Source organism: Helianthus annuus, chromosome 11 (genome assembly GCF_002127325.2).
Source record: "Helianthus annuus cultivar XRQ/B chromosome 11, HanXRQr2.0-SUNRISE, whole genome shotgun sequence".
Lineage (NCBI taxonomy): Eukaryota > Viridiplantae > Streptophyta > Magnoliopsida > Asterales > Asteraceae > Helianthus > Helianthus annuus.
Genome location: NC_035443.2, coordinates 32,528,016 through 32,600,104, shown reverse-complemented (window position 1 = coordinate 32,600,104; position 72,089 = coordinate 32,528,016). Strand labels below are relative to the sequence as shown.

The 72,089-nt window shown below is 37.2% G+C and overlaps 2 protein-coding genes across 2 annotated transcripts; both read left to right on the top strand.

Annotated features, from left to right (window-relative positions):
• The first annotated feature begins 28,188 nt into the window (after positions 1-28,188).
• Positions 28,189-48,195, top strand: LOC110888048 (ABC transporter G family member 11). The gene is made up of 7 exons (XM_022135593.2): positions 28,189-28,360; positions 44,157-44,236; positions 44,339-44,803; positions 44,899-44,985; positions 45,884-46,009; positions 46,108-46,302; positions 47,423-48,195. Exons 1-7 carry the CDS (start codon positions 28,225-28,227, stop codon positions 48,185-48,187), a joined length of 1,854 nt encoding a protein of 617 aa, XP_021991285.1. The 5' UTR covers positions 28,189-28,224; the 3' UTR covers positions 48,188-48,195.
• A 3,719-nt stretch (positions 48,196-51,914) lies between these two features.
• On the top strand, positions 51,915-58,453 carry LOC118483922 (protein NO VEIN-LIKE-like). The gene is made up of 3 exons (XM_035979698.1): positions 51,915-52,169; positions 56,501-56,758; positions 57,195-58,453. The coding sequence occupies exon 3, from the start codon at positions 57,324-57,326 to the stop codon at positions 58,143-58,145; it is 822 nt and encodes a 273-aa protein (XP_035835591.1). The 5' UTR covers positions 51,915-52,169; positions 56,501-56,758; positions 57,195-57,323; the 3' UTR covers positions 58,146-58,453.
• The last annotated feature ends 13,636 nt before the right edge of the window (positions 58,454-72,089 follow it).

The window sequence follows — 72,089 nt, the reverse complement described above, 5'->3', positions numbered from 1 at the left end:
TAACTTGATCAAGGCTAGGAGTAGACAAAAGAGCTATGCTAATAAAAGGCGTAAGCCTCTGGAATTTGATGTTGGGGATCGAGTGCTGCTCAAGGTATCTCCCTGGAAGGGAGTAGTTCGCTTTGTTAAGAAGGGAAAGCTTGCTCCTCGCTATGTAGGTCCTTTCACGATACTCGAAAGGATTGGCAAGGTGGCGTACCGACTCGATTTTCCACAGGAACTTAACAATGTACATCCGGTGTTCCACGTATCTAATATCAGGAAATGTTTAGCCGACGAGGAACTTCAAGTTCCCCTCAAAGACTTACAAATAAATGAAGCTTTACACTTTGTGGGGAAACCGGTCGAAATCATGGATCGAGGTGTCAAGTGATTGAGGCGCAACAAAATTTCCATAGTCAAGGTTCGATGGGAAGGGAAGGGAAGCGTGGCGCCGAATTCACTTGGGAACTCGAGAGTGAAATGAAGACCAAGTATCCGCAGCTCTTCGAGCAGTCTTCCTCTTAGATTTCAGGGACGAAATCTCCTAAAGGAGGGGAGACTGTAACGCCCGGTGTCCCTAGACTTTCAACAATTGACAAGTTTAGTCCCTATACTATATGAAACTTTACACTATGTGAAACTTCGTGAAACTTGATTCTTTATGATACTTGAATCTTATGAAACTTTGAATCCAGAATCTTCTCTCTCGATGCTTGATATGAATATTGAAGCTTTAAACTTGATGCTTAATACTAGATACTTGATTCTTGAAACTAGAGACTTGATACTTGACTCTTGATACTTGTTGAGCGAGACTCTTGAAACTTATGGAACGGGAAACTTGAAACTTGACACTTATTAGTTAGCTTATGGAGACTTTTGTGATAGTTATGATCTTGTCACGAGACGATATTACCCAATAACACGCAACGCAACTCTTAACCTAACTCACAAAACAAACCAAAGACAGAAAAAAGTAGCTAAACGGATTGGACTGTCCGAATGGACATCCGATCGGATGACCATCCGATCGGAGGGCCATTCGACCGAATAGCCATCCGACCCAGCTTCCTTGCACCGCCTTACTTTCCCTCTTGCACTATAAATACGAGCTGTCACATCATTCTTCACTGATGTGACATGCTCCTCCGACCAGACGCACACACTCTCCTTCTAAGACACTTTTCCTCCATTTTCAAGCGATTCTTGTAAGTTTTCCACCTGATTCTTGTACAACTATCATCTTTACTCACTTTCTCATCTTTTTCACCAACAAAACACTGATTTCCATCGTGAAATGACCAAGATTTAGGCACTTGGAAGGTGACGTCATCATGGTTGTTGTACAAACGGTTGTGTGATGACATTCAACCAAGGTTTAGTCCATATCTATGGGATTTCCACACGATTTACTGCAAATCTAAAAAAATCTAACCTTTTCCAGTTAAATTCATGTTTTCTTCAAACTTTCTTCAACATTCTACTCAAATTGGTGGTGCCTAGGACCAAAACAGGCCAAGGACTTGTTCCTTATTCTGGAGTCGGCTCAATAACGGATTCCCACCGGAGAAGATGACCGGATTACGGGTCAGACATGAAACCCAGCCAAGAACAGCCGTCCGATCAAACGGGGTGATTCCCATTCGATCAGACGAGCTGAACTGTCACGACCCCCGACCCCACCCTGGACAGGATCGGGAGCCGCGGGCAGCCAAGTGGTACCGGTAGTTATTTTTGAAAACATTGCAGCGGAAATTTCATCAGGACCGTGAGTTAGGAAAATATCAGAGTTTAGAAAACACCGGATTTTATTTATTAAATAGATGGGATAAAACCATATTTTGAAAGGTACCTTTAATATAGAATAAATCCGATTGCATAAAACAACTTTTCTTAATTTAATTTAATTGATAAAAGGAGCCACTTCTATAAGCCTTGTTGGTGCCGCATCATCACCCTTATTCCAATCTACAGTAATTACCTGAAATGCGTTTTAAAAAGATTTGGTCAGCAGGAAATACTGGTGAGTTCATTCATTTTTATACAATGTTTCTATCAACCAATTACCCCAAATCGGTATTTGTCACTCGACTGTATCTGTGACTATGGTCAGATCACCCATTGGCTAACTCGTTGTCCAATGGTGACGGGTATCAAGTAATGTATACAAAACCCCACATACCGGCAGTAATTGAAGATTACAAAAACTTAATCCCTGTAATTATAACTGGAGAACATTTAGGTTTTTATAAAACATTTTGATAAAAAGAGAACAACTCACATTATGAGCATGCAGTATTGATTTAACAAGCTTCCTGATTCAAATTCTTCTGAGAATTAGCATCCACTTTGATTGTATGTGTATGGGGTAGAGTTTAGCCTACTGATAAGCCTGATAACCTAATTTAAACAATAATGCACACGAAACTAGGTAAGTAACTGAATACAACTTTTACGATAAGCTCACGAGATTAAAACCTCACAACGAATGACAAAGTGCGATACTTAAACATCCAGCGGATTCGCAACGAATGACAGAGTATAGCCCGAGTTCGGGCGACACTCAAACATCCTGTCGGAATCACGACGAATGACAAAGTATAACCCGGGTTTGAGCAGCACTTAAACATTCATCGGATAGTTTCAATCGATCGGATATTGAATCACAGCAGCGATTGAGTTAATACCCTGTATCGTAGCAGCGTCTCGCTATATTAAAAGTAAATTTCGAATTTGAGCAGCCAAACTTCGTTTTTTAGTTTTGGTTTTGACATCAGAGGAATGCTCATAGCCTGTCCTATTTATAGCAGAAATTTGGGTCTCACGCGGCCCGCGTGAGCCCTTGCTCGATCCTTACGCGACCCGCATAGCCGCCTAGTCTACGCGTAGGGTTGCTGGGTCATCAGTAGGTGTGCCAGGTGGATGCCACGTGGCCTGGGAACGCTTATCCGGTCAAACACATGTTGACGCGGCCCGCGTGACCTTCTGCCTATTCTTTACGCGGCCCGCCTGAGCACCAGGAATCTTGATTTTTCATATGGATTGGGGTTTCAGGGGTCCGGGTTTTTACTTATGGATCAATTTGGGACATTTTTGAATATAATTATATCACAAAAAGGGAATAAAACAGTGAGAAAAGAGAATGGACTCACTTTGTAACTTTAGGGTTCAAGTAGAAAGCCTCTTGGTATAAATCTTGGGTATAACTCATGAGATATTTATATATATATATATATATATATATATATATATATATATATATATATATATATATATATAATTGCACTCGTGTTAAGTATAGTACCCCTAATTTAACCTTGTCCCTATGTCACGAGACAGAACCCCAACGAACTTAGTCAGGCAGAGCCTTGACATGTGTTATGGAGCTCAGATCAATCGGAAAGGGTAGCGGTGATCGGGAGTTAAAACACTTAAAACGGGGCATGACTTTATTATTATTATAGAAAAAAATAAAATAAAAAAATAGTATTATGGGAATGCCATAAAAGAGGTGAGACATAAAGTAGAAGAAAGGGGTGAGTAAATTATGAGTGTAGTGTTACTATTTATAGTTGTCATACTGCTTCAAAATCACGCCACACTCATACATGTATTGTTCCATACACTCACACGTACTTCATTTCATTAAATGTGGAATGTGGAATTTCATTTCCATTCTTTTTTTTTTTGAACGGCCAACAAACTCAATCCCGAGCACTCTTGGGGCACCCACTGGACAAACGGAGTACTCCGAGAGTAACCCGAGTTCACCACCAATTCCGGGGAAAACCCGGTAACCCACCCGCCCGTAGGCACGACAGTGAAATTACCGGTAAAACCCGTTTGGCTCAAGGATCCAACCTAGGTTTCCCTAGGTCTCCTATCATTGCCCACCAGTGCCTCACTCTGCACCAAGTGGGAGTCGAACCTGCATCTCTCAAGAGAAATGCAATCCCTCCACCACTTGATCTAGAGGTCATTACACGTATGGAATCCAAAGAATTCTTATATTTACTTTATTATTATTATTATATTATTATTTATATTTTATAATTAATTTAACTGCTTCACTTATTTGGCGCTTATAACTTCTAAAATATGACGTCCTAGAAAATAATGAATATGTCATTAGAACGAGAATAATCTTTTTGAACCAAGTTTCATTAAAAACAGAGTAGGTTCAAATATATTGTATTTTTTTATAATTTAATTATTAGACGGTTCCTGGGCCCGTCTAGGTACTTCATATTTCTTACAGTCAACTTACCCGTAATATACCTGTCTAATAATATAAGTTTTTATAGACTTTTATTTTATTAAAAAGGTCACCCATATACAGGCCAATTAACTAGTATAATATTTCAACCAATTATATATAAAATAGTTTTTTAAACTATTTGGGTTCAGTAATTATATTAAAAATAAAACTAGTTACTAGTTACTAGTGGTCAATAAATTTAAACAAACCTAAAATTCTTATATGATAAAAATGGGAATGTTACATGAACCTTAGTGGGTTTCCGTTTTCTTGATACGTTACCATGTTGTCTCTGTTAAACTCAAACTTAGAAACTTTACGAAGGTTGCAAAAGGAACAAGATCACATTAGTCGAATGACCATCCGATCGGACGACCATCAGATCGAATGGTCATCCGACCGAGCGACATGTCCCTTATAACCTTCAACACTTAAACTATTTGAATGAAAACTTTAAACTATAAAACTTACACTCGAACAGTCATCCGACCGAACGGTCATCCGATCGGATGACCATCCGATTGAACGACTTAGATTTATACTACAACGAAAACTTCAAAAGTTGATACATTTTGGAAACTCACCTACCGATCGAATGACCATTCGATCGAATGGTCATCCATCCGGATCGAATGGTCATCCATCCGGATGACCATCCGATCGAATGGTGATCCGTCTAATCCATCAGGTCATCCGACCGGATGACCATCCGTCCGGATGGCCATCCGATCAGGGAACCTATCCGACACTTTGCACGAATCTACTATTCTGTCCGACGCTTATCTGTTAAACTATAATCAGGCTAATCTCAGCACTCCCTTCAATCCAATAGTAGGTATCGATACTTAACACCCACTGTGAGTATACTCGATCCCTTTTTATTTTAACACTTTTGGGATGCAACATGTATTCTATAAACTTGACACATGACACTTGAAACTATTTGAAACTTACTATATCCGCTGTGAACATGAAACTTGATACTTTTGAGACTTGAGACTTTTTATGCTATGTAAACGTTTAATCCTTGTGTGTAGTCCCGCCTTAACAATGGTAGCGCTATAGGGGTAATGCACCTCCCCGTTAGTCTTTGGGGTATTGTTAGGAGGAGTCTATGTTGCTTTCCTTGAGTCTTGGGAAAGTGGTTAACGCATTGGAAACTTGGGCTATCACTTGGACTACGTTTAATAGCCTGGTGAAACTTATTTTATGTGTTTATGCTGGATATGAGTTTTTGAAACTTTTAAACTATTATACTACTACGTAGTCAAACTTGTATACTTGCCAACATTTTTGTTGATATTTTAATACATGTTGCAGGTTGATAGTAGCTGAGGAAACAAGAAAAATTGCTAGGATGCTTCCTAGAAACCCATCGTAGCTAACTTAGAAACTTTGAACAATGTTTGATCGTTATGTAATTTGACATCTCGTGGTTGGTGCTTTAGACGATTATTATGTAATGGATTAATCTATATTGAAATATTTAGTGTTATGGAAACTTTTGAGCAATCTGAACGCTTAGTGGCGCACCCCGATGTTTCCGCCATCGATTGGGGTGTGATACTCAACTCCCCAGTCGACCGACTAAGAAGCGCCTAGCGACTTTTGCAACCATGGTACCTCTTTAGAACAACTTTTTTTTTCTAACATTCCATTGAGTTTGGTACTAGTACTCTTGTACTGGTACTAGTACCCGTACGGTTACCAAATAGGCTAAATCAGTACAAGTACCAATAAGTTACGGGTACTTTGGCGCACTGAGTGCTTTGGGGGTATTTAGTGTTGCATAATTACCCGAACTACGCTAGCTGCTAACTGGTGAAGTTAGTTGGGCTAGCGCAGTTAGCTGAATTGTCTACGAATTACTGTCTATTTTAGCATGATCATGATCAAGTTCTTTAACATAACTTACCTCACCTCTTCCAGGTCTAAAATGCAATTGGGTTTAAGATGACCATGTTTTTGTTTTAACATGATCATGTCAGTTACCTCCTATTTCTAGGTCTAAAATGCAATAGGTCTAAAACGCTAGTTGGCTTTCACAACAACAAGATCATGTTAACATGATCATGGTCATTTTAGTGTACAGCTTCACATGATCATGTTACTGCAGGTCTAAAACATAACTTTGGGTTTCACAACATGATCATGTTTCTATTTTAACATGATCATGTCAGTTACCTTAGGTCTAAAACGCAATAATTCTAAGTCTAAAATGCTGGCTTTCACAACAATATGGTCATGTTTTGTTTTAACATGATCGTGTTATCATGTTTTGTTTTAACATGATCATGTTATCTTGTTCTTTTAGTCTCAGGTCTAAGGTCTAAAATGCAATGGTTGGGTTTCACAACATGATCATGTTTCTGTTTTAACATGATCATGTCAGTTTAGTTCTTAAAGAACAGTTATTTGTGTTTTTTGTCTATTTCGTTTTAGAAACAAAACATTTCTTTGTGTTTTTAGTCCATTGCATTTTCTAACACAGTAAAAAATAATGTTGCTTTATGCTTTTAATCCATTGTGTTTTATAACACAATGAAAAAATCACATCTTTTTGTGTTTTTAGCCCATTATGTTTTAGACCTGGAGTGTATAGGAGTGGTGTTGGAACAGAAACACGACAATTTCAAAAAGAAACATAACCATGTGAAACCTTATTGCGTTTTAGAGCTGGAAGGTGAGGTACAGTAAACTAACATGATCATGTTAAAACAATCTAAGATCTAAAACACAATGGGTTGGGTTTGCTTTCACAACAACATGATCATGTCAGTTTACTATACCTCACCTTCTAGATCTAAGACGCAATGAGGTTTTCCATGGTTATGTTTCTTTTTTAAAATGGTCATGTTTCTGTTCCAACACGACTCCTGTACACTCGAGGTCTAAAACGTAATGGGCTAAAAACACAAAAAAGATGTGATTTTTTCATTGTGTTATAAAACACAATGGATTAAAAGCATAAAACAAATTTATTTTTTATTGTGTTATAAAACGCAGTAGACTAAAAACACAAAGAAATGTTTTGTTTCTAAAACGAAATAGACTAAAAACACAAATAAATGTTCTTTTTCTAAAACACAATTAGCTAAAAACACAAAAAAATGTCTTTTTTTTCTCTAAAACGCAATGGAATAAAAACAAAGAAATGTCTTGTTTCTAAAACGCAATGAACTAAAAACACAAAAATGTGTTTTTTCATTCTTTTATAAAACGCAATAACGTAATTCAAAAAACCAGATTGTAAAAAGCAATTCAAAAATTTCTTACACGGATCGAAGCCGATTTCTTTGAATTTCTTCAAAGATTGACAAAACTGAATGTTAGAAACACTTATCAACGATCGAATTGAACGAATCGAGTAATTCACTTCAAAATCATGGGAAAAAAATGAGAAATTGTATGAAATTAAACTGGGTTTCTTCAAAAAAAGTTGAAGAACACATTGATTGAGTCTTTGAATCACTGATTGATGACGAAAATCGTACTATGATGCAATGATTATTGAATAGAAAGTGAAGAAAGAGTTGAAGATGGAGGGTTTTTGAAAACGATGAGTTTTGAAGTTTTAGGGAAAGAGGAAGGGAGAAGATGAGATTAGATTGACTAAAACACCCTTCCCCTTAATTTTTCAATTTTGCCACATGTCACAACCCCATTGCTTCCTATCCTTTCTACCCAAACTATACTTCCTATTTGGTCCTCTCCCTCATCTTTAGTTCTCCATATTTTACTTCGGGCTTGTTTGGCTAAGCTTATTAGAGTTAAAAAGGACTTTTTGAAAAGGAGTTTTTAAAAAAAAGTGTTTGAATTAGTTTATGGGATGGGAAAAGCCAATAAGTCAATAAGTTGTTTTTTAAAAAGTGTTTGTCTTAACTTATTGATGTAAAATGACTAAAATGGACATTCTTTCATAAGTCAGTATGATATAAGAGGGTAAATAAAGGGTATATTGGTTATTTGAAGCTTGAAAAGTTATAAGCTGGCCAAGAAGTCACAATATGCCATTCATCTCAAAATGACATTCTTTCAAACTGGCAACAAAACCAAAACATCAGAGAGTAAAATGGCTATTTTTAAAGGTTTGGGGCAAAACCGTTAAAGTGACCAAACCAACAGGGAGCAAAACGGAAGTTTACTCAAAATAAAACAAGGGACATACAATTTCAACATTTTTTTTTCAATGAGGTTAATTTAGTCATTTCAACCAATTTAACTAGAAAAATTAAAGCCCAGTTAGTTGGGGACTATCCTAGTGACAAGTGAACAAACACATGTAATTTTAGAAATGGGAGCATTATAAGGTTTATATTGGCAAACCACATGAACTATTTGGGCATTTTACTCTATATAATAATTTAATTTGAGTCACGAACCAGTTTCAGTTCGACCTGTTAGAACCTACCCGGATCGGTTCCTACAAGTCGGTTTTCTCCATTACTAAACCGCTACCAACAAAACCAGTTCAACCTAACGGTTCAGACTGTTTGTTTTGCCTGTAGATGTCTGAATGATTTAAACATATGCCTCTTAATGGTTAAGATCTCTTATCTGAATTGGTCATACATTTACCTCTGAACGGTTAAGAATTATAATGGTTCTTCATGGTTCAGACCTCTTACTGGTTTAAACCTCTTACTGGTTCAACACATAGTCATTTCGAAGTTATCAAACAGCCACTGGTTTTGATCAAGTTTGACCCAAGCGCAATTTGATTTAACCCTTGAACTGGTTTGGAAAAAAAAACCTGGTTTGTTTATCATGGTCACGATAAAAAAACGAATAAGATTGGTCATTGATCGTGGTGCTGGGGATTGGTTGTTGGTGTTGGTGTTGTTAATTATGGCCGCGATAAAAAGATGAATAAGTTTCTATCATGTTAATAATAGTTGAGTCAAATTCATTGAATAGAAACCAAAGACTTACTATACAATCCAAAGGCTTAACGTTAATGTTCAACAATGTTATTGTGTATGGTACAAAAGGGTGGAGATACAATAGGAAGTTTATTTGGCTAGGAAGGATAGGAAGTGATCTTGACCATCCATTAAGTTAATCAAGGGCTAAGATTAAATCAGGGAAATTAAAAGGAAGAAAAGAGGCGCGTGAGTTTGTTTAAGGGCATTCTAGTCAATCCAAGCCAATAGTTTCTCTCTCCTCTAATTCCCCCCATTTTTTAAACGTTAATAACTCTTTCATACGACATTATTTTTTTATAAAAATTGCACCAAAAAAACGAGCGTTTTTTTATCTTTAAAACGAGTATACTATTGCTATATTTAAAAAAAAAAAATTTAAACCCAGTTGCGTAAAACGCAATAGAAAAACCACGTAAAACGCAATGAAAAAAAAACCTAAAAAATGACATTTTCTAAAACGCAATGTACAAAAAACACAAAGAAATGACTTATTTGTAAAACGCAATGACCAGAAAACACATAGAAATGTCTTATTTGAAAACGCAATGGCCAGAAAACACATAAAAAAGTGTTTTACCTAAAACGCAATGCACCAAAAACACAAAGAAATGACTTATTTGTAAAACGCAATGGCCAGAATACACTTAAAATGTCTGTTTTCTAAAACGCAATGGACTGAAAACACATAAAAAATGTTTTACCTAAAACGCAATGCACCAAAAACACAAAGAAATGTCTTATATGTAAAACGCAATGGCCAGAAAACACTTAAAAATGACTCATTCTAAAACGCAATGGACTGAAAACACCTAAAAATGTGTTTTACCTAAAACGCAATGACTAAAAACACTTAAAAATGTGTTTTTTTTTCAAAAACGCAATAGCCAGAAACCACATAAAACTCTCTTATTTCTAAAACGCAATGGACACATAAAACTGCCTGTCACCGTGAACTGTCTGAATTGTCTACGAATTACTGTCTATTTTAGCATGATCATGATCAAGTTCTTTAACATAACTTACCTCACCTCTTCCAGGTCTAAAATGCAATTAGGTTTAAGATGACCATGTTTTTGTTTTAACATGATCATGTCAGTTACCTCACATTTCTAGGTCTAAAATGCAATAGGTCTAAAACGCTAGTTGGCTTTCACAACAACAAGATCATGTTAACATGATCATGGTCATTTTAGTGTACAGCTTCACATGATCATGTTACTGCAGGTCTAAAACATAACTTTGGGTTTCACAACATGATCATGTTTCTATTTTAACATGATCATGTCAGTTACCTTAGGTCTAAAACGCAATAATTCTAAGTCTAAAATGCTGGCTTTCACAGCAATATGGTCATGTTTTGTTTTAACATGATCGTGTTATCATGTTTTGTTTTAACATGATCATGTTATCTTGTTCTTTTAGTCTCAGGTCTAAGGTCTAAAATGCAATGGTTGGGTTTCACAACATGATCATGTTTCTGTTTTAACATGATCATGTCAGTTTAGTTCTTAAAGAACAGTTATTTGTGTTTTTTGTCTATTTCGTTTTAGAAACAAAACATTTTTTTGTGTTTTTAGTCCATCGCATTTTCTAACACAGTAAAAAATAATGTTGTTTTATGCTTTTAATCCATTGTGTTTTATAACACAATGAAAAAATCACATCTTTTTGTGTTTTTAGCCCATTATGTTTTAGACCTGGAGTGTATAGGAGTGGTGTTGGAACAGAAACACGACAATTTCAAAAAGAAACATAACCATGTGAAACCTTATTGCGTTTTAGAGCTGGAAGGTGAGGTACAGTAAACTAACATGATCATGTTAAAACAATCTAAGATCTAAAACACAATGGGTTGGGTTTGCTTTCACAATAACATGATCATGTCAGTTTACTATACCTCACCTTCTAGGTCTAAAACGCAATGAGGTTTTCCATGGTTATGTTTCTTTTTTAAAATGGTCATGTTTCTGTTCCAACACGACTCCTGTACACTCGAGGTCTAAAACGTAATGGGCTAAAAACACAAAAAACATGTGATTTTTTCATTGGGTTATAAAACACAATGGATTAAAAGCATAAAACAAATTTATTTTTTATTGTGTTATAAAACGCAATAGACTAAAAACACAGAGAAATGTTTTTTTTCTAAAACGAAATAGACTAAAAACACAAATAAATGTTCTTTTTCTAAAACACAATTAGCTAAAAACACAAAAAATGTCTTTTTTTTCTCTAAAACGCAATGGAATAAAAACAAAGAAATGTCTTGTTTCTAAAACGAATGAACTAAAAACACAAAAATGTGTTTTTTCATTCTTTTATAAAACGCAATAACGTAATTCAAAAAACCAGATTGTAAAAAGCAATTCAAAAATTTCTTACACGGATCGAAGCCGATTTCTTTGAATTTCTTCAAAGATTGACAAAAGTGAATGTTAGAAACACTTATCAACGATCGAATTGAACGAATCGAGTAATTCACTTCAAAATCATGGGAAAAAAAATGAGAAATTGTATGAAATTAAACTGGGTTTCTTCAAAAAAAGTTGAAGAACACATTGATTGAGTCTTTAAATCACTGATTGATGACGAAAATCGTACTATGATGCAATGATTATTGAATAGAAAGTGAAGAAAGAGTTGAAGATGGAAGGTTTTTGAAAACGATGAGTTTTGAAGTTTTAGGGAAAGAGGAAGGGAGAAGATGAGATTAGATTGACTAAAACACTCTTCCCCTTTGTTTTTCAATTTTGCCACATGTCACAACACCATTGCTTCCTATCCTTTCTACCCAAACTATACTTCGTATTTGGTCCTCTCCCTCATCTTTAGTTCTCCATATTTTACTTCGGGCTTGTTTGGCTAAGCTTATTAGAGTTAAAAAGGACTTTTTGAAAAGGAGTTTTTAAAAAAAAGTGTTTGAATTAGTTTATGGGATGGGAAAAGCCAATAAGTCAATAAGTTGTTTTTTAAAAAGTGTTTGTCTTAGCTTATTGATGTAAAATGACTAAAATGGACATTCTTTCATAAGTCAGTATGATATAAGAGGGTAAATAAAGGGTATATTGCTAATTTGAAGCTTGAAAAGTTATAAGCTGGCCAAGAAGTCACAATATGCCATTCATCTCAAAATGACATTCTTTCAAACTGGCAACAAAACCAAAACATCAGAGAGTAAAATGGCTATTTTTAAAGGTTTGGGGCAAAACCGTTAAAGTGACCAAAACAAACAGGGAGCAAAACGAAAGTTTACTCAAAATAAAACAAGGGACATACAATTTCAACATTTTTTTTTCAATGAGGTTAATTTAGTCATTTCAACCAATTTAACTAGAAAAATTAAAGCCCAGTTAGTTGGGGACTATCCTAGTGACAAGTGAACAAACACATGTAATTTTAGAAATGGGAGCATTATAAGGTTTATATTGGCAAACCACATGAACTATTTGGGCATTTTACTCTATATAATAATTTAATTTGAGTCACGAACCAGTTTCAGTTCGACCTGTTAGAACCTACCCGGATTGGTTCCTACAAGTCGGTTTTCTCCATTACTAAACCGCTACCAACAAAACCAGTTCAACCTAACGGTTCAGACTGTTTGTTTTGCCTGTAGATGTCTGAATGATTTAAACATATGCCTCTTAATGGTTAAGATCTCTTATCTGAATTGGTCATACATTTACCTCTGAACGGTTAAGAATTATAATGGTTCTTAATGTTTCAGACCTCTTACTGGTTCAAACCTCTTACTGGTTCAACACATAGTCATTTAGAAGTTATCAAACAGCCACTGGTTTTGATCAAGTTTGACCCAAGCGCAATTTGATTTAACCCTTGAACTGGTTTGGAAAAAAAAAAACCTGGTTTGTTTATCATGGTCACGATAAAAAAACGAATAAGATTGGTCATTGATCGTGGTGCTGGGGATTGGTTGTTGGTGTTGGTGTTGTTAATTATGGCCGTGATAAAAAGATGAATAAGTTTCTATCATGTTAATAGTTGAGTCAAATTCATTGAATAGAAACCAAAGACTTACTATACAATCCAAAGGCTTAACGTTAATGTTCAACAATGTTATTGTGTATGGTACAAAAGGGTGGAGATAAATAGGAAGTTTATTTGGCTAGGAAGGATAGGAAGTGATCTTGACCATCCATTAAGTTAATCAAGGGCTAAGATTAAATCAGGGAAATTAAAAGGAAGAAAAGAGGCGCGTGAGTTTGTTCAAGGGCATTCTAGTCAATCCACGCCAATAGTTTCTCTCTCCTCCAATTCCCCCCCATTTTTTAAATGTTAATAACTCTTTCATACGACATTATTTTTTTATAAAAATTGCACCAAAAAAACGAGCGTTTTTTATCTTTAAAACGAGTATACTATTGCTATATTCTAAAAAAAAATTAAACCCAGTTGCATAAAACGCAATAGAAAAACCACGTAAAACGCAATGAAAAAAAAACCCTAAAAAATGACATTTTTCTAAAACGCAATGTACAAAAAACACAAAGAAATGACTTATTTGTAAAACGCAATGGCCAGAAAACACATAGAAATGTCTTATTTGTAAAACGCAATGGCCAGAAAACACATAATAAAGTGTTTTACCTAAAACGCAATGCACCAAAAACACAAAGAAATGACTTATTTGTAAAACGCAATGGCCAGAATACACTTAAAATGTCTGTTTTCTAAAACGCAATGGACTGAAAACACATAAAAAGTGTTTTACCTAAAACGCAATGCACCAAAAACACAAAGAAATGTCTTATATGTAAAACACAATGGCCAGAAAACACTTAAAAATGACTCATTCTAAAACGCAATGGACTGAAAGCACCTAAAAATGTGTTTTTACCTAAAACGCAATGACTAAAAACACTTAAAAATGTGTTTTTTTTTTCTAAAACACAATAGCCAGAAACCACATAAAACTCTCTTATTTCTAAAACGCAATGGACACATAAAACTGTCTGTCACTGAGAACTGTCTGAATTGTCTACGAATTACTGTCTATTTTAGCATGATCATGATCAAGTTCTTTAACATAACTTACCTCACCTCTTCCAGGTCTAAAATGCAATTGGGTTTAAGATGACCATGTTTTTGTTTTAACATGATCATGTCAGTTACCTCACATTTCTAGGTCTAAAATGCAAAAGGTCTAAAACGCTAGTTGGCTTTCACAACAACAAGATCATGTTAACATGATCATGTCATTTTAGTGTACAGCTTCACATGACCATGTTACTGCAGGTCTAAAACATAACTTTGGGTTTCACAACATGATCATGTTTCTATTTTAACATGATCATGTCAGTTACCTTAGGTCTAAAACGCAATAATTCTAAGTCTAAAATGCTGGCTTTCACAACAATATGGTCATGTTTTGTTTTAACATGATCGTGTTATCATGTTTTGTTTTAACATGATCATGTTATCTTGTTCTTTTAGTCTCAGGTCTAAGGTCTAAAATGCAATGGTTGGGTTTCACAACATGATCATGTTTCTGTTTTAACATGATCATGTCAGTTTAGTTCTTAAAGAACAGTTATTTGTGTTTTTTGTCTATTTCGTTTTAGAAACAAAACATTTCTTTGTGTTTTTAGTCCATCACATTTTCTAACACAGTAAAAAATAATGTTGTTTTATGCTTTTAATCCATTGTGTTTTATAACACAATGAAAAAATCACATCTTTTTGTGTTTTTTAGCCCATTATGTTTTAGACCTGGAGTGTATAGGAGTGGTGTTGGAACAGAAACACGACAATTTCAAAAAGAAACATAACCATGTGAAACCTTATTGAGTTTTAGAGCTGGAAGGTGAGGTACAGTAAACTAACATGATCATGTTAAAACAATCTAAGATCTAAAACACAATGGGTTGGGTTTGCTTTCACAACAACATGATCATGTTAGTTTACTATACCTCACCTTCTAGGTCTAAAACGCAATGAGGTTTTCCATGGTTATGTTTCTTTTTTAAAATGGTCATGTTTCTGTTCCAACACGACTCCTGTACACTCGAGGTCTAAAACGTAATGGGCTAAAAACACAAAAAAGATGTGATTTTTTCATTGTGTTATAAAACACAATGGATTAAAAGCATAAAACAAATTTATTTTTTATTGTGTTATAAAACGCAATAGACTAAAAACACAAAGAAATGTTTTGTTTCTAAAACGAAATAGACTAAAAACACAAATAAATGTTCTTTTTCTAAAACACAATTAGCTAAAAACACAAAAAATGTCTTTTTTTTTTTCTCTAAAACGCAATGGAATAAAAACAAAAAAATATCTTGTTTCTAAAACGCAATGAACTAAAAACACAAAAATGTGTTTTTTCATTCTTTTATAAAACGCAATAACGTAATTCAAAAAACCAGATTGTAAAAAGCAATTCAAAAATTTCTTACACGGATCGAAGCCGATTTCTTTGAATTTCTTCAAAGATTGACAAAACTGAATGTTAGAAACACTTATCAACGATCGAATTGAACGAATCGAGTAATTCACTTCAAAATCATGGGAAAAAAATGAGAAATTGTATGAAATTAAACTGGGTTTCTTCAAAAAAAGTTGAAGAACACATTGATTGAGTCTTTGAATCACTGATTGATGACGAAAATCGTACTATGATGCAATGATTATTGAATAGAAAGTGAAGAAAGAGTTGAAGATGGAGGGTTTTTGAAAACGATGAGTTTTGAAGTTTTAGGGAAAGAGGAAGGGAGAAGATGAGATTAGATTGACTAAAACACCCTTCCCCTTTGTTTTTCAATTTTGCCACATGTCACAACCCCATTGCTTCCTATCCTTTCTACCCAAACTATACTTCCTATTTGGTCCTCTCCCTCATCTTTAGTTCTCCATATTTTACTTCGGGCTTGTTTGGCTAAGCTTATTAGAGTTAAAAAGAACTTTTTGAAAAGGAGTTTTTAAAAAAAAGTGTTTGAATTAGTTTATGGGATGGGAAAAGCCAATAAGTCAATAAGTTGTTTTTTAAAAAGTGTTTGTCTTAGCTTATTGATGTAAAATGACTAAAATGGACATTCTTTCATAAGTCAGTATGATATAAGAGGGTAAATAAAGGGTATATTGCTAATTTGAAGCTTGAAAAGTTATAAGCTGGCCAAGAAGTCACAATATGCCATTCATCTCAAAATGACATTCTTTCAAACTGGCAACAAAACCAAAACATCAGAGAGTAAAATGGCTATTTTTAAAAGTTTGGGGCAAAACCGTTAAAGTGACCAAACCAACAGGGAGCAAAACGGAAGTTTACTCAAAATAAAACAAGGGACATACAATTTCAACATTTTTTTTTCAATGAGGTTAATTTAGTCATTTCAACCAATTTAACTAGAAAAATTAAAGCCCAGTTAGTTGGGGACTATCCTATTGACAAGTGAACAAACACATGTAATTTTAGAAATGGGAGCATTATAAGGTTTATATTGGCAAACCACATGAACTATTTGGGCATTTTACTCTATATAATAATTTAATTTGAGTCACGAACCAGTTTCAGTTCGACCTGTTAGAACCTACCCGGATCGGTTCCTACAAGTCGGTTTTCTCCATTACTAAACCGCTACCAACAAAACCAGTTCAACCTAACGGTTCAGACTGTTTGTTTTGCCTGTAGATGTCTGAATGATTTAAACATATGCCTCTTAATGGTTAAGATCTCTTATCTGAATTGGTCATACATTTACCTCTGAACGGTTAAGAATTATAATGGTTCTTAATGGTTCAGACCTCTTACTGGTTCAAACCTCTTACTGGTTCAACACATAGTCATTTAGAAGTTATCAAACAGCCACTGGTTTTGATCAAGTTTGACCCAAGCGCAATTTGATTTAACCCTTGAACTGGTTTGGAAAAAAAAAACTGATTTGTTTATCATGGTCACGATAAAAAAAAGAATAAGATTGGTCATTGATCGTGGTGCTGGGGATTGGTTGTTGGTGTTGGTGTTGTTAATTATGGCCGCGATAAAAAGATGAATAAGTTTCTATCATGTTAATAGTTGAGTCAAATTCATTGAATAGAAACCAAAGACTTACTATACAATCCAAAGGCTTAACGTTAATGTTCAACAATGTTATTGTGTATGGTACAAAAGGGTGGAGATACAATAGGAAGTTTATTTGGCTAGGAAGGATAGGAAGTGATCTTGACCATCCATTAAGTTAATCAAGGGCTAAGATTAAATCAGGGAAATTAAAAGAAAGAAAAGAGGCGTGTGAGTTTGTTCAAGGGCATTCTAGTCAATCCAAGCCAATAGTTTCTCTCTCCTCCAATTCCCCCCCATTTTTTAAACGTTAATAACTCTTTCATACGACATTATTTTTTTATAAAAATTGCACCAAAAAAACGAGCGTTTTTTTATCTTTAAAACGAGTATACTATTGCTATATTTTAAAAAAAAAATTTAAACCCAGTTGCGTAAAACGCAATAGAAAAACCACGTAAAACGCAATGAAAAAAAAACCTCAAAAATGACATTTTTCTAAAACGCAATGCACAAAAAACACAAAGAAATGACTTATTTGTAAAACGCAATGGCCAGAAAACACATAGAAATGTCTTATTTGTAAAACGCAATGGCCAGAAAACACATAAAAAAGTGTTTTACCTAAAACGCAATGCACCAAAAACACAAAGAAATGACTTATTTGTAAAACGCAATGGCCAGAATACACTTAAAATGTCTGTTTTCTAAAACGCAATGGACTGAAAACACATAAAAAGTGTTTTACCTAAAACGCAATGCACCAAAAACACAAAGAAATGTCTTATATGTAAAACGCAATGGCCAGAAAACACTTAAAAATGACTCATTCTAAAACGCAATGGACTGAAAACACCTAAAAATGTGTTTTACCTAAAACGCAATGACTAAAAACACTTAAAAATGTGTTTTTTTCTAAAACGCAATAGCCAGAAACCACATAAAACTCTCTTATTTCTAAAACGCAATGGACACATAAAACTGTCTGTCACTGTGAACTGTCTGAATTGTCTACGAATTACTGTCTATTTTAGCATGATCATGATTAAGTTCTTTAACATAACTTACCTCACCTCTTCCAGGTCTAAAATGCAATTGGGTTTAAGATGACCATGTTTTTGTTTTAACATGATCATGTCAGTTACCTCACATTTCTAGGTCTAAAATGCAATAGGTCTAAAACGCTAGTTGGCTTTCACAACAACATGATCATGTTAACATGATCATGTCATTTTAGTGTACAGCTTCACATGATCATGTTACTGCAGGTCTAAAACATAACTTTGGGTTTCACAACATGATCATGTTTCTATTTTAACATGATCATGTCAGTTACCTTAGGTCTAAAACGCAATAATTCTAAGTCTAAAATGCTGGCTTTCACAACAATATGGTCATGTTTTGTTTTAACATGATCGTGTTATCATGTTTTGTTTTAACATGATCATGTTATCTTGTTCTTTTAGTCTCAGGTCTAAGGTCTAAAATGCAATGGTTGGGTTTCACAACATGATCATGTTTCTGTTTTAACATGATCATGTCAGTTTAGTTCTTAAAGAACAGTTATTTGTGTTTTTTGTCTATTTCGTTTTAGAAACAAAACATTTCTTTGTGTTTTTAGTCCATCGCATTTTCTAACACAGTAAAAAATAATGTTGTTTTATGCTTTTAATCCATTGTGTTTTATAACACAATGAAAAAATCACATCTTTTTGTGTTTTTAGCCCATTATGTTTTAGACCTGGAGTGTATAGGAGTGGTGTTGGAACAGAAACACGACAATTTCAAAAAGAAACATAACCATGTGAAACCTTATTGCGTTTTAGAGCTGGAAGGTGAGGTACAGTAAACTAACATGATCATGTTAAAACAATCTAAGATCTAAAACACAATGGGTTGGGTTTGCTTTCACAACAACATGATCATGTCAGTTTACTATACCTCACCTTCTAGGTCTAAAACGCAATGAGGTTTTCCATGGTTATGTTTCTTTTTTAAAATGGTCATGTTTCTGTTCCAACACGACTCCTGTACACTCGAGGTCTAAAACGTAATGGGCTAAAAACACAAAAAAGATGTGATTTTTTCATTGTGTTATAAAACACAATGGATTAAAAGCATAAAACAAATTTATTTTTTATTGTGTTATAAAACGCAATAGACTAAAAACACAAAGAAATGTTTTGTTTCTAAAACGAAATAGACTAAAAACACAAATAAATGTTCTTTTTCTAAAACACAATTAGCTAAAAACACAAAAAATGTTTTTTTTTCTCTAAAACGCAATGGAATAAAAACAAAGAAATGTCTTGTTTCTAAAACGCAATGAACTAAAACACAAAAATGTGTTTTTTCATTCTTTTATAAAACGCAATAACGTAATTCAAAAAACCAGATTGTAAAAAGCAATTCAAAAATTTCTTACACGGATCGAAGCCGATTTCTTTGAATTTCTTCAAAGATTGACAAAACTGAATGTTAGAAACACTTATCAACGATCGAATTGAACGAATCGAGTAATTCACTTCAAAATCATGGGAAAAAAATGAGAAATTGTATGAAATTAAACTGGGTTTCTTCAAAAAAAGTTGAAGAACACATTGATTGAGTCTTTGAATCACTGATTGATGACGAAAATCGTACTATGATGCAATGATTATTGAATAGAAAGTGAAGAAAGAGTTGAAGATGGAGGGTTTTTGAAAACGATGAGTTTTGAAGTTTTAGGGAAAGAGGAAGGGAGAAGATGAGATTAGATTGACTAAAACACCCTTCCCCTTTGTTTTTCAATTTTGCCACATGTCACAACCCCATTGCTTCCTATCCTTTCTACCCAAACTATACTTCCTATTTGGTCCTCTCCCTCATCTTTAGTTCTCCATATTTTACTTCGGGCTTGTTTGGCTAAGCTTATTAGAGTTAAAAAGGACTTTTTGAAAAGGAGTTTTTAAAAAAAAGTGTTTGAATTAGTTTATGGGATGGGAAAAGCCAATAAGTCAATAAGTTGTTTTTTAAAAAGTGTTTGTCTTAGCTTATTGATGTAAAATGACTAAAATGGACATTCTTTCATAAGTCAGTATGATATAAGAGGGTAAATAAAGGGTATATTGCTAATTTGAAGCTTGAAAAGTTATAAGCTGGCCAAGAAGTCACAATATGCCATTCATCTCAAAATGACATTCTTTCAAACTGGCAACAAAACCAAAACATCAGAGAGTAAAATGGCTATTTTTAAAGGTTTGGGGCAAAACCGTTAAAGTGACCAAACCAACAGGGAGCAAAACGGAAGTTTACTCAAAATAAAACAAGGGACATACAATTTCAACATTTTTTTTTCAATGAGGTTAATTTAGTCATTTCAACCAATTTAACTAGAAAAATTAAAGCCCAGTTAGTTGGGGACTATCCTAGTGACAAGTGAACAAACACATGTAATTTTACAAATGGGAGCATTATAAGGTTTATATTGGCAAACCACATGAACTATTTGGGCATTTTACTCTATATAATAATTTAATTTGAGTCACGAACCAGTTTCAGTTCGACCTGTTAGAACCTACCCGGATCGGTTCCCACAAGTCGGTTTTCTCCATTACTAAACCGCTACCAACAAAACCAGTTCAACCTAACGGTTCAGACTGTTTGTTTTGCCTGTAGATGTCTGAATGATTTAAACATATGCCTCTTAATGGTTAAGATCTCTTATCTGAATTGGTCATACATTTACCTATGAACGGTTAAGAATTATAATGGTTCTTAATGGTTCAGACCTCTTACTAGTTCAAACCTCTTACTGGTTCAACACATAGTCATTTAGAAGTTATCAAACAGCCACTGGTTTTGATCAAGTTTGACCCAAGCGCAATTTGATTTAACCCTTGAACTGGTTTGGAAAAAAAAAACCTGGTTTGTTTATCATGGTCACGATAAAAAACGAATAAGATTGGTCATTGATCGTGGTGCTGGGGATTGGTTGTTGGTGTTGGTGTTGTTAATTATGGCCGCGATAAAAAGATGAATAAGTTTCTATCATGTTAATAGTTGAGTCAAATTCATTGAATAGAAACCAAAGACTTACTATACAATCCAAAGGCTTAACGTTAATGTTCAACAATGTTATTGTCTATGGTACAAAAGGGTGGAGACACAATAGGAAGTTTATTTGGCTAGGAAGGATAGGAAGTGATCTTGACCATCCATTAAGTTAATTAAGGGCTAAGATTAAATCAGGGAAATTAAAAGGAAGAAAAGAGGCGCGTGAGTTTGTTTAAGGGCATTCTAGTCAATCCAAGCCAATAGTTTCTCTCTCCTCCAATTCCCCCCCATTTTTTAAACGTTAATAACTCTTTCATACGACATTATTTTTTTATAAAAATTGCACCAAAAAAACGAGCGTTTTTTTATCTTTAAATGAGTATACTATTGCTATATTTAAAAAAAAATTAAACCCAGTTGCGTAAAACGCAATAGAAAAACCACGTAAAATGCAATGAAAAAAAAAACCTAAAAAATGACATTTTTCTAAAACGCAATGCACAAAAAACACAAAGAAATGACTTATTTGTAAAACGCAATGGCCAGAAAACCCATAGAAATGTCTTATTTGTAAAACACAATGGCCAGAAAACACATAAAAAAGTGTTTTACCTAAAACGCAATGCACCAAAAACACAAAGAAATGACTTATTTGTAAAACGCAATGGCCAGAATACACTTAAAATGTCTGTTTTCTAAAACGCAATGGACTGAAAACACATAAAAAGTGTTTTACCTAAAACGCAATGCACAAAAAACACAAAGAAATGTCTTATATGTAAAACGCAATGGCCAGAAAACACTTAAAAATGACTCATTCTAAAACGCAATGGACTGAAAACACCTAAAAATGTGTTTTACCTAAAACGCAATGACTAAAAACACTTAAAAATGTGTTTTTTTCTAAAACGAAATAGCCAGAAACCACATAAAACTCTCTTATTTCTAAAACGGAATGGACACATAAAACTGTCTGTCACTGTGAACTGTCTGAATTGTCTACGAATTACTGTCTATTTTAGCATGATCATGATCAAGTTCTTTAACATAACTTACCTCACCTCTTCCAGGTCTAAAATGCAATTGGGTTTAAGATGACCATGTTTTTGTTTAACATGATCATGTCAGTTACCTCACATTTCTAGGTCTAAAATGCAATAGGTCTAAAACGCTAGTTGGCTTTCACAACAACAAGATCATGTCAACATGATCATGTCATTTTAGTGTACAGCTTCACATGATCATGTTACTGCATGTCTAAAACATAACTTTGGGTTTCACAACATGATCATGTTTCTATTTTAACATGATCATGTCAGTTACCTTAGGTCTAAAACGCAATAATTCTAAGTCTAAAATGCTGGCTTTCACAACAATATGGTCATGTTTTGTTTTAACATGATCGTGTTATCATGTTTTGTTTTAACATGATCATGTTATCTTGTTCTTTTAGTCTCAGGTCTAAGGTCTAATATGCAATGGTTGGGTTTCACAACATGATCATGTTTCTGTTTTAACATGATCATGTCAGTTTAGTTCTTAAAGAACAGTTATTTGTGTTTTTTGTCTATTTCGTTTTAGAAACAAAACATTTCTTTGTGTTTTTAGTCCGTCGCATTTTCTAACACAGTAAAAAATAATGTTGTTTTATTATTTTAATCCATTGTGTTTTATAACACAATGAAAAAGTCACATCTTTTTGTGTTTTTAGCCCATTATGTTTTAGACCTGGAGTGTATAGGAGTGGTGTTGGAACAGAAACACGACAATTTCAAAAAGAAACATAACCATGTGAAACCTTATTGCGTTTTAGAGCTGGAAGGTGAGGTACAGTAAACTAACATGATCATGTTAAAACAATCTAAGATCTAAAACACAATGGGTTGGGTTTGCTTTCACAACAACATGATCATGTCAGTTTACTATACCTCACCTTCTAGGTCTAAAACGCAATGAGGTTTTCCATGGTTATGTTTCTTTTTTAAAATCGTCATGTTTCTGTTCCAACACGACTCCTGTACACTCGAGGTCTAAAACGTAATGGGCTAAAAACACAAAAAAGATGTGATTTTTTCATTGTGTTATAAAACACAATGGATTAAAAGCATAAAACAAATTTATTTTTTATTGTGTAATAAAACGCAATAGACTAAAAACACAAAGAAATGTTTTGTTTCTAAAACGAAATAGACTAAAAACACAAATAAATGTTCTTTTTCTAAAACACAATTAGCTAAAAACACAAAAAATGTCTTTTTTTTTCTCTAAAACGCAATGGAATAAAAACAAAGAAATGTCTTGTTTCTAAAACGCAATGAACTAAAAACACAAAAATGTGTTTTTTCATTCTTTTATAAAACGCAATAACGTAATTCAAAAAACCAGATTGTAAAAAGCAATTCAAAAATTTCTTACACGGATCGAAGCCGATTTCTTTGAATTTCTTCAAAGATTGACAAAACTGAATGTTAGAAACACTTATCAACGATCGAATTGAACGAATCAAGTAATTCACTTCAAAATCATGGGAAAAAAAATGAGAAATTGTATGAAATTAAACTGGGTTTCTTCAAAAAAAGTTGAAGAACACATTGATTGAGTCTTTGAATCACTGATTGATGACGAAAATCGTACTTTGATGCAATGATTATTGAATCGAAAGTGAAGAAAGAGTTGAAGATGGATGGTTTTTGAAAACGATGAGTTTTGAAGTTTTGGGGAAAGAGGAAGGGAGAAGATGAGATTAGATTGACTAAAACACCCTTCCCCTTTGTTTTTCAATTTTGCCACATGTCACAACCCCATTGCTTCCTATCCTTTCTACCCAAACTATACTTCCTATTTGGTCCTCTCCCTCATCTTTAGTTCTCCATATTTTACTTCGGGCTTGTTTGGCTAAGCTTATTAGAGTTAAAAAGGACTTTTTGAAAAGGAGTTTTTTAAAAAAAGTGTTTGAATTAGTTTATGGGATGGGAAAAGCCAATAAGTCAATAAGTTGTTTTTTAAAAAGTGTTTGTCTTAGCTTATTGATGTAAAATGACTAAAATGGACATTCTTTCATAAGTCAGTATGATATAAGAGGGTAAATAAAGGGTATATTGCTAATTTGAAGCTTGAAAAGTTATAAGCTGGCCAAGAAGTCACAATATGCCATTCATCTCAAAATGACATTCTTTCAAACTGGCAACAAAACCAAAACATTAGAGAGTAAAATGGCTATTTTTAAAGGTTTGGGGCAAAACCATTAAAGTGACCAAACCAACACGGAGCAAAACGGAAGTTTACTCAAAATAAAACAAGGGACATACAATTTCAACATTTTTTTTCAATGAGGTTAATTTAGTCATTTCAACCAATTTAACTAGAAATGGGAGCATTATAAGGTTTATATTGGCAAACCACATGAACTATTTGGGCATTTTACTCTATATAATAATTTAATTTGAGTCACGAACCAGTTTCAGTTCGACCTGTTAGAACCTACCCGGATCGGTTCCTACAAGTCGGTTTTCTCCATTACTAAACCGCTACCAACAAAACCAGTTCAACCTAACGGTTCAGACTGTTTGTTTTGCCTGTAGATGTCTGAATGATTTAAACATATGCCTCTTAATGGTTAAGATCTCTTATCTGAATTGGTCATACATTTACCTCTGAACGGTTAAGAATTATAATGGTTCTTAATGGTTCAGACCTCTTACTGGTTCAAACCTCTTACTGGTTCAACACATAGTCATTTAGAAGTTATCAAACAGCCACTGGTTTTGATCAAGTTTGACCCAAGCGCAATTTGATTTAACCCTTGAACTGGTTTGGAAAAAAAAACCTGGTTTGTTTATCATGTTCACGATAAAAAAACGAATAAGATTGGTCATTGATCGTGGTGCTGGGGATTGGTTGTTGGTGTTGGTGTTGTTAATTATGGCCGCGATAAAAAGATGAATAAGTTTCTATCATGTTAATAGTTGAGTCAAATTCATTGAATAGAAACCAAAGACTTACTATACAATCCAAAGGCTTAACGTTAATGTTCAACAATGTTATTGTGTATGGTACAAAAGGGTGGATTAAATCAGGGAAATTAAAAGGAAGAAAAGAGGCGCGTGAGTTTGTTCAAGGGCATTCTAGTCAATCCAAGCCAATAGTTTCTCTCTCCTCCAATTCCCCCCATTTTTTAAACGTTAATAACTCTTTCATACGACATTATTTTTTTATAAAAATTGCCCCAAAAAAACGAGCGTTTTTTTATCTTTAAAACGAGTATACTATTGCTATATTTAAAAAAAAAATTTAAACCCAGTTGCGTAAAACGCAATAGAAAAACCACGTAAAACGCAATGAAAAAAAAATCCTAAAAAATGACATTTTTCTAAAACGCAATGCACAAAAAACACAAAGAAATGACTTATTTGTAAAACGCAATGACCAGAAAACACATAGAAATGTCTTATTTGTAAAACGCAATAGCCAGAAAACACATAAAAAAGTGTTTTACCTAAAACGCAATGCACAAAAAACACAAAGAAATGACTTATTTGTAAAACACAATGGCCAGAATACACTTAAAATGTCTGTTTTCTAAAACGCAATGGACTGAAAACACATAAAAAGTGTTTTACCTAAAACGCAATGCACCAAAAACACAAAGAAATGTCTTATATGTAAAACGCAATGGCCAGAAAACACTTAAAAATGACTCATTCTAAAACGCAATGGACTGAAAACACCTAAAAATGTGTTTTACCTAAAACGCAATGACTAAAAACACTTAAAAATGTGTTTTTTTTTCTGAAACGCAATAAACAGAAACCACATAAAACTCTCTTATTTCTAAAACGCAATGGACACATAAAACTGTCTGTCACTGTGAACTGTCTGAATTCTCTACGAATTACTGTCTTCGAAATGAGCCAATTTCTGGAAAATTAATTTTTCTGATGCGTTTTTAGTACAGCAATTTCATTTTCAGCTCAACCCTAGCCAGGGGCTCTGCCCCTTGGACCCCGCAAGGGGATGCCGCCCCTGGGACCCCGCTATCGGGGGCTGCCGCCCCCGAACCCCCGCAAAGATCGTAAAACGCAATGACTAAATCAAAAACCCAGATCATGAAAATGAAATTAAAGAATTTCTTACTTGGATTGAAGCCGATTTCTTCATCAATTGACGAAATTTGAATGATAGAAACACTTATCAACACTCGAATCGAACGAATCGAGTGATTATCTCCAAAATCACTGGAAAAACGAGATTTTTTTTTTATGAAATTAAACTGGGTTTTCTTCAAAAAAAAGCTGAAGAACACGTTGATCGGGTTCTGAATCATTGATTGGTGATGAAAATCGCACTATAATGTAGTGATTATTGAGATAGAAAGTGAAGAAATAGTTGAAGATTGTGGGTTTTGAAAATGGTGGGTTTTTGAATTTAATGGGTTTTGAAAAATGAAGAAGAAGGAGTTGGATTGACTAAAATACCCTTTATCTTTATTTTAAAATTTGCCACATGTCATAATCCTATGGCTTCTTATCATTCCTAGCGAAATTAACTTCCTATTTGATCTTTTCCCTGGTACAAAATTGTGTTTAGACGTTTATTGTGATAAAGTAAATAATTAATAATAGTTTGTTAAAGAAGTTGGTAATGGGGCATTATAGGGGCATTATTTAAAAAAAAAACGTCCACTCCCCCATTACATAGGGCATTATGAGGCATTATTTTTGAAAAAATTGCTTGGGCATTATAATTAAAACGCCTAAATTGGAAGAAGGAAGGTTTGACTGGGTTTGACCCACCAATGAGAAAATAGTTTGCTTTTTTTTTTTGTTTAATGATTGGAAGGGGCATTATCAGGCATTATTCCCACTACGCCACTTTTGTAATAACGCCCCATGCTGACTGGGATGACACGTGTCGGATAATGCCCCATAGTAGGGGCATTATTTTTCTAAACCACTACGGGTTATCTTAGTAAACCTAAATGCTTTAATCATAATTAATTTCTTACACACGATAATGTGCACGTAAACATCACTCACAACAAATGGATGATAAAATAATTCATGATATGATATCATCACCTTAAACAATAGCTGGTTACTAATGTTATCAAACCGAATGGATGATAAAATAATTCATGATATGATATCATCACCTTAAACAATAGCTGGTTACTAATGTTATCAAACCGAGACACCGAAATATAATACCAAACAAATAAACTATAAGTTATTGAACAAAATAGATAGTTAATATTTTTAATTTTTTACAACAATACATACGTTCCTGTTTTTTAGTTTCATTCATTTTCACGACCATAATCAATAGTATAAGACTAACAACTATCGTTACACATTCAAACATCCCCTTAATGTAGATTTTATATTATATTTATCTTCATAAAAGAACATATTATTGTGTGTTCTGTAAAAGTAGGTATCAAGTTATATATATTTTTTTCACTTTGATGTTATTGTTGACAAGGGCCTTTTGGTCCAATGATATAGGTGATGGTTAAAGTTTAGGATCTCTAAAGGTCTTAAGATCGAAACTCGATTCAAAGGTGTTTCTTCACACCGGTGTGTTTTCTCTGTAATGGTGTTCTATAGTGAGTTAGGCCCGATGCGTCAAAAACAATATGGATGGTTGATATTCCGTCTCTGGAAAACTAACTCGAGTATTGAGGTTAGTTCCGAACAATGTTAAAAAAATTATTAGATATTAAAAAAATCATTACACTTGAATGACTTAACTCTTATATAAACCTAAATCATCCTTCATCTTTATACACCTTAAAATACATCCCGCCCCGCCCCTTCTTTTAATCTCTCTTAAGAATGGAACCCTCTCATGACATAGAAGTACAGAATCCTCAAGAGGTGGAGATGGAATCTCATGCACTAAAACCACCATACCATGATGGACATCAACACAGCCGTTGTGGTAATGGTGAAGCTGAGAGTGACATCAACAACGGTGTGTGCTTGACTTGGAAAGACTTGTGGGTTATGGTGCGCAATGGACAAACCGGTGGAAGCCAATCCATACTTCAAGGTGTTACCGGGTATGCCATACCCGGTGAGCTCCTAGCTATTATGGGTCCTTCTGGCTCTGGCAAATCCACACTCCTTGACGCCTTAGCAGGTATGCAGTTATTCGGTTCAAAGAAACCAAACGTCTATGCGTTTCGAATCATGCCAACTTTAGCAATTGTTTTGCAACAAAGAAACAGCTAAGGTGGATGGAGTGGATCATGATCATCCAGATCAGGATGATATTTTGTGTCGGTGTCGATGGCATTGTATGGATCCTCATAATCAGGGCCGGTTATCCCCATGTGCAGAGTGGGCTTGAGAACAGGGCCCAAATCATTAAAGGGCCCAAAAATTTTTAAATTTTCTTTATATATATATAGCCCAAATCAGTACAGGTCCAAACTTTGTAAAAAAAAACCCAATCTTATATCGGATAACAGGCCCAAATCATCAAACCAATACTACAATTACCGCTCCTCAGGAAACCAAACGTCGCATGATTTCTGATCGAACAGACGAACAAGTACACAACGTTCGCGGCAGGGATTCATAACCATCGCGATTCGCAGATAATAATCATCATCATCATCCGCAGATTCGCAGTAGAGCCAGGAGGTATTTGTCTGTTAATTGTTGATTTTTTGTTTGTTGTTATCTGTTAGGAGTCGCAACCACGGTTCCGAGTTACGGTTTCGAGTTGCACCTCATCTGACTGTTGTTTATTAATTGTACGTTAAATGTATTAGACTTTGTGTGAATTGTGATTGGATGGACGTTTTTCGTTAATATGTAGAAATTATGCCTCCCGTTCCTAAATATAAACACCTATTCGGCCATCAAAAACGTATGAAGAGGAAGCTAGAGGAACCACACTGTTTGCTTAGCAAGTAAGTTCGATACTTCGATCATTTTTGCTACACTATTTTCGCTAATATGTTTATCTATTTCATAAAAATTATCGTAGTATTATGAATTTTTAGTATTTATATATATATATGATTGAATGATTGATGAGTTTATGTTATATGAAGATTTGTGAATAGGCCCAAATTTTTTTTCTCGAACAGGGCCAAAATTTTTTTTGTGATTTTCGGAGACGGCCCTGCTCATAATCTTCATCCTAAGAGCATTTACATCCCATTTTTCTTCTCTATCTACATAATTTAAATAAATAAACATAGTTTTTCATAAGATTTTGTTTTAGTGGTTTTAATCATTTGAATACAAAATCAAAAAGTTTAACGCCCTTGGTACCTAGATTTTCATTTTATAACCATTTGAGTCCAAATTAGTAACTATTAGGTTTTCTCAGTTACATTTTGTGAAATGATCAAATTACCTTTACAATTAAAACTAGAAGTTAAATATAATACTTTATTTCATCTATTATATATAGGCAAAAGATAAAATACAAATACTCTTATCATACAAAATATACGAATAAGGTGAAAAGGTAAAAAACGCGATGGTATTTTCGTAATTATTTACTCGTAGAGTAATTATCAAAAGTACCCTACAAATGATCTTGTAGGGTAATTTTGTAGAATAATCTTATAAGGTAATTTTGATCTGATAGAATAAATTTTGTAGAGTATCATAATTACTTTACAAATGATCTTGTATGGTAATTTTGATCTTGTAGGGTAATTTTGTAGAGTATCATAACTACTTTACAAATGATCTTGTAGAGTAATTTTGAACTGTATGCAGTGGCGGATCCAGCCAGTTTTTTCACTAGGTTCCTTTTTTCAAATCATACAAGGTTTACACTACAAAAAAACGTTTTTTTCCAAATCATACAAGGTTTACACTATAAAAAAACGTTTTTTTTTCCAAATCGACTGGGTTCCTGGGAACCTGTAAAAAGACTCTAAATCCGCCCCTGACTGTATGTTGTTTAATAAACTTGGAGAGTAATTTTGATACACCTTTAGAGTAATTTTGATAATTACCCTATAAGATCATTTTACAAAATTACCCTACAAGATCAAATACCCTACAAAATCATTTATAGAGTAATTTGATAATTACCCTACAAGCAAATAATTACAAAATTGTCACCGATTTTTTTTTGTTTTTTGTTTTTTTATGCCTTATATATCTTTTGTACGATAAGATTCTTTGTACCTGGACCTAACTCATATATACTCAACACAAAAATCAACTCTCTCTCTCACTCTCTAAACCACTAGCCACCGTCATCACAATCAACAACCACCACCACACCCACTCTCGGCAGCCACCACCTCAATTTCACACAAAACGCCTTTATATCTTTATCTTAAACACACAATTATTTTATTATTATTTTTTCTTTTTATTGTCCACTCACAGTAAATTATGGAGGCTTGGTTTTATGCCTTTAAATATAAAGGTTTGCTTTTCTTTTCTCTAACTTGTTTTATATTACAGAGAAAGGAATTGAGCGATGTTTGAATGTTTTCTTTAAACTAGTAAAATTACTCGCGCGTTGTGACAAGAATTTTGTCGACTTTGATCTTAAAAAAAAAAAAAAGTCAAAATTAGCCAAATTTACCAGTCGGATAAAAATAAAAGGATAATTAAAAAAAAGTCAAAGATTTTTATAAAGGGGAAAGTCAAAGATAAAAAATGGTCAAAAAAGAAGATCAAAGGTGGTCAAAGTTGGTAGGCAAAAAAAAAAAAAGTTCAAAGGTGGTCAAAGTTACTATGCACAAACTTGGTAATTGTATATAGGAGTAGGATCAAATACAAACCATATGTCGTATAAAAATTATAAGAACCATTTAAAAAGTGTTATGTAGCATCTAACCAATTATAGAGAAATGGTAAAATAATAACCTCAATAATATCAATTGTATTGAGTTCCCTATAATTATGCTAACAAGCAATTTGTTCTTTATTTAGATCTTCCTTTTGTTTTCAATGTGTAGCTTCATAAAGAAAAGTGGTGATATCATTCACATATGTACTAAAATCAAATTGTATATATATTAATAGGACATGATTAGGGTCCGAGGGGTATTTTTGTCTTTTCAATCTTCTTTTATTTTCCCAACGTGGTATAATATTTTCTGGCGTCTAAGTTTTTTTGGCGTTAATTGTATTTATTAAACTTTTTGGCGTTGAATTAATTGTTTTTGTGTCACATAGATAATTTTTTGGCGATATAGCGTTTTCTGATCAATTTTTTTGGCCTTTTTGTGGCGTTTTGTATAATAATTCACTACGGGTCATTAATATTTTCATAAGTTAACAATAAGACCAAATGTTTTTTTTGGCGTTTAGTGAATTTTTGGCGTTTAATACCTTTGACAAGTTGCTTTGCCAGCACCCGTTCTCACAGTTTTCACATTACTAGCGTTTTCGTGTTTGTAGTTTTTGGCGTTTTATATAATAATGTAGTTTATTTGTAGAGAATTAGATAACAAAACGACAAATAACTTTATAACAAAACAATACAAAATGAAAAAAAAAATTAAAAATGGTAATCTAATTTCTCTTCCGAATCTTCACTGTCATCAGCTCCTTTTTCTTGAATTTGTTTTGGCGTTTTGAACCTTTTGAATACCTTAGCTAGATGCCAACTTTTCTACATAAACCCCGTCTTTTTCAGACAAAGCTGCTTAGTGGCATCCTGTTTTTTGGTGTGATATTCTTGTTTGGTGGCATGTCATTAAAGATCAACTCTTGCTTGATGCTATTTGTGATAATAGATTCCAAAATAACATTTTATACTTGTGTTGATCCCTTTATTCCATGCTTATATTCATCAAGAACAAAGCTCACAAGATGTCATATCACTGTCATCAGTCTCTTTTTCTAAAAATATTTGTCCATCTCATTCAGCAAAATATTATTGAGATACCCCTCCCCCCCCCCGGAAGAAGAATGTGACAACCCGAAAACTAGAACTTTTCGTTGTGTCGTGATGTAACTTGTTTGTACATTATGTGACTAGTGACTGACTAAACTTAATGATAACGTGAATCTTTATGTGATATGTGCTTTGTTATGTGTGCATTGGTATGTATATATGTATGTGTTATATGTGAGCCGAAAACCCAACCCGAGAACAAGGAACCCGACTCGAGACCATGAGGTCTCGAGTGATTTGTGACCATGACTCGCAACCGGGCGGTTGCGAGTGGGCCTTTGGGCCGTAACCGGTTTGGGCCGAAACCCCAAGCCCAACCCGAAACATCCCTTGGTATATATACCCCACCTTTCCCCACTTTCCCTCATTTCATACACAACACACAAACACACTTCTCCTATTTTCTCTCAAACTAGAAAACCCCAAAACAACATTCCATCTCTTCCTATTTTCGGACCAAGCAAGGATCTCGGACAAGGACTCGGTCAAGACCACTAACTCGGACACTCCATCTTCTCGGTTCTTTTCCTTGTTTACGGCTTCTTCTTCTCAAACCGGTTAGTGTTCTATTTTGTGTGTAGAAATTATGTGTGATATATGAACTAGAAAATGTTTGGTTAGAAACAAGATGCATGATTCTTAGGTTGGTTTGTAAAGCTTGACAATATGTGGTAACATGTTTAAAAATGGTTAGAAAATGGTAGTCTAAGAGTATTCATGGCTAACCAATCTATGCTTCATTGTCCTTGCAAAATGATGTTGTTAAATATGAGATTTCGGCTACAAACATGTGTGTTTCTTGTTCTTACATGATGATCTTGCTAGAAATATGTGAGTTTTGGTTCAAAAATGTGTGATTATGTTGGCATGAAAACCCTAGAAAACTTTGAATATAGGATGAACTTGTTGAATATGGTTTGAAGGTTTTTAAAAATGGCAAAGTTTGATCTATTTTCATGGTTGGTCAGTTTAGGAAAAGTGTTAGTGGAACCTTATTGGCTGTTTCCTAATCTGGGTCTGATTGCATAGTACTTATTGGACTGATAGATCTGCATCATCACGTGTACGTGAAAGGGACAGCTTACGACTCGCAACCACACCGTTGCGACTCGCAACCAAGGCAAGACAACTCGAGACCACGTAGTTGCGACTCGCAACCATAGCATGACAACTCGAAACCTCACGATTGCGACTCGAGACTACGACGGTTGCGACTCGCAACCACAGCATGATGACTCGAGACCACACGGTTACGACTCGCAACCATAACGTGACAAGCCGAAACCACCTGGTTGCGACTCGAGACCAGCTGGTTGCGAGTGGGCTGTCCACTTTGGTTATTGGGCCATTATGTGTTATGGGCTATCTGTTGACTGGGTTATGTGTTACTGTTGACTGCTTAATTGATTAGGCCGGCCCAATAACCCCATGACTGTTTACTTGTATGCATGTTACGTGCCAGTATGTGTTTTACGTGAATACTTGTATCTGACCTATACCGGTAACCATGTTAGGACATGGTGACCAGCGTGTTTGACCGAGTAACCTAAACCTACCGAGCAACCCAAGGTGAGTTCACAACTTAAAAGCATGCGTCCCGGTGGTTTGGGACACGAGACTAACAACCCTATCCCCTGGTAAAAGGGGATACCATTTACATACTTTCCCTGGTTATTGGGAACAAAACTTACTTTTCCTTCCCTGGTATTGGGAAACCTTTTGGACAATCCTATCCCCTGGTAAAAGGGGATACCATTTACATACCTTCCCTAGTTATTGGGAACGAAACTTACTTTTCCTTCCCGGGTATTGGGAAACCTTTTGGTTAATTACTGTTTATACGGATTGCAACTAACGGCACTAAACGAAACTCTATCACTCAAGTCCCTACTACAAATACCGATTAGTCGCCGGGTTAGGCGAACGGGTTATTAGTTGATAGCGCTATTTAGGTGTTTACCAGCCTCACACCGTGCCCTGGTTTGGGACGGGCGTGAACTAATAGACTCAGAAATCCGTCAATGATGATAGAACATTGACATCGGGGCATCCTGCGGATACGCAACGGTTACCTAGTGTTCGGTATTGGAAAAACAGTTTAGTCGCTAACTTTTGGGGTAGCTCCCCAGGGCATGTATAAACGGGTAAATTAACCGGTGAAACAAGTTTTTGGTAATTAAAACTGGACAACTAGTGAACTCACTCAGCATTATTGTTGACCCCTTACTGCATGCTTTGCAGGTAACCAATGATTCAGGAGCTGCTGCTTGGGGATGTGTAGTGTTCGTCAAACCCGTGTGTTGGGATAACTGTTTTGAACAACGAACTGTCTTTAAAACTATTTTGGTTTATGCTTCCGCTGTTTTGTTAAACTAATTACCGAACCTAAACTCTGATATTGCTAATTACTACGGATATTAAATATTTCTTAAATGCTCAGTATAATTGGTGGCTGGATCCTGGTCAGTCACGCCCCCGAAGCGGGTGTTATCCGCAGGTGGAATTTGGGGGTGTGACAGATTGGTATCAGAGCCATTGGTTATAGTGAACTTGGTTTTAAAAAGGGGAAAATCTTTTTGGAGAAAACCAGACTATAACCCGTGACTCGTGACGACACTACACTCCAAGTACAAGGCTCAACACTTTTAACCTCATAGCTCGGACCAGTGTTTACTTGTTTGCTTACTTTATGTTTCCTGTTTCGCTATACGTACTAGTATGCCTAACTAGTGAACGCCCACATACGATATTGCATGTGATTGCACGTTAGCACACCAATATGAATTCCTGAACACTTTCTCGTATCATGTGATTGATAGGGTGGTAATTCCCTAAACCTCCGTGACTTACACTACTTAATACTCTTTGAAATCTACTCGAGTGTGGGGAACCATTTGACATGAGTTAAGAGGAGCTGAGATGAACATGCAAATCACAATATTATTGTGGGTGCACACATAATAATATAGTGGGGTGGATGTAAGTCCCAGTGAGGCTTAACAAGTGAAAAAGGGGTTCCGTTTCGTTATCTGTATGATGAGAAACACAACAGTCCATAGGAACCGTAGCAGTGATTGTCTCCTACTCGAACACGATCTTTTCACTTCTCACTGCACCCCTTTCGAACCTCGATGCTATCGAGTATTACCTGAACACCCATATGAACGCCTAGCGAACTGTGTAGAACATTAGGTGCTTGTATGAACATCCCTGGGATGGATGTTGAAACGACAATGATTGGACTATATCCTTCTCACCTTTCTTCGCTTGCTGGAACTTAACGTGTTGACGTCTTAAATCCCGAAGTGCGATCACTTCTGCAACACTATCTCAACATACCGTGTAGTACTCAGTCAAGAGGGTAGACGTAGTACCTTACTGGCTTCAGCATTTGAACGACCCTAGTCACCGACAACGAGCATCAGCGAATTGACTTCAATCGAACCCTTAACCCTAGTCAGCGGCTCATAGGAGCCAGCTCTTACGAATCAGTCGGGCCATAAGCGATGACAATTGACAATGGTACGGAAATGCGTAACGGCCAGCTCAATAAGTACGTCTTGGGACGCGGCACGGAAACGTGACAAGATGGACTTGTCAGTGAAGGATCGTAGCGCACCATTTCAAGCAACGACATCAGAAACAACAGTCGCGACAACCTCAAGGTCAACAACCAGGGGAATGATAATAGTAATGGGAATCCTCGCAACCGTAACAACAACATTGGAAATGATGCTCGTGGAAGGGCATTTAGGATTGGCGCAGGCGACGCCAGGCATAGTAGCAACATGGTAGCTTGTATGGGTAGTTGTTTGCTTCATCTCTATTCTGCTTAACCCTGATACTTCCTGAAACCGAACCAGATGTGGAATCGACTGATGGCAAGTCAATAGAATCTCAAAAGTTCGTTAGGATGTAAACACGACCTTGTGGGACGAGTGTCCGATGTCGACCTTCCTTCTACCACACTCGATGGTTTCAACGCAGTAGTTAGTGTGAATTGGTTACCCAGGAATCGCGCGAATATACCCGGTGAGGAGAAAACTTTGTGTGGAGAATCGGCAATTGTTCTAAAGCATCAGAGTAGTTCAATAGTTAGCGCCATCTCAGCTGTGGAGGCCAGAAGTGTCTACAGAGAGATTACTCCGCTGTGTTAGCAACCGCTACGGATGTTAAGGCTAAGGAAAAGTGGATCGAGGATCCACCAGTTGTTCGTTGTTTCTCTCGGCGTGCTATCCGAGGAACATTCAGTTTTTCTTCTGAAAATTTGTTAGGCGGAATCTCAGTTTGATCTCACGTCTGAGGCAGCCCTGATTACTTGTACCTTTACCATTTTGCGCCAGGAAGGTCGCAAGATCTATCAAAGCAACTATAGGAACCGTTGGACAGGAGTTTTGTAGGGTCTAGTTCTTCGCTTTGGGGGAGCCCCACTTATCCTAGGGAAGATGGGCCTTTTCGTGTGTATACTGACTATTAAGAACTCATCAAGGTGACAGCCCATAACCGTTTGTCTCGATCCCGTATTGGCAACCTGTTGACCAGTTACATGGGTCATGCTCCTATGTGAAGATTGAGTAGCGAACGAACTAACATCAGATGGAAGTCCAAATGGAGGATGTTCCTAAAACGGCATAGCAAACGCAATAAGGCCATTTCCAGGAAACACCGGATGAATCATTCCATGACCTTTTGGGGTGAACAACCCACCAGCTGCTTTATGGATCACACTGCAACTGTGTTTATCTAGTACGTTTTGAATCACTTCTAGGAGAAAGGGGCACCATGAACAACACTTGTATTCCATTGTAGAGCTTCTAGGGGAGGAGCGTCTACGTGCGAAGTCTACCTAAGTATGACTTCAGGATTCGGGAAGTACACATTTTCTTTTTATCAAACAACGAAGTGGGAATACACATGGGTCTCGCTAAGATCCATTTTGTTAGGAACTGATCAACATCAAAGATCCCTTCGAGGATACAAGAGTTTCTTGGTCCCACTAGATACTATCGCAGCTTAATCACAAGATTTTCGAAGGTCGCACAGCTTAAGTCTCGTTGGCACATCGGGGTGTTGCGTTCGTGAAAGACCAAGACAGGAGGACGTCTTTTCAGCTTTCGAATCCCAAATTTGTAATGCACTGAGCATCATCTTCACCCTAGGGTACGGGTGATCTAGCGGTATACCATGATGCTTCGAATCAGGGTCCCAGTACACACGGATGCAACGCGAGAGGGTTATTGCTTACGCCTCTCGACAACTTAGGACGCACGAAAGGAACTACACAACGCATGATTTGGAACTGGGAGCAGTGATCTTCGCACGTAAGTTATGACGGCATTACCTATACGGAACCAAGTACGCCATCTACACCGACCACGGAAGTTTAGAACACATATTCAAGCAGAAGGAACTAAATATGCGACAGCGACGATGGGTCGGACTGCTGAATGATTACGAGTGCCAGGTATCACCCGGGCAAGGCCAATGTAGTGGCAGACGACCTCAGTCGGAAGGACACTACGCCTAAGCGCGTAAGAGCTTTACAACTCACGATCCATTCTAGTCTACCTTCGCAAATACGAGCTGCTCAGATAGAAGCACTGAAACCAGAGAACGTTAGAGCTGAAGCCCTACGCGGGTCAAGGCAACACTTAGAACAGAAGGAAGACGGTGCTTATTATGTAACAGGACGCATTTGGGTCCCACTCTATGGCGACTTACGAGAACTTGCGATGAATGAAGCGCACAAATCTCGCTACTCAGTACACCCTGGTTCGGACAAGATGTACCACGATATTAAGACTACGTATTGGTGGCCTAGCATGAAGGCCCACATAGCAACTTACGTCAGCAAGTGTTTGACTTGTGCGCGAGTCAAGACGGAATATCAGAAACCCTCAGGCCTACTCCAACAACCAGAGATACCACAATGGAAATGGGAGTAAATTTCCATGGATTTCGTTACTGGCCTACCTAGATCACAACGCGGAAACGACACTATCTGGGTGATCGTGGATCGACTCACGAAATCCGCACACTTCTTGGCAATCGAAGACAACAGATGAATTCTCCACTCTGGCGAAGATATACCTCAAGGAAGTGGTTTCGAGGCACGGGGTGCCCACCTCTATCATCTCTGATCGAGATGCACGTTTTACTTCGGAACTGTGACAAGCAATGCACAAGTCTTTTGGCTCACGTTTAGTTATGAGCACAACATATCACCCACAGACGGACAGGCAATCCGAACGCGCTATTCAAACATTAGAAGACATGCTTCGCGCTTGTGTAAACGACTTTGGCAACAGCCGGGAAAGGCATCTGCCACTCGTGGAATTCTCGTATAATAACAGCTACCACACCAGCATTAAAGCTGCTCCGTTTGAGGCATTGTACGGACGTAAATGCCGGTCACCTCTTTGTTGGGCAGAGGTGGGGGATAGTCAAATCACTGGTCCAGAACATGTGGTAGACACTACTGAGCGGATTGCTCAAATACGACAACGCATGGCGGCCGCTCGTGACCGTCAGAAGGCCTACGCCGATAAGGGCAGGAAACCACTTGAGCTCCAGGTTGGGGAGCGGGTATCACTCAAAGTTTCACCCTGGAAGGGTGTGGTTCGTTTTGGTAAACGAGGCAAACTCAACCCACGGTACGTTGGACCTTTCGAAATCCTTGAGAAAATAGGCAAGGTGGCCTACAGACTGAACTTACCAGCAGAACTCGGTGCAGTTCACCACGTTTTCCATGTGTCGAATCTGAAGAAGTGTCTGTCAGATGAGACGCACGTAGTTCCTCTGAAGGAACTCACGATCGACGAACAGTTGAAATTCGTCGAAGAACCTGTCGAAATCACGGACCGGGATGTTAAGGTCCTCAAGAGCACTAGAATACCTCTTGTTCGAGTCCGTTGTAACTCACGTCGCGGCCCAGAGTTCACCTGGGAGCGCGAAGATCGGATGAAACAAAAATATCCCCAACTGTTTGAGAACAGTACAAACGCTACTGAGGCTGAAGCTACGGAATTTCGGGACGAAATTCCAGATCAACGGGGGGTGGATGTGACACCCCAGGATAACCGGGAAAACCTTACAACTTGACTAGCTTCCTCAGTGAGTGCCATCAAATTTCGGGACGAAATTTCTTTCAACTTGGGGATGATGTGACAACCCGAAAACTAGAACTTTTCGTTGTGTCGTGATGTAACTTGTTTGTACATTATGTGACTAGTGACTGACTAAACTTAATGATAACGTGAATCTTTATGTGATATGTGCTTTGTTATGTGTGCATTGGTATGTATATATGTATGTGTTATATGTGAGCCGAAAACCCAACCCGAGAACAAGGAACCCGACTCGAGACCATGAGGTCTCGAGTGATTTGTGACCATGACTCGCAACCGGGCGGTTGCGAGTGGGCCTTTGGGCCGTAACCGGTTTGGGCCGAAACCCCAAGCCCAACCCGAAACATCCCTTGGTATATATACCCCACCTTTCCCCACTTTCCCTCATTTCATACACAACACACAAACACACTTCTCCTATTTTCTCTCAAACTAGAAAACCCCAAAACAACATTCCATCTCTTCCTATTTTCGGACCAAGCAAGGATCTCGGACAAGGACTCGGTCAAGACCACTAACTCGGACACTCCATCTTCTCGGTTCTTTTCCTTGTTTACGGCTTCTTCTTCTCAAACCGGTTAGTGTTCTATTTTGTGTGTAGAAATTATGTGTGATATATGAACTAGAAAATGTTTGGTTAGAAACAAGATGCATGATTCTTAGGTTGGTTTGTAAAGCTTGACAATATGTGGTAACATGTTTAAAAATGGTTAGAAAATGGTAGTCTAAGAGTATTCATGGCTAACCAATCTATGCTTCATTGTCCTTGCAAAATGATGTTGTTAAATATGAGATTTCGGCTACAAACATGTGTGTTTCTTGTTCTTACATGATGATCTTGCTAGAAATATGTGAGTTTTGGTTCAAAAATGTGTGATTATGTTGGCATGAAAACCCTAGAAAACTTTGAATATAGGATGAACTTGTTGAATATGGTTTGAAGGTTTTTAAAAATGGCAAAGTTTGATCTATTTTCATGGTTGGTCAGTTTAGGAAAAGTGTTAGTGGAACCTTATTGGTTGTTTCCTAATCTGGGTCTGATTGCATAGTACTTATTGGACTGATAGATCTGCATCATCACGTGTACGTGAAAGGGACAGCTTACGACTCGCAACCACACCGTTGCGACTCGCAACCAAGGCAAGACAACTCGAGACCACGTAGTTGCGACTCGCAACCATAGCATGACAACTCGAAACCTCACGATTGCGACTCGAGACTACGACGGTTGCGACTCGCAACCACAGCATGATGACTCGAGACCACACGGTTACGACTCGCAACCATAACGTGACAAGCCGAAACCACCTGGTTGCGACTCGAGACCAGCTGGTTGCGAGTGGGCTGTCCACTTTGGTTATTGGGCCATTATGTGTTATGGGCTATCTGTTGACTGGGTTATGTGTTACTGTTGACTGCTTAATTGATTAGGCCGGCCCAATAACCCCATGACTGTTTACTTGTATGCATGTTACGTGCCAGTATGTGTTTTACGTGAATACTTGTATCTGACCTATACCGGTAACCATGTTAGGACATGGTGACCAGCGTGTTTGACCGAGTAACCTAAACCTACCGAGCAACCCAAGGTGAGTTCACAACTTAAAAGCATGCGTCCCGGTGGTTTGGGACACGAGACTAACAACCCTATCCCCTGGTAAAAGGGGATACCATTTACATACTTTCCCTGGTTATTGGGAACAAAACTTACTTTTCCTTCCCTGGTATTGGGAAACCTTTTGGACAATCCTATCCCCTGGTAAAAGGGGATACCATTTACATACCTTCCCTAGTTATTGGGAACGAAACTTACTTTTCCTTCCCGGGTATTGGGAAACCTTTTGGTTAATTACTGTTTATACGGATTGCAACTAACGGCACTAAACGAAACTCTATCACTCAAGTCCCTACTACAAATACCGATTAGTCGCCGGGTTAGGCGAACGGGTTATTAGTTGATAGCGCTATTTAGGTGTTTACCAGCCTCACACCGTGCCCTGGTTTGGGACGGGCGTGAACTAATAGACTCAGAAATCCGTCAATGATGATAGAACATTGACATCGGGGCATCCTGCGGATACGCAACGGTTACCTAGTGTTCGGTATTGGAAAAACAGTTTAGTCGCTAACTTTTGGGGTAGCTCCCCAGGGCATGTATAAACGGGTAAATTAACCGGTGAAACAAGTTTTTGGTAATTAAAACTGGACAACTAGTGAACTCACTCAGCATTATTGTTGACCCCTTACTGCATGCTTTGCAGGTAACCAATGATTCAGGAGCTGCTGCTTGGGGATGTGTAGTGTTCGTCAAACCCGTGTGTTGGGATAACTGTTTTGAACAACGAACTGTCTTTAAAACTATTTTGGTTTATGCTTCCGCTGTTTTGTTAAACTAATTACCGAACCTAAACTCTGATATTGCTAATTACTACGGATATTAAATATTTCTTAAATGCTCAGTATAATTGGTGGCTGGATCCTGGTCAGTCACGCCCCCGAAGCGGGTGTTATCCGCAGGTGGAATTTGGGGGTGTGACAAAGAATCCATTCAGTGAAAGCTTTGCCATCTATTGTTATTTTAACTAACATTATTTGCCGTTTTAAAGTGAGTGGTTTCTAGAGGATACGGCGTTTGTTTTTCTGGGTGTGATCAATTTCATTGTGTACAGACCTCTCTCTTATAGGAGTTTTTTGGCGCGTAGTTTAGGCAGGACTTTTTTATTGTAATAAATGATAGTAATAAAGTAACCGTCTTTTCAGTTACTGTTTTTGTGTTTACTGTTTTGATCAGGTTTTATCAGTTTTATAGGTGATAGACGTCCCATCTTCTAAGTTTGACATTTTTTTAAATGGCGTTATGCAGACAAAGATGACAAAATACAATAACGGAGAAAATAAAATATTAAGCAGGAAAAATATTTTTTGTTATTTTTTACGTTTTGTAAGGAATAACCTTTTTTAGTATATTTTGTCGTTTTGCCAATAAAGAGAGAAGTATATCATTTAATAATATTAAAAAAAAAGATTACACAGAAGAAAAAAAAGAGGCAAAAAAATTAAACCCTTCGTCATAAGGTACTTTATCCGAAAAGTATCCATTACTTGCGTCATCTTCTTCCTCGGAGTCTTCATCTGGATCTTCATCCATATCATCACCTTCACCTTCATTGGCTTCTTGTTTCTGAAAATTCTGAAGCCTCCACTTGAACATGTCTTGCATTAACTCCAATTTTGAGTCCATTTCTGTGTTCGTACAAGTGGCGTTATGCAATTCTTCCATGAAACCCAGACCCTGCTTTGTCATGATGTTTTCTAGCTAGTAGACTTCCTGCTCTCCTCTGTCGTATGTAACGGTCACAATGTCTGTTTCATCATCAAAACGCCATAATGTCATGACAGAGTGCGGCTTCACATCTGCTTTGACTGGTCCAAATTTCCTGGTTAATGCTTTCATAAGCATATGTGTTTCATGGCATTCATTGTCTAGAGCGATGCCAAGGGATAAGATACCCCTCTGTACCTCTTCTTCCATCTTCCAAATTGCCCTGACCGTCTTAACATACACCTTCCTTCTGTTGTCAAAACGGAGGACGAATCGCCTGATTGCGATAGTGTATCTCCACGAAACGATTGTTGCCATTTTTGGCGTTTTGGTTAAGTTGGCGTTTTTGGTTAAAGATGATTTTGCAGATATGGATAGATTTAAGTGATTATAGAAGCTATGTTTTACCTTGTTTATGTAATGATTTTTTGGCGCGTAATTTAGGAGAAAATTTCTTCTAATAAATGTTAATAACTGAAATTCAGTTACTGTGTTTGTTTCATCTTCCTGTAATATCCAACGCGTTTTATCATAATTTTTTGGCGTTTTGTTTTTAATAGCGTTTTATTTTTTCTGAATGACGTGTTATCATTTGATGGCGTTTTAAATATGAGCGGTAAAAGACCCTTTTGCCCTTAATGAACACGTCCCACATAATAAACTTGATGTTATTTACGAAAACGCCACCGTGCAATCTAGTCCATGGATTGTTTTGATCGGACGACCTATAAGCGTTCTCACCGTTCTCACACTTCTCACCGTTTTCTCTAAATCATGCCCCTATATTAATAATAATTATTCTCAAAGATATAAAGCTAAAGTACATAGAGGGTGGGTTGTAATGCCCTAAGGCCATGTGTAGTGGTCACCCCTCATCATGTGGGGTTATTGGATACCTGACATTTGCGTAAGAAAAGGGGGTTATATCACATGGGTGTGTAGTGAAGTTATACGCCTTCAATTTATGTATATATCTTTGTATATATATGTGTGTGAGAGAATTAACTAACTACACGCAATTATAATCTTCACGGGGAGGCCGGAATCTGCTGTATGGCGCCGCCCGGGGCGGTGTGTTGCGGCGCGATAAGGCGCTATGGCTGGGGGGTGGCGCTATACCACCTGACTAATCATTCCCATCCTCTTCAAAAATCTTCATCTTGGTCATGACCATCATCCCCTCCACCCCAACATCGATTCTCCCATTTGTCTACGTGGACTAGGTACCGATCTCCCATCCTGAGATAATGAGATTATACCGTCCAAGCATCCACCCTTATAATGATCGATAAATGGTATTACAATTTTAACTAATATTTTCTAGGGTGTTGTTGAAGATTGACCACCCCAGTAGTGTACACAAAGTGATCACATCTTATATATAATATGGGTCGTGTGCGAAGGCCGTATTGGTCATTCAGTGGCCACGTCAGTTATGTATTTGTCAATCAAAACATCATACGGGCCATATGATTTTGGCTTTCTTATGAACCATATGATCATTTATTTTCCTATAATGCAGCTTGTATTACATGTCAGCAGTATCTGGATAAATGAGAGTGATATTAATTTGTATAGCCCTGTCCATTTTTTTATGCAGGAAGACTAGATCCCAAGACTAGGAAGAGTGGTGATATTTTAATTAATGGAATCAAGAGAGCTCTAGCATATGGGACTTCGGTAAGAATTAAAAATATTTAGGACATACGATTTTATTAGGATCATCCTTGGTCTCATTTTCAGTTGATAACACATAATTACTGACAGTTCAAAACTATGCAGGCTTATGTGACACAAGATGATACATTGATCACATCACTTACGGTCCGTGAAAGTGTCTACTATTCAGCGCAGCTTCAACTGCCAGACTCCATGTCTAAAACCGAGAAGAAGGAGATAGCGGAAATGACCATAAAAGAGATGGGTCTTCAAGATTCAATGGACACGAGGATCGGAGGGTGGGGAGCTAAAGGCCTGAGTGGAGGCCAGAAGAGACGAGTTTGCATATGTATCGAGATCTTAACTCGTCCTAAGCTTCTCTTTCTTGATGAACCAACAAGCGGTCTTGATAGTGCTGCTTCATACTATGTGATGAGCAGGATTGCAAGGCTTGATCAACACCACGGAAGGACCATCATTGCATCAATTCATCAGCCATCCAGTGAAGTATTTCGGCTTTTTCATAATCTTTGCCTTCTTTCTTATGGAAGAACAATTTACTTTGGCAAGACGAGCTATGCAAATGAAGTAGGGACATCATACAATTCAGTTCATGCCTAGATGATTTTCAATAGAAAAAACGTGAACTAAATAAGCTAAATTTATATCTTGTTTGGATGCAGTTTTTCGCTTTGAATGGCTTCCCTTGCCCAAATTTCCAGAATTTATCTGATCACTTTCTTAGAACAATAAATAAGGATTTTGATGAGGTAACATCTTTACTAAACGTACACTCCGTATCTATCATGCTTCTTATCTATCGTATTTATTGTGTACCACACAGACGTTCACACCATCAATACATATTTCTTTAGAATTTTCAAGTTATGTTCTCTACATTCTCAATCATGAACTTCAACATAAACTCATTTATGTAATTCTTAAGTGATGGCATTCCTAAAGAAAACTCAAACCAAATCCCGCACAAGTTGCAAGCCTTAATAAGCTATGTGCTAGAATTAGAGATGAATATGACTCTTTAATTGTCCTGAGAACTTGGTCTAGTGATAATTTGGTCTGCCCTCCCTAGTGGAGACGAAAGTTCGATTCTCGCTTAGGTCATTTTCGAGTGGGTCATTTTCGAGGGACATCTGGGTGAAGGGATGAATCTGTGCTTTAATCCTGGGTTCGAACCTTAAGCGGGGCGAGGGTTTACGGATTCTATCCGGTTCCCGCGCATCGGGGCGCACGGTTTCATGGCGGTCGAGGAGTCGAACTTCGACATAGCGCCGAGCAGGGTGGGTTTACACGTGAGATTCTTTGCCGTTCAAAAAAAAATATGACTCTTTAATTAATTTACTTAATATAATTTTTTATTTTTAATTGATGAGATTTTTGTTTTTTGTGATGTTAAATTTTTAATTTTAAAATTAAAGACTTCCTCAAATTCTATAAAGGTTCTAATATATTTTTCAAATATAGTTTTTATTTTAAATAAATCAAATTAACATAATATATTTTGGTATAAAATGATTTTGATTTTAAAAAATAAGTGTAAAAAGTGGTGATAATAGGGTATATATAGATGTTTTTTAAAGATGCAGGGTTGGAAAGAACATATGTATTTTTGAAAAATATCTAGAAATCTAATGTGTAGCTGATTCACAGGACATTGAACAAGGTTCAGCTGAAAGGATAGCTACAGAGGAAGTTATTAATATCTTAATAGATTCTTACAAGTCATCTACTACTTACCAAGAAGTTAACAGTAACATAACCGAAATCTGCGAGAAGGTGAAGTAGTAATTCATTAATATCAAAGTAAAATCATAACAGAGATTGTTTTGCTTTTGGTAATAATAAAAGATGGATATTTTCTTGGGTATTTATAGGGTGATGCAGCACATGATAATATTAAGGACCATGCTAACTTCTCAACCCAATCTCTTGTACTCACGAAGAGGTCTTTCGTCAACATGCATCGTGATCTTGGCTACTACTGGTTGCGCCTCGCTATATACTTAGCATTGTCCTTAGGTCTTGGAACACTCTACTATAAAGTTGGGTCCAGTTATAGTTCAGTTGAGGTAACAAAACTATATTACTTTAGATATTGTTGGTAATACAATAGTTGGATCGATCTAATTGATGCAATTTCAGTTTTCCTATGATAGAATTTTTTGATTAATAGGTGGTCGAGGAAATTGATATGGGTAAATAAATTTTTTGAACATGTTGGTTTGTAGGTAGTTAGCTTGTAGAGGGAGCAGACTAGATCTATTAATGTTGAATTTCTTATTATTTTCCAATAATTTATTTAGCATATAATTGGGGTTTTCTTTAATTTCATGTAATGTTTGCATTTCAAAAAATCTAAATACAAAAAATTGTTTATTAGTTATTTATCTTGACATTTTGATTTGCTTTCAATAAAAGATAGATATATCAGAATAGGGTGGAGTTATAGAGTGAACATTGGTGTATTTGTGAATTAAGTGAACAAATCCTGGCCATTGATTTATATCCCTAAATCGTAAAATACACTGTTGTATTTTCATTATCAAATTTTGGTCATTAATTTACACTTGTGTATTGATAATCAAGAGCTAGGATTAGTTCCATAGTGTTCACTATCAAGGAGTTTGTTCACTAATAAACATATCCCTATCCGAATATTGATAAAAAGAACAAAACAAAACAAAACATGTATTTGGATTTTAGAAGAAAAAAAAAACATAGATGTTATAAGTTATTTAAGAAAAAACAAAATTAAATGTGAATGAATTATTAGAAATATTAAAAGGCAATGAAATTCAATTCAATATTTATTTATTTTGAATTATTAGAAAAATTAAGCAAACCTGGTGGGTGGGTGGGTGGGTTGCCAAATAAACTCAATTATTTCTAGTCAAGCTACAAATTAAAAAAAAATATGTTATTATACACCATGGATATACACTTCCTCACATGCATTATGGATACATACTTGTTAATAATCAGAGAGAGAATTCATGAAAAGGTTTGAAATTCTGTTTATTTTCTAATAATTTTACAATGAAAAGAAACTCCAATATATAGGAATTTACATAGTTCAAAAAGGAAAAAAAATACATGATTGATGAACTGTGAATTAGCTGTGATTAATAAGCTGATCCCTTTATTGTCACTCAAAATATATTTTCCTTTTTTTTCTAACAATACTTGCAGGCTAGAAGTTCGATGCTAATGTTTGTGGCTTCATTCTTAACATTCATGGCCATAGGGGGGTTCCCCTCATTTGTGGAGGACATGAAAGTATTCGAACGTGAAAGATTAAATGGACATTACTCAACCGGGGCTTTTGTTATAGCAAACACCCTATCTTCAATTCCATACTTGTTACTAGTATCCGTGATTCCAGGGACATTAGCATACTACCTAGCAGGACTTCGTGACGGATTGGATCACTTTGCATACTACACATCGGTACTATTTTCTTGTATGTTGGTAGTTGAGAGCCTTATGATGATCGTCGCAAGCATAGTTCCGAATTATTTAATGGGAATCATAGTAGGTGCGGGGATTCAAGGCCTCATGATTCTAGGTGGTGGGTTCTTTCGCTTACCCAATGATTTACCTTACCCGTTTTGGAAATACCCTCTATTTTACATTGGATTTCACAAGTATGCCTATCAAGGACTGTTCAAGAACGAGTTTGAAGGGGTAATGTATGTCTATAAAGAAGCCGGGGTGCAAAAAGTTATCGATGGAGAATATATATTAAGGGAGAAATGGCAAGTTGAAATGGGTTATTCAAAGTGGACTGATTTGTTGATAATATTTGGGATGGTGGTGGTTTGTAGGGTTTTGTTTTGTGTTATAATCATGATCGCTGAGAAGGTTAAGTCTGGTTTAATGGCTGTGGTGTTTTGTATGCCAGAGAAGAAGAAAGGGCAAGTGATGATCAATCCATTTGCCACACCTTCTCATTAACTAGTCAATCAAATCAAGAGTGAATTGCAAGTTTTGTCCTTTATCTTTAGGCCATTTTGCAAATTTTGTCCTTTATGTTTAAATTTGACGAGTTTTGTCCTTTATGTTTGAAAATCAAGCACGTTTTACCCTTTGGGGCAAAACGTGCTTGATTTTTAAGGACAAAACGTATTTGATTTTTTAAACATAAAGGACAAAACGTGCTTGATTTTTAAACATAAAGGACAAAACGTGCTTGATTTTTAAGGCCCAAAGGATAAAACGTGCTTGATTTTTAAACATAAAGGACAAAACTCGTCAAATTTAAACATAAAGGACAAAACTTGCAAAATAGCCTAAAGATAAAGGACAAAACTTGCAATTCACTCTCAAATCAATAACATAATGTGTGTCCAAATACTTGAAATAATTTAGTATCGACTTTAATTTTAAATCTATAAACATCTATAATTAAAAAGCTATCACTATGCATATACATACAAATTAAGTTTGTCATATCATAGTAATAGTATGGTTTTGAATAAAATAGATATTCGTTCATGGGAATTGAGAATGGTTTTGCCTTTAATAATTAAACGGAGATTCTATTCGCACACCGGTGAATCTATCCTCACACTTTGACATTCGATCGTATAGGCCTATACGATTCATATTGGATAAAATTAAGACATGACAGACTGACAGGGTCAGCGTATGTCTGGCGGGCGTCTTATACGGATCGTATAGGACTATACGATCCGTATTGAGGTCCTGATTTTTTGAGGTTTTGGTGTGTTGGGTTTGGTTATTCGTGCTTATTGTTAGTTATTTTTGTTTTATGAGTTTTAAAATTTTTATTTTTTATATCGTTACGTATCGTATTATAGCGTATCGTGACATATCGTATCACATTTTTAACTTTTAATATTTTATCGTGATGTATTGTAGCGTATCATAACGTATCGTGACGTATCTATCACATTTTTAACTTTATTATATTTTATCGTGACGTATTATAGCGTATCGTGACATATCGTATCACATTTTTAACTATGTTATATTTTATCATGACGTGTCGTATGATATCGTATCATCTTTGTACTGTATCGTGCCGTAACGTAGTTGTATTTTGTATTATTTTTTATGTTGATGTATTCACAATGTGTAGTATTATAACATTATACATTATACGTAACCAAGCAAACCAATCTAAACAATCACAAATATAAATAAACTGAAACTGCAAATTTAACTATATAATAAGTTTATATATATATAGATGACATCGTCCAAAATACATAAACAATCAAAATACAAAAAAAAGTATAACAATCTTAAACCGTTGGATCCGCATCCTAACGCTCCTGAGTCGTGCCTGAGGGCCCCGGATCCTGAGTCGTGCCTGATGACCCCGGATCCTGTCCAGGGCTAGGAGGCAATGTCGGTATCGGCAATGGGGTCCGACCATGCTCGTTAGTCGCCTATATATCGCCTTGGATCGACCGCATGAGAAGGGCCTCAGTACGAGCATGATGGGCGTCTATGTGGATTCGCTTTGAGGATCGATTCCTTAACCGTTGAATGCAATGAACACGCATCTTGTGCGGAATCCAAGTACGTGGGTAGATTGAACACAAAGATGTAATTAAATGTTGTTTTGTATAAGATTGACAAGTACAGAACCACGAACACAAATGAGCAGAGCTTCGCCTCTTTAATGCTCGAAAGTTACAAATGAACAAGACCCTACACCTCTATATATAGACATAGTGGCTTCGTACTAAACTACCTATGAACGGGCCTTGGTTCGTAAGAACCCACTCTCTTCGTACGAACCTACATGTTACGAACCCACATATTCAATATTCAGTCTATTCGTACGAACCTATTAGGTCCGTTCTTACGAACTAACTATAACATGCATGAACTTTATATTTTACTCTGTTCAGCACCAATCTTGTCTCATCTTATTAAGCTACGATACGTGATTGACGGAAGTGATAGACATACTGCACCACAGACTCCCCCTTGGATATTACTATAATCAATCTCGTAGTTTTCTATCTTCTCTCTTTCTGAGTCTTCCAGAAGTGTTAACATCTTCAGCACCACAGACTTTCCCTTTTACTTTAACAGACTCCCCTTGGATCTGCTTATAACTTCAGCTGCTCCCCCTTTCAGCAAACTTTCTCTCTCTCCAGGCTCCCCCTTTCTTTAAGCTTTCGGCGACTTTTCAGGATCGTCACCTGGTTTGTGCTCGTCTTTAAACTCCCCCTTAGCCTCAGCTATCAGGATCGTAATTTGGCTTATCATCTGAAAAGCTAACAATTTCAAACCAGTTGTAAAATATTTAACACTTTAGGTCCAAGATCGTAAACCTAGCTCTAAACATAAATATTTTACAATGAAAGCTTTTAGGTCATCTAGAATTGGTAACCTGGCTCTAAACATAGATGTATGACATTAAAACTCCCAAGATTGCCTGACTCTACTCCCCCTATCAAATAACTCTATATTTGACAGTTAAGCATCCAAATTCTTTACAGATTATCAACCAAGTCCAAATTAATGAACTTGGAGATTTGCACAAACTGTTTTTAGAATTTTTATTTTAAAACCTCAAGTTTCAAATTAATGAACTTGTTTAATTTCTGAAACATGTTCAACATACTAAGATTTTAAAACTCAGCTTTCAGACATCGGTTGTCGAAAATAAAGTAGAAACAATTTTTTTTTTTTGTATTTTTCAAAGTTTATACTAAAACACTCTGAAAATCTTTTTGTGATTTTTCTTTAATGAAATGTAGTAAAGAAATATTTACAGACAATATTTTTGTTTGCGTTCGCGTCAGGGGATCATATCAATTTAAGACGAATCACTAGCAACGTTGAGCTATAAACACTTTAAGTTCTAAACGATTCACTTAGATTTTCAGTATACCGATCCACTTAAATTTTCACACAAACTTCAACTGATTCAAGATACGAGATTTAGTGTTTTAAGAACTTAACTTATCCGCGTGTCCCACCTCAAAATATACTCCCGTATCATAATTCCCTAGATTCAGTCTTACAGGTGAATATACTATATTGATATCTGTACTCTGGGTTAGTGCGAGGCCTTGAGAGCTCAAGTATGAACTACCGTTCAGTCAAAGAGATAAAGGCTCGACTTAAAGGTGTATTCCACTTAGGAATCTTCTTTACAACTGCACTTGATTTATATCTTTCGATATTTTTCAATTTTTATGTAGAGGGAAAGCTTTTAAAGCACACAAAATATTATACGAGGTCTAGGCCATTGCTGACGCGAAATCAGAAGACCAAAAATAATACCCCAGATATCAAACAGTATAAAAACCTAGTATCTCTGCGACACTTTGGGTTTTCCCCGCATGACTATATTGTACGTTACCGTAATGTGAAATTATTAAATGATAAGTAATATATGGACTTTTGAGACTATGTGTGTAACATGATAATATAGTTTTTATTAATTGTGATAAACAAACAAATAACATATCACCCCATTACCCTCTACTTTGAACTACACTTATAATGAGTCTCACACCCTTGTGACCGGCCCAACACAAAGCCAAGATCATACTCATTAAACCCTACTAGGATCGCACAATAGGAATGGGAGCACACTTATTAGTGTGCGATCCATTCTACCACAAATATAAATACAAAACAGCCGTCACATCATGGAATTTTTTGACAATTACAACAACAATCCCTAGACATCTCTCTCTCTCTCTCTCTCTTTCTCTCTCCTTAATTTCCTCCTCTCTCTATAATCCTTTCCTCTCCAAAAACAAACCTGCAACATCTATTCCACCATCATCGGGGAACCCCTTTCCGACTATGCGCTCAACCTCTCTATCTCCATTTAAACCTTCAGCGATCTAGATACGCTCCGGTCACTCAACGGCGGCTCGTGTCTCCACTGCTCGGAGCTCTGTTTCTCTGTCCAACACATACCGATACGAACTGGAACCAGGTTAGAACGCTGCCTTTAATTGTGTGCTTGATGATGATACGCCTAGTGTAAGTTGGATCTGCTGAATGTTGTTTTAAACTGTGACGCGTGATAAACATGAAGGAATGTTGATAATGAAACCGTATGAATCTGTTGACATTTGATGCTTGATGTTGCTTGGTTCATGTTGATATTCTATTCATTAAAACCATGATTAAATAAACGAAGTCGACTATAGAACTCTGTTAGTTGTTCTCTATGTGAATGTACAACTATTTATGCCTAGGGTACAACCTGGTTAAGCATGTATGAAAGTTTAAAAATATAGACGATGATTATGAAGGTCGATGTTAAATGCTTTAAACAACAATGAAGATTTTTGCTAACTGAAGACTCAAAACCAATTGGCCCGACCTGGTTTGAGCAGAACTTCAGATGACCTTGGCAAGAACCTGCAAGATCACAAGGAAAGAAACACACCGTTAGCCTCGTCACAGGGAGGGGGCCTCTCTGTGACCAAGCTCGGGCGTGAGAATAAGTATTTGTGAGGATAAAATAGGCCAGGGAGAGAGAGGGAGAGAGAGAGAGGAGTTTAGAGAGAGAAAGTAGCGATTACCCTTGGTGTGGAGTCTTGGCGGGGTATTTATATTTTTGGGGGATGCTGACATGGCGAGTTAGTTAGGGTCGGACCAGTCATTGTCATGGCAGTTAAAGCTGTGGGCTCCCACTTAGTTAAGCCAGAGCAGTGTGTTAGATTGCTCCGTCTATGGTGTTAGGTACGACCGATCCTTTAAGCTTTCGGTTCGATTATGTGTTCATCAGGCATTCGGTCCGACCAAGGACGTATCCTCATCAAGTCCCCCTAGTTCGTAGCGTTTGTTTAGCAAAAGCTTCGAACTAAGTAGCGAAGATTCGGTGATTCGGGGCCTTTATTTGCCGTTGGTTTCGCTGATTTTTGAATTTTGAATTTTGAATTTTGAATTTTGGCGGTGACCTTTGTTATATGACTGTCGGTCGTTTTATCTTCTCTTTATCTGACGCGACGTTTGACTTCTATCAGTTATCATGACGTGTCAACTCTCTATTGGACGCCCTACGGCGGTGGAGAAAATCCTTTATAAATAGAAAAAGTTATTTCCTTTTTTACTTTTTACCTGCTTGATCTTGTTCCTTTCCCTCTTCTTTTTTCTAAACCAGATAATCTGATCAGGTTAGTATCTCCTTCTTACTTTGGCGAATAAAAGCAACTTGTCCGGTTCGTTGAACCCTGTTCTTCCTGCGAAGGATACGACCATATATCCGTTCGTTCCAGGAAAAATATGTGTTTATACCAGGTTGTTCGATTACTGTAACTATCGTCTTCCTTTGACGAAGTTCTTGATCGAAGTTCTTTTGTTTCATGAGGTCCATCTCTCTCAAATGAAGCCTTTCGGCCTCGCCAGGGTGTGTCATTTTGAGCTGGCTTGTCGTGGTTTGAATTCTGACCCGGATTTGAATGTGTTCCGGGCTTTTTATAAGCTGAATCGGTGCGGTAGCTGGTATACCTTTGAAGTTAGGAAGAAAAATGCCTGTTGTTACATGTGGATTACCTCCAGCTTAAAAGATTGGAAAGGCCGTTTCTTCCTGGTTGATGACCGGTGCGTTCCGCCCGAGATGTCATGGAGACTGAAAAAGTCACGCCTCCTAGATCCTCTTCCTGAAGACTTTTCATTTAATAAAAATTTATATGCGACTTTGATCAAGGAAGCCGAGCGCGTACAAAAGTATCCGGAACACATTCTTGTCATGGGACGGATAAGCACGATCTGGGCCAAACCGGAATGGTATCCTACCCTTAGGTGGAACGGAGAGGGTTAGTTATACTTTTAACTAGATACGGTGTTTCTCGTACTGTTTATTGATTATTTTATTGCATGTTGTATGCTTCTATTACGCCGGACTATGGATATTATTTGTTTTTTTGTGCAGCTATGGGTTTGAAAGATGCTCTGAGGTTGAAATCCTTCGATTCCACCAAACTTGATGTTCGAGCCACCAAGACACCGAAAGGCGATCCGCCGTATTTGAGTGTAGTGCAAGGACATCTTTATCAAATTAGAGAACCAACCGCCCCGGTCAATCAAGGAGGTTCAGCTGGACAAGGTGGTTCGGGCTCAGTTCCTTCGATATGGACGGTGAATGTATCTCTGGCTCAGGCGGTTGCGTTGGTTGCTGGTGACAAAGGAAAGAGAATTGAGTCAAGCGGAGCGCAGGGGTCTGATTCCAAGATTATTTTGTACGGTTCTGAACACCTCTCTATGGAGGATGAAGGAGTGAATGTTGAAGATGAAGGTGATGGTGATGATGCTGAGGCGCGTCCTCAAGTTAGCTTGAAAAGAGAACGGACTACTTCTTCCAAGGCTGATTCGAATCCAAAAACACTGAAGAAGAAAAAGTTGGATTTTAAGACAATCACGTTGGAGGACGACGAAGTCGATCAGGTTACCGGGTTTTCTACAACCGGAGGCTTATTAGATAACTTATATGCTCATCTTCATGGTGGCAAGACTCCAAGGGATCAACCGGTCAATCTTCCAACGAGCCCGATATTTTTGGGGGGCCGACCACCAAGGTTATTGAAGACATCCACATACCTGATCCCTTATCTTTCAAAAAAATCGAACCTTCTCCCTCGGGTAAGCCCACAATGGGGGTCGCTTCTAATGTTTCGAGGCCAAGCCCTCAACCGATTGATGGTGGGGATAGCGCCTCTTCGTCCCCTTTGTTGTATGAAACTGAAGCTGTTTTTATATGCCGGGAGCTAGGTTCGGGCGATGCTGTGGATGTGGACTCTGCTCATGCTCTGGAGAAGTATATCCCTGATTGGTCGTTGGCGAATAAGGACAGGATCATGGATGCTCTATCGGCAAAGATGGCTTTGTTTCATCTCGGAACTCCTGCTGAGCATGCGTATTACCGGAAGATGAGTGGTCCAGAGCTTGGAAATGCCCTGATGCTGAATCAAGCCCAATCTAACTCTCTGGTGGTGGAAACCTATAAGCGTTGGGTTGAATCGGAATCGAATTGTGGTAGGTTTGAGCGCGGAATCGCCTCTTTGAAGAACGAGGATAATGTTCGCTCGAAAACCAAGCAGGAGCTCTCATCTCTTCGATCTCAGGTGGATCATCTGAAGGAGCAGGTCTCAAAAGCAAAAGGGGTTAATAAATCTTCATAGGCTTCGGCTGCAGCTGCTCATGAAGCTCGGGACAAGGCTCTTCAGGACTTGGAGGCTCTCAAGTTGAAGTTTGGTAACTTGGAAAAAAAACTATCTGATGTCGAAGGGAGAAGCAAAGCAGAGCTAAAGGAGATGCAGACTTCTTACGACCAACTTCTGGGGCCGATCATCATCGCTTGATTAGCAGTACGTTCGTAATACGTTCTTTACTGTTTTCTTTTTCTACTCCTTTCTAAATCCTTTGTTTCTTTTGTCAGATAAGGCTGAGCTTGAGAGGGCTCGTGACAGGGCCATCAAGTCACATCAGACTACCATTGATGAAGTGATGGGTATGTTAACTCGTTGTGATGGTGAGATGGTCGAGTTGTACGCACTTGTATCGGAGCTCATGCTTACCAAACAGTGGTTCCTGACTGATGGGGTAGCTTGGGCAGTAAATACTCCGTTGAAGGCTGCCAAAAAGGTAAGATTTTTCACGTCAATGTTTGACTTAGAGGTGGGTAAATGGAAGGTTGGTAATGGGTCAGAAAACATAAATAGAGTGATGGACTCAAATCTGATGGCATTTTCTCAATATCAATACATTTGACAGGTTTTTGATATTTTTCTAAAGTGGAGTGATGGACTCAAATCTGGGGCTTTGAGTTTTGAAGATCTTGAATTGTTGATAAGAAATCTTGAGGAAAAGAAAACGAAGGTGCTTCCGACTACACAAGATAAATGGGTTTCATTACATTCATCATTTGGGCTCGTGTGTTGGTGTGATGATGCAAAGCTTGCTGATGAATTTGAGAAGTTGAATAATATTAACTTTTTTTTGTTTATGTCAACTTACTGACGAAGAAAAGGTGATGCTTGAAGTGAAGATCTCTTTTCTTACGAAAATCTTGAAATTCCCGCCCTTTCAGAGGTTAGGTCATAATTTTCGAAAAGAATTAAAGTGTTCTTTATGACAAGTATAATTTATCAAAGTAGCCCATTTTGGCTTGTACCAAAAAGTATCTGTTTCCACCCGTCATTCAACCCGCTCGGTCTGACCATTTTGCCACCTCTATTTTTTGTTGTAAAAAATGTTTTTGTTAACATGAAACACATGGGCGAATCTTTATTGATGTAAACAACTTATTATCTACCGCAGGTTGTTACTCGTGAAGCAATATGTAACAAGCCAGTAGACAATAGCTATGAAACTTCATTGGTGAGTTGGGTCCTTCCTTACGCTCAACGTTACATTTCTAATTCGTATCGTGAAAGATATCTTCAACTCAAGTTGGCTGGATTTGAGAAAGTAAATCGGCTGCAGATTGTTGTTGTTGAAAAGTTGTATTACAAGAATGTTATAAAGAGGTCAAAGTTGGTGTCAAAGAAGAGACATGATTGTATCTGCCTTCTTCAGGTATAATACCTTTTACATATGAACTAGTAAATTTCCACGCGCGTTGCCGCGGTGTTCCGTAAAAATTTTACGGCAAAATGTAGATCAATCGAAAACGTATTATATATGACCTATTTTCTAAAAAATTAGAAGTTAAGGGGTTGTAAGTGTTAATACTAAAATTTAAAAGGTAAATGTATACAACCATAAAAAAGACAAAAAAGACAAAATAAAAAAAATAAGTCAAACTACTGTTCACAGTAGTTGATAATTGTATTATATTCAATGTCAAATGTCAAATGTCAAATGTCAAATGTCAAATATTAACCACCACAATGTAAAGTTCAGGTTTGAACTAAACTGTTGTTTCTGTATTGATACATACAACATGAGATTTTGTTTGTAACTCGTAACTTAGATTCTCATTCGATATTCATGGAGCTTTCTCGTTTTTTAGTCAACGGTGATCCTGACCTACACTTGGCAAATTTTCTTCACATGATTACATGTATGAATAAATCGGGTTCTAAAGAGAAACAAATAGAAAGTTTCATCTTGAATAGTCAGAAGGTGCCAAAGCTATCAGATGAAGAACCAGTATGGTCAATTCAATCTATGGGAGTCATCAGCTACGAAAGGTGTTCCTAAAAGATCCGTTAGGCCCAGTTCATCATCCCAAAGTAACAGAAGCCAGAATCCCCCTAAATCCATTTCCTCGCGTGCTAATAAATCGAAGATGCAATATGTAATTAAGCGAGTTGATCTAAATGTACCAACTACTGATGATGCAGAAAGTCTACATGCTTCTAAGTGTTTGAACCATGAGGGTCATGATGGAACCAACGCGGTTAATTCAGTCGATGCTGAACATGGTTTGGTTGACCAAGATGGTTTTTTGGGTCACGGGGGAACAAACGCGGTTGACACGATCATTGTTGAACATGATTTGGTTGACCAAGATGGGTTTTTGGGTTTTAACCAGAAGGACCAGCTTTCACATGGCCGAGTCAATGTGAAACAGGCGTCTCTTACAGGGAGACGAGGTGAGGAACTGGCTTTTAACTACTATAAAAACATGGGTATCAAAGTTGTGAAATGGGTAAATGAATGTAGTGAAACTTGGCTACCATATGATATTGAAGTTTGTGATGATGAAAACCGGAAGGAATACATTGAAGTCAAAACAACTGATTCTAAAACAAAGGACTGGTTTGAGATATCAGTTAGAGAGTGGCAGTTTGCAGTTAAGAAAGGTGACTCTTTTAGCATAGCCCGTTTTGTTTTGTTGGGTGATAAAAGGGCTCGAGTTACTGTATTTAAGAATCCGGCTAGGCTTTGTCAGCTCGGTCAACTAAAACTGGCTGTATTGATGTCAGAGAAGCAGAAGGATGAGTTTGTTCTTTGTTGATATATAGGTTAGCTCTATGTTGTTGCATATATTGTGTATCAAATATGTTAATATCTAGAGTAAAATGCCAAAATGGTCCCCGAGTTTAGGCAACTTTTGCCACTTCAATCGAAAAATATGAAACCTTTTGTATTTGGGTCCTGAGGTTTCATTGTTTTTGTCATTTTCATCCAATTTGACAAACTGGGTTAGAATTTTCTTCTAACTTCCCCCTTTTGTCGTTTTCCTTATTTAAATGAAGGGTATAATCGTCATTTTATGTTATAACATATTTTAATTAACCGAGGAAAACGGCAAAAAGGGGAGAATTTAACAGAAAGTTCTAACCCAGTTTGCTAATTAGATGAAAATGGCAACAAAAATGAAACCTCAGGGACCCAGATACAAAAAGTTCTATTTTTTGGACTTAAGTGGCAAAGTGGCCTAAACTCAGGAACTATTTTGGTATTTTACTCTAATATCTATGATGCTTGGATGTTTTGTTTTGTACACAAGTATGTTTAACTAGCAGGATTGTTTTGAAACAGTTAATCTGTCGTGTGCTTATGTTGTCCCTTTCGACCTATGTTTAGAAATTCTGTCACTTATATTAGAAGTGGTGTTGCTGGATCAAGTCTTTTCCTTGAGTAAAGCCAAAGCCTTTAGCAACTAGCCTGACCTTTTCCTCCTAAGAGGAATCACGACCACCACATTCCCTTAAAACCTGGTAGTGAGCCTATGAGTGTAAGGCCCTACAGATACCCCCACATCCAAATTGCTGAGATAGAAAAACAAGTCAAGGAGATGCTGTTAAGTGGTATTCTCAGGGCAAGTGTGAGTTCTTATGCCTCTCTAGTGTTGCTAGTGAAAAAAAAGGGACAATACCTGGAGATTTTGTGTGGATTATCGAGCACTCCATGCCATCACCGTGAAAGAGAAATTTCCAATTGAGGAATTGCTTGATGAATTACATGGTAGCAGGATATTTTCGATGCTTCATTTGAGAAGTGGTTACCAATCAGATTCGGGTGTTTGAAGATGATATACACAAGACTGCATTTCGAACTCACCAGGGCCATTACGAGTTCATAGTTATGCCCTTTGGTTTAACTAATGCTCCAGCCTCATTTCAGGCTTTCATGAATGAGGTTTTAATGGATTATATGAGGAAATTTGTACTGGTTTTTTTATGACATCTTGATTGACAGTGACAGCCTAGATAGCCACTTGCAACACTTGAGGCTAGTGTTTGAAACTTTAAAACACCACAAATTGTTTGTGAAGAAATCGAAATGCTCTTTCGATCAGGCAAGGTTAGATTATTTCGGGCATGTGGTGAGCAGTGAAGGGGTATCAGCAGATAAAAACAAGATTGACAGCATGTTGAGCTGGCCATAACCCACTACTGTCAAGGGGTTGAGAAGCTTTCTGGGTTTAACATGCTATTACCTAAAATTTTGAAAGGGGTATGGGGTTTATCAGCAAGCCACTGACCAATTTACTGAATAAAGATAGCTTCACCTGGAATGAAGAAGCAGCAAGGGCTTTCAGTCGTGTTCTGATGCACACCAAGTCTTTGTCACAAGTTCTGAGTGAAGTTGTGCTCGTTCTTGTGAACCTCTGCTTGGATATGATCTACCATGTGACATATGCTACTTTTGTCTTGCTGCAATGAAGTGATTGCTGCTCACGTGCGCGGGCATCTACTGATTCACTTAATGACTGATGCTCGGCCACTACTGCTGCTCCTACAGAGTATTCTTCTCTTTGGTTCCTCTTGAAGCTTGGGGATGTTACATGCTCATGAGACTACTGTAGTTGACTTAATAGTGATGTACTTTGTAATATACTTTTTGCTACCTTGCTCTCCCAAAGGAGCTTTCTAGCTACTGATCTCCTCGACCATCTTCCTTCTGGTATAAAGAAAAGAGCTTCCCAAGAGCCCCTACACGACCTTCCACTTGCAGAGAGTCCTGCCGATGTAGCTCTTGTTCTTCTTCCTTATCGAGGTCTTCTCTTTCCTCTGATCAACAATGAAAGTTTCATTAAATTCGTCACCTTAGCGAAAGCACTAAGTTAGCAAACTACCTTAATGAAATAGGAAAGCGGCTGAAAAGAAAGCCATATATCGATAATGATTCAAGGTGAAGTAAATCCCCTATACCTGATAGTTGTAACAAGCCTTCTTACAGAGAAATGCCCCTATTGCGAATCTCTCTCATAAGAAAGAAGAGAGCTAGCATAAGCAGAGCTACCAGCTATACTACCAGAAGAGCAGCTACTATAAGTCCTAAAGAGCCAGTATCCGTCCTTCACTCTTAACTTAAGGAAATGATAGACCTTAGCGCTTCCTCTTAATCACAGTAATGCAGGAAGTCTGGCTAAAGGAAGATAGCATCATAAAGAGATGAAAAAAAATGAAGGCATCAGCGAGGGACCTCTATAAAGTCGTTATCTGATAGCTTTCACAGGGCTTCTTGCTAAAGATAAATTGATATAGAGAGCGACTGATTCTAGGCTTAGTATCTTCGGTTTCATCTTATAGGCTGACTTGCATCACTCTAATAGGATTCCTTGCTTGCATCATATCGTACAAATAAGGCATTAGAGAGCCCTTTCTCTTCCTTTATTTGCCGCAGGAAGAAATTCCAACTATGCTGCCTTCTAACGATAGGACTGGAATCCGAGCTCTTAGGCAAAAGCTTGAAGCTTGAAGACAGAAAGAGAAGAGATTAACGGGATGCTTTATAGTCGAAGTTGCGCCTAATGCTTAATCTAACTATTAGAGAAAGACTCAATCTGCCCAAAACTATACGCTAGGAAGAACTTGATTAGGGTAGTAGCCCAACTCTTGAAGGGGGAAGCACATAACTAATAGGGTTCAGACTTATACGATTCATGTTATCCCCCCGAAGCTCCTATCGCCTGCCTGGAACTCTTGAATTCACTCTTTAACTAGAGGAATCGCCTAAAAGGGAAGCAACTGGGCTAGACTGCTGATCTTATGGAGTAGTCTGACCTGGGAAAGAGACTATCATCGCTGCCGAGAATAAACATGCTGTGTCGGGTGACTGGAATCCTCTGAGGTCAGCTGAACAGGCTGACAATTGATAGAAGATGCTGAGCAAAGCTGCTTGAAGCGTGAGGCTGATCCGTAACATCAACTGCAGAAGAATGCAGTTAGAGTTGATGAACAGGAGAAGGCCGCAATACATCTCCATCATCATTCTCCCCCAGGGGTTATTAATTAGGTTAAGGAAAAGATGAAGCGCCCCCATTAAAGAGAACAATCAAGGATACATCGAGTCTCTTGGATTTCATGTCATAGCGTCTATACCCGGACTAAGCATATCCAAGAAAGACACAAGTGGTTTCCTTGGGCACAATTTCTCTCTTAACTGCGCAGGAATATGAACAAAAGACGTGCATCCAAACACTCGAGCCTATTGTACTGCTCTAGTAAGAAGTTCGTGAGGTACCGCTGCAGCTTCTTCCCTCCCTCTTCCCCTAAAAAAGGATAGAGATGCCTCGTCCCTTCTTTATGCACATCCATATACATAGCCAGACACAAAGGTGTACAATCCGGTCAAAATCTGCGGCATTCACTGTAGGTTCTCTTACTTGCTCTAGTGGCTGGCAAAGGCCAACCGATAGGGGAGAAAGAATGGCTCAGGAATCGACTGGTTCCGAGCAGACTCGTGGAGCTTGCAGTTTGGATTATCGTAGAAAGAATAAGAGGAGCCATCTTAGGAAATGACTTAATTTAAAAGACAGATGACGCCCCAGCTTAACTAGAGATCAAGACTCCTTACAGCTCGCACCAATAGCGGAGTGGCTGGAGATTGATTGTGTAACAACCCGACTTTGTGAAGTCAAAGTACAAGTCAAAGTCAAAGTCAAAGGAAGAAAAGGTTGCTAATCAGATCTGTTATTCCTTGCTTAATTATTTCTTGTACTCTCGAACCCCAATAATCGATACTTTAGTTTACGCTACCTTAGTTGTATTATGTGAAGTAACAATGCAATAAATGCAGTTTAAACGCTAATCTACTTAACGCTATCTCATCGCTATTGCATCGCAACTTGAATCGCTGTTCTGCATATTGTTTTACGTGTGTGTGAAATTATGTGTTACTTGTGCATGCTTATTTATGTTAAAGGTGTTAATCGCAAACGCAATCGCAACTCTATCACAACGCAATCTCATCGCGAACACCAAAACTAAGTAATACTTTTATGATTATTAGGAGTTATGTTATTTGTGTAACTATTGTTTAATACCATCGCATCGCTTACTCGCAACGCAATGCAACGCTCAACGCACGAAACGAAAAGTCGGAAACCAACTCACTCGAGCCATCCGATCGAAGGACCATTCGATCGAATAGTCATCCGTCCAGATCCGGATGACCATCCGATTGGATGGCCATCCGATCGGAAGGCCCTCCGATCGAATCACTCTACACCGCCTCTTCTCCTCCTTCCCCTATAAATACTCACCTGTCACATCACTGTTCATGATGTGACAGCTCCCCTCCGACCCTTCGCATTCTCAGCCACTTTTCCCTCGATTCCTCGTGATTCTTGTAAGTTTCTACTCCAAATATTGTACTTCCGTGATCTTTACACACTTTCTCATCAATTTCACCAACAAGTCACAACTTTTCACCATGAAATCTCTGGATTTGGGCTGTTCTAGGATGATGTCATCATGGGTTCTCACGAACACCAAAGTGACCTCATTTCCACCAAGAACAACTCAGATCTAAAGGATTTCCATAATGTTTAAACACTGATTTCACCTAAATCTAAACGTCTTTCAAATGTTTCAAACTTTTTTTCAAACCTTCTTCACTTTTCACTTAAACCCGATAGAATCTGAGCTCGTGCGGGCCTTCTACTCGTGTTATAGTGAAGTGCCGGACTGAGAATGGATTCCTATCGGAGAAGACGACGGATTCCCGGGTTGAACATGAATATCGGTCAAGAACAGTTGGTTTGGATTGAATAGAGTGATTCCCGTTCGAACGGATGAGTTGGACTTGTTGAGGTTTCTGTTGATTAACACGTTGTCGAGCCGTCTTGGTCAAACCGCAAACTTTCTAAGCTGATTTTACAAGTTTTCAAATGAATGGGTTGCACAATCGGATAGCCGTCCAATCGGATCACCATCCGATTGACCGACTATTCGTCCAGGTGATTTGTGGTTTCAAACACTTAAACAAATTTTGTAAAACTTCAAAGAATATCAGTTCCAAACGAAGGGCCATCCGACCGAACGGTCATCCGTTCGGATGACCATCCGACCGGATGACCTGATATGCAGGAACACTTCTCACTTTACAAAATGCTACAACGAAAACTTCAAAGTTCATACACAAACACATCCTTCCCAAACGAAGGACTATCCGACCGAATGGTCATCCGTCCGGATGACCATCCGTCTGGACGGTCATCCGATCGGATCACTATCCGTCCCACGTCACTCGACACCATTTTACGCACTGTTCAACGCTTATACTGTCGTTATCTGATCAGGATCACTCTAAGCGCTCCCTTCAATCCAATACAGTTCGTGTTTAGTAGTTACCATCAATTGTGAGTATACTCGATCCCTTTTTGCTTAACGCACTTTTGGGTGTTACATACGTTACCTATATCAAATCACATTGATCACACAACGCAAACACTTTTCATACGCTAACTGCTATCGCATGTTATACGTGTTATTCGATAAATGCTTGTATGTTATGTTTACACAATGATTGTGCCTGACACCTTAGCAACGATAGTACTATAGTTTGGACTCAGCACCTGTCGTGGACAGGGGTTGCTAAGGGTATTTCTTCACGTGTCATAGTGGTGATATGTGTTGCGCATTCTACAACTCGCAGTCATGTCTGTGCATATTTCATTGTCGATAGCCTACTTGCTTCACATTTCTACGTGTTACATGCAGGTTATGCGTAAACCGCTTTCGCTACTATTATACTATCAAACTTGTATGCTCACCTTTATACTATGTGTATTGACCTTATTTTTAACGTATGTGACAGGTGTTTAGGATGCTTATGCTATGCTTGCTGTCATGGAAATCAAGTTAGGAGGTCTAGAAACGTCACATTTAATTCTGAGTTGTCGAAACAATTTATTTGTCTTTGAGATACTATGTCTGTAATAACTATTTTGCTTGATATGTTATGGTATGGGACGTAACGTTAAAATATTTGGTAATATTAGTTGTTATGAATTTCTCCTGGACAATCTGTTTCGCTCAATGTCACGCCCCGATGTTTCCGCCATCGGTTGGGGTGTGACAGATTGAAAAGGCACAACCCTGCCGCCCCCTAGCCGCCTACCTACTCGTGTTTGTAGCTCGATTAGAGGTCAAGACTGTGGTCCTGCGAAAAAACAGAAGTCGTCCGTATCAAGTGATACGTGAATTGCTCAGTAGTGATTCGCCACTACCGTAGCTGGCGGAAATAGCTTAATTGGTAGAGCATAGCCTTGCCAAGGCTGAGGTTGAGGGATCAAGTCCCTCATTCCGCTTCCGGCTTCGTCGTTTAGTGGTAACGAGTGTGTGCCCCTTTAGAGATAGGGGTGAGCAACAAGCTGCCCCTTGTATAGGGTTCCAAACCTATCTTCCTAATAAGAAGAAAGGGGCAAGCCAAAACCTAGTCCTAACAAGTTGCTGGCTTTTCATCAGCTCTTGCGAGCTAGCCTTTTCCCTTACTAGTAATGGGCTGCTAGTTGTAGTGCGCATTCTACTAGTGAATAGGAAAAGCGAATTGAGATTACCAATGACGGATGGAGGTTGAGGATAGAACATGTTCGGTCCCTCGCCCTTATCTCCTTCGCCGGAGACTGCAAATGACGGGAATCCTATCGATAAAGAAGAGGTATAAGCATCGCCTCTCGATCCAATTCGTCTCCCCTGGCCTCCCTAAAACACTCTTGATACGAAAGAGACCTCCCGCCATAGAGAAGAGATCTAAAGTCTGGGTCCCCTCGATCACCCTCCCTTGAACCTAAACTAGTTGAGAGAGATGAACCCGCACCACATTTTATAACCTTCGAACTGAAAGCCCCAATTAGAGATGGAATTCCAGAACCTAAACCACTCCGTTGAGAGCTCTGTGACTCATTCAAGGGAATGTCCACCAATGATTGCCATTCTCCCCCTATCTGTCTCTTGATCCCTCATTCCACTAATCCGTTGTTACTTTACTGATTCATTCAATGCATAGACTCTCTCTTTGTCTTATTAGCGCAGGAACGATGAAAGCTGCTTAAGACTCGAAGGGCTAGGCCCCCGGGAGGGCTTTCAGGGACTGGGTAGTGTGGATTATAGAGCTAGGGGCTAAGGTTTGTCTATTGGGATTGGGCATGGACGACTGGGCCAGCATTGATGAAAAATGACAAAAGAAAAACTTCTCCCATCGCATCATTAACCGGTGTAGGATTAAAGATCAGGTCCAGGATTCGAGTCAAATCGACCTTCCCTCTCATCTCAGGGTGAGGCAAGGAATTCAAGCAAATGTTCATTCTTCAATCTCTCGGCTGCTCAAGAAGTTGGACTAGCTGCTCCTCCGACCCGGAGTGGATTCTAGTGGAAGGGCAGAGCAAAGCCTTGCAGTAGGAAGGTGTTCGTCGTTGGGACGGGTTCAAACTGGACTGAAGGGAGGATGAATTCAATAGCCCTCTCTTCCTGGGGATTCATCACCGGATAGGGCTTTCGAATCAAAGCATGTGCATCTGCAACTAATAGGGAGCAGTAGATCGTCGATGGAAGAGCCATGTCAGTAAACTTCTATTGGGACTTCTATGGATTATGGATTCGACTAGAGGGACTCCTAGCAGTATTGATGATGTTTTTATTGTTTTTTTTTTCAATGTTTAAACCACCTAAATTACATTCAATGCTCAACCACCCCAAACCCTAATTACTCCCTATAAATACCCACTTATTTCCAACCAGTTTACAACTTTTACAACCCTTAAACACACTTAAAATACTCCCTAAACTCAACTGAGTTTTCAGCAACAACATCAGAAACTTTCAGTCATTAAAAGTGAGTTCTAACTCACTTCTTCATCTACCATGATTAAATAATCACTACATAATAATTAATAAATTTTTATCAATTGGGAGTCATCTAATAAGATAAGGAATGGGAAACAATTAAATATTCAAGAAAACACCACTTTGGTAAGTAGCTTTCTAGTAACACTAGTTTGATAAATACTTTATCTACCAACACTACTTTAGGAAAAAACTCGTTAAAATTCATTTCCATTTCCATTTCCAATGATGACAAATCCCATGAGGGGTAATAGTTTATGCAATTCGTTAGTGGTGGAGGCCAGCAACATGCCATTGGCTAATAGTGGCGGCCACCACTTTTTTTTTATTATTTTTTTGCTTTAGACTGCGGGGTATGGTGGGGCTTGGGTTGGGCGTGGGTTGGGGCAATTGCTGACACGTGGATGTTAACCCAAACCCAAGTTTTAATGGGGTATGGTGGGGCTTGGGTTGGGCGTGGGTTGGGCCGGCGTGGCTTAGCCACATCATCATTTTTTTAATATATATTTAAATTAATTAAAAACATAAAAAAACATATATTTTTTTAAATACATAAACAAACATAATAATTATTAAAATAAAAAACAATCATTCTTCGTCGGTTTCGAACCCAGGAATCGTTGAAACATGTTCCACCAAATCAGATCGAAGGTTGTGATGTATATCCCTTGACTTGATCCAAAATTCATTAACCGCTTTATCTTGGTCTGTTACGTTACCTGGTTGGGAATCATCGTCATCATAGTGGGTAACGACCGCTCTACCTTCGTCCTCCAAAATCATGTTGTGAAGAATGATACATGTGTACATCACGTTTCCAATCTGATTCTTGTCCAATAGTCGACAAGGCATTTGTAATATTCGCCACCTTTTCTTCAAAACACCGAATGCTCGCTCGACGTCTTTACGTGCAGCCATCTGTACCCTGTTAAACTTTAATCTCTTTGGATCCGTCGTACCGTGTTTTATGAATGATTTTACAAAAACCCCCCACTCTGGGTAAATCCCATCAACTAGGTAGTACCCATACACGTACTCAACCCCGTTTACAAAGAAATTTCCTTTGGGTCCTATACCATTTATTCGATCATTGAAAAGGGGCGAGTGGTTTATGATGGTAATATCATTATGTGAACCTGGCATACCGAAGAACGCATGCCATATCCAAAGATCTTGGGACGCAACCACTTCAAGCATGATGGCTGGACTCCCGTGAAATCCACTCGTGTGAGCGCCTTGCCATTGGGTAGGACAAAGTTCCCAAGCCCATTTCCTACAATCTAAACTACCTAGCATCCCGGGTAGCCCATGATAATCTGCGTGATGTTCCAATAATTGTTGCATGTCACTGAACGAGTGCTTTCTCAAATATCTTTTCCTATAGAGTTCTAGAATACACGAACAAAAGTTGTGAAGACTTTCTCTAGCTACACGTGCAGACATTTTTAAATAGTCATCCATAATGTCCGAACTATTGCCGTACGCTAACTGCCTAAGTGCGGCCGTGATCTTTTGCCACGTAGTAAATCCTAATTGCCCGGTTACATCGGGTTTTTGTTGAAAATAAACATACTTCTCCTCAAGATCTCTAGATATCCTTAAAAATAAGTTTCTACTCATACGAAAACGGCGCCTAAACATTTTTTCATCATACTTGGGTTTAGCTGAGAAGTAATCGCTTACCAACAAATCGTTAGCGGTAACCCGTTCACGAGCGATGTACCTTCTTCTGCGTTTAGGTTGTTGACTCTCTTCCTCCTCCTCTTCGTTTTCAACGATAACATTCACCACCGTCGCGATCGTTTGTAGAAATATTTCCGCCCCATCGTCAGATGATGATGACGATTCAGTATAACTTGAAGAACTCATGGCGAGATTGTGTTTTATGTGTTTGATTTTGTGTGAGAAAAATGATAAATATTGTAAAGTATTTATAAAGGAAGAAATTTTTTTTTTAAATAGCCCAACGGCTAGCCTAGTTTGGCCATTCACAACCCGCCATGTCAGCTTGGCCAGACCGCCCCACGCCCGGCTTGAAACTCACGAAAAAGGGGCTACGCCCAAACCCATGCCCACCCGGGGTGGTGGCTTGGGCGTTTTCAGCCCACCCACGCCCAAACCCCCGCCCCATACCCCGCAGTCTTAGTCATGTAGTATTTTATTTTTTATATCTACAAACCCCATGGTGGGGAACACTGGGTGCAACCTTTGTGGCAGTTGGTTATTGGTAGGTTTTTTTCCACTAGTTTAGCCAAATTACGAATTTTTTTCTGTTTAAATTTACAGTTTTATTATTGGTTTTGGTTTTTTCTTCTCCCAGCTAAATTATGGTTTTGCCCTCAACTCAAATTTAAGTTTTGTCTTTGTTTTTGTTTTTTACTTGTCAAATTACGATTTTGCCCCCAATATAAAATTACAGACATACCATAGTTTTAGTGTTTTTGACAAAACTATGGTAGTGTTTTGTTTTAGTTGCTTGGCTCGGTGTAATTTTTATTCGTTTTAAGCGGCTGCCTGCACACGCTCATTTGTCCTGAAAATTACAATTTTGCCTCCGGTTTAAAATTATAGTCTTACCATCGTTTTAGTTTTAACAAAAGTATGATAGTGTTTTGTTTTAATTGGTTGACTCAATATATATATTTTTTTGAGATCGTTTTATGAGTAGTATGTACAAATAAATAAAACAGTGATATAGATATTACGAGAAAGAAAATATTCCGCTTATTGTCCCACAACGCAGATGGAAAAAAAAACTAGTTTACGTCATTATATGCTTTATTGGTATAGTTTTCATGGTTTTTTTTTCCTTAAAACTAAAAGTTTACCTTTTTTTGTAGTTGTCATATAAGGCTACACGGTACGGGGGTCGTCCCCCTACCGTCCCGGTCTGTCGCCGGTTTGAACACCGTACCGCCCCTTTCGTCGCCGTCCAGTCATCGTCCTCTCCGTCGGAATTTCGCCGTCCAGGACGGAGCAACACATGTGGGCCCCCCTCTTTCTTCTCGGTGCCGCTCTGTCACCCCCGTGCCGCCACCCCCGTCGCCGTCCATCCCTCGGTCACCATACCGACTAGTCTAAAAGTTTACTTTTTTGTAGTTGACATATATAGATCCAAAATTGTGTGCTATACGAAAATACATCGTAGGATCCGAGCACGTCATTACATACTTTATTGGTATCTTTTAATGAGTTTTCATGGTTTTTTTTTTTCCTTTGGACTAAACGAAAATACATCGTAGGATCCGAGCACGTCATTACATACTTTATTGGTATCTTTTAATGAGTTTTCATGGTTTTTTTTTCCCTTTAAACTAAAAGTTTACTTTTTTGTAGTTGACATATATAGATCCGATATTGTGTGCTATACGAAAACGCATCAAAGTATTAGTATATGAAATTAAGAATATATTGTTGATTATGTAGGGTACAGTTGGTCTACAAATGGTATTTTTTCTACAAATTTGTGAGCAAACTATATAGGTATTGTGTTTTAATTTTTAAGTATTATATTTATTTTGATTTCTTTTGGTATGGTTCAATATAGAAAAATACCAAACGTAATCATTTAAACACAATCATATGTATTCTATACATTAAATTTAAAACAAACCGATTAGCTTTCTTCACATAGTATTTTAGATTGCATGCGTAGAATAAATGTCATTGGTTTTTATAACCTTTTATAGATTAGTTATTTAACAAAATATGTTTTATATATACATTGTGTTTTAACTTCGGGGTTTGATATAATTATTTCTTTTTCAAATCTTTCATTTCTTTGAACCGTTTGTTTATTCAAAATTCGTTATTTTTTAACCTTTCGTTTATTAAATTCATGTGTTTTTTAGGTCCTTACACTTGTTAACTTATTTTTTAAGGTTTTATTTTTTTATAAACGTCATATTTTTAATCTTCGTTTTTTAAACCATTAGTTCGTTTAAAATAGATCGCTTTTAAATTCCTTCGATTTTTTGAAATCGTTCATTTTCCGAAGTTCTTTTTCCCTAACGGCTATAAGTAAACTGAATATAAACCTTAAAAAATGAACCATTTCAAAAACGGTTCTAAAAGGAACAGTTTAAAAAGAAATGCTTTTAAAAATTAAGGACTTAAAATAACGAGTTGTTTAAAAAAGTTAAAATAACTGATTTTAAAAAGAACAGTATAAAATGAATCGTTAAAAAACTTTAAAAGAAAAACAACTTTAAAAAGAACGATTTTAATAAACAAATAGTTTAAAAATGAATATTTTTAAAAACCATACACGGTTTTAAAACAAATGATTTTAAAAACGACGTTTATAAAAAATAAATGTTTAACGAAAATACATATTAATTGTATATATAAAACATATTTCGTTAAATAATAATCGTTAAAATAACGAAATAATAAAAAAAAAAAACTTGAGCAATTGCATTAATCTTAAATATTAAAAGAACTTTGTAATTATTAAAAACTAGTCCTAAGGTATATAATTACATTATTACCCTTACACTTAACTGCAAAAAAAGTAACAAAGTTAGTGTCAGGGGCCAAAACCGTTATAAAATGCAACCTCGTGGTCTAACATGTGAAAGATTACTTTTTGAGCTGAAATAGTTAAACTGGCTAAACCACGATGGCTAAAACAGTAATTTACTCTTTTCTATATTATAAAATGTCAAAAGAATCTAAAACATTATTTTTAAAATTTAAAACGCAATGCTTAAATAGACTTTTTCACACTTCTTAAGGAAAAATGTTCTTTATGGACGAACCTTTACCTCATTGTATTCGAAAACCGATATTCAGTATTTTCATCAAACTTTTTTTTCATTAAAACCGTGTCATTGCTAATTGGTCTAAACATCTAAATAAAAGGTGAAATAAAATAAAATAACTGATAATTATTTTTACAGAAAAGATAAATATGTTTTTTTATGAAAAAATAACAATATTTACAGTAAGGGGATGCTCGAATGTGTCACGATAGTTGCATTCTAAATCGAAAGTTATTTATTTATTTATTTTGAAAACCTTCTAAATCGAAAGTTATTTATTTATTTATTTTGATGCAAATTTCATCAACCTTCCATAATAGATTGTGAATGTTTTTTCTATTGAAATTAGCCTAAGACCCCGTGAGCTTTGCGGGTGGCCAAACACCAACTAAACACATAAAATAATTTAAACATAGAAGCGTTAAAGTGTGATTTGTTAAACCTAATATTTTGAGAGATTTGAACACGTCCCAATAGTACATCTACATGATGTTCGTTACACATTAAGTTTTTGTATATGAAACCTTCATTATGATGTTTTCATGCCTTTTGTCAAAATGACTTGCACCGACAGTGTGAACATAAAAAAATACATTAAGGAATGAAGGTAGAGTAATACATAATACAAACGAATTCATCTACGTAAAGGTACTAACGAACATTGTGTCACAAAAGTTGTAAACGAAATGCGTTAATGCTATGCATGATATGATTAATATTTAGTAGAAAGCAATTTTAGGGAAAAAAGTAAAAACAAAAACAAAAGAGTCTAAACTGAGATTAAGATAACATATATAGTAATAATTGTTCCAAAACAGTTACCACACATACGACATGCTTGGTAACGTTATTAATTGTTTACTTCTAACGCCATCTGTCAATAGATACATCCCCTAGGGGTTCGGATTAAGAATTCGCAAGGTGTTTTGATTCCTATCATATCGCAGCAAGAACTGAGCTCCATTTTCCAACCCAGCCTGCAGCATGAAGTTGTGCCATCCTATGAAAGCATACCGAGGTCTCCCACGTGCCGTTTCTTACCGGTTCTCTAGTGTCATTGAAAACTCGTCTTCAATTTGAACTACTATCTCATCAAGGACAGACAAATCTACATTTACT

Bases quoted from the DNA above. Each gene is read 5' to 3' on its own strand.
- LOC110888048 (XM_022135593.2), top strand. From the start codon at position 28,225: ATGGTGCGCAATGGACAAACCGGTGGAAGCCAATCCATACTTCAAGGT. The intron at 44,237-44,338 runs GTAAGAATTAAA...AAAACTATGCAG, and splicing joins CTCTAGCATATGGGACTTCG to GCTTATGTGACACAAGATGA. The intron at 44,986-45,883 runs GTAACATCTTTA...GCTGATTCACAG, and splicing joins TAAATAAGGATTTTGATGAG to GACATTGAACAAGGTTCAGC.
- LOC118483922 (XM_035979698.1), top strand. From the start codon at position 57,324: ATGAAGAACCAGTATGGTCAATTCAATCTATGGGAGTCATCAGCTACG.